The sequence below is a fragment of the Schistocerca nitens genome, chromosome 6 (genome assembly GCF_023898315.1).
Source record: "Schistocerca nitens isolate TAMUIC-IGC-003100 chromosome 6, iqSchNite1.1, whole genome shotgun sequence".
Taxonomy (NCBI): Eukaryota; Metazoa; Arthropoda; class Insecta; order Orthoptera; family Acrididae; genus Schistocerca; species Schistocerca nitens.
Window position 1 is genome coordinate 22069411 of NC_064619.1, and position 72089 is coordinate 22141499.

General features: G+C 41.8%; 1 protein-coding gene across 1 annotated transcript; it reads left to right on the forward strand.

The window, feature by feature from the left end:
- Positions 1–21101: 21101 nt before the first annotated feature.
- Positions 21102–53190, forward strand: LOC126263698 (tafazzin). The gene is made up of 4 exons (XM_049960830.1): positions 21102–21541; positions 21994–22122; positions 51144–51292; positions 51376–53190. The coding sequence occupies exons 1-4, from the start codon at positions 21427–21429 to the stop codon at positions 51772–51774; spliced, it is 792 nt and encodes a 263-aa protein (XP_049816787.1). The 5' UTR covers positions 21102–21426; the 3' UTR covers positions 51775–53190.
- Positions 53191–72089: the final 18899 nt, after the last annotated feature.

The window sequence follows — 72089 nt, forward strand, 5'->3', positions numbered from 1 at the left end:
ATCGTTAACTCCTGAACGTCTGTTCTTCAACAACCATTATAATCAATAAATACATCACATAAAATTATAGATACAGCCATATTAGATGAAATTAAATGGCAATTTTCCAAGTTCCAGAGCGATTACATTCAAATATAACTTCTTGTTTCTCTATGTTAATCTATGTTATGAAACTACTTCGTATGATTCCTTAAACTGGCGATATTCTGTTAAATTTTTTTCCATGGAGGTATTAAAAACTGTAGTCACTTCAGCCAACAAACTTTGCTTCTTATCTCGGTTCCTGCAATCCAGTAACTGTACATTCCATAACGCTGGCCTTTTCTCGCACAAACCTGTTAAACGCACATCTTTGTCCTGCGTCCACTTTATGGAAGATTTCTTCAACCCTTTTCGTGCCGAGCGATTTTAGTTGACTTTTTATTTGTGAATATTCTCACATCTTGAATGGGAGATCCGTACCAATGTAGGGTCCACTGAATATCTTGCTCCTGCGAAGCTCCGCCCTACGCTTTTAAGAAATACGCAGGGGAATCGTACTAACATAGCGTCGTTTGACCATCGCACAGAGTCCCGTACGGTCGACATAGTAATAAGCATTCCTAGCGTAGAGAAAGAGTTTAAAATAAACAAGTCCCGATGGAATCCCAATTCGGTTTTACCAAGAGCAGTCTACGGCGCTGGCGGCTTACTTAGCTTGCGTTTCTCGCAAATCTCTCGCCCAGTGCAAAGTTCCAGGCGAATGGAAGAAAGCGCAGGTGACTCATTTATATGAAGTACAGTAAAAGAAAGGACACGCATTATTACAGGCCAATACCCTTAACATCGGTTTGCTGCAGAATTTTTGAGCACATTCTGAGAGGGAAAAAGCTTATGTCCACGGATTAGCGCAGTTTTGGAAACCATCGCTCATGCGAAACTCACCTCGGCGTTTCCTCACACGATATATTGCGAACTATGGATGAAGAGCAACATGCTGATTCCAGTTTCTTAGATTTCCAATAAGCATTTGACATGGTGCCCACTGCACACTTAACGAAGTTACTATCACACGGAATAGGTTCCCAGATATGTGAGTGAGCTCAAAGATTTCTGAAGTAATAAATTTCTCTTTCGTGTGATGAATAGTAGCTAGCCCTAAACGTGGAAAAATGTAAGTTAATGTGGATGAGTAGCAAGAACAAACCCGTAATGTTCGGATACAGCATTAGTAGCGTCCTGATATAAACAGTCACGTCGTTTAAACATCTGTGTGTAATATTGCAAAGTGATTTGGAACTAGCAGGTCAGCACTGTGATAGCGAAGGCGATTGGGAGAATTTTGGGAAAGTATGGTTCACCTGTAAGAGAGACCGCATAGGGGATTCTAGTGCGATCCATTGTTTAGTACTGTTCTAGTGTTTGGAATCCGCAACCGGTCGGATTAAAGGCAGACATCTAAGCAATTCAGAGGGAATACCTGGAAGGAAGGCGACGTTCTGTTCGAGGAACACTACTGAAAAAATTTAGAGAACCGACATTTGAAACTGACTACAGAATGATTCTACCGCCGCCAACATACATTTCGCGCAAGGATTACGAAGATAATACACGAGAAATTAGGGCATGCAGATAGCCTCTTTTCCCTCGCTTTATTTGCTAAGGGGTCAAGAAGGGAAATGACTATAGCTCACACAGGGTACCCTCCGCCACGCACCGCACGATGACTTGCGGAGTATACATGTAGGTGTAGAATCAATCACAATGTAATATCTTTCCTTAGCAATTTATTAAACGAGCAAAATTAGAAAACCCACAAATATCGATGTAGTCCCCTCTTTAAATAACTGAATTATCAGAATATGTTCCTTGTTTCCCCATTACCACAAACGGCCGAAATGTTGTTGTTTTTTTCAGTCTGAAGAATTTTTTGATGCAGCTCTACATATCTGTATACTGTGCAAGCCTCTTCATCTCCGAGTAACTGGTGCAACAAACATCCTTCTGAATCTGCTTATCTGTAATCATCTTTTGGTCTCCCCCTAAGAATTTTTATCCCCCAGGCTTCCCTCCAGTACTAAATGGGTGATCCCTGAAAATTTGTGCTTGTAAATTTTTAACAGCTATGATAATACTTGCAAAACTGAAAACGTGAGACACATGAAACAGATAATAGTAAGCAGTGTGGTGAGTAACCGTTGTTGAGGAATATCACAGAACAGTTTGAAACCTCCCCTTAGAAAAATCAATGAATTACTGTGCTGGTAAACCTCTTACATTATTTGATTTTCAAACAGCTGAGCAGAACTGAACGTACTCAGACATTTCACTCTTTACCTATTCTGATCAACACTAAACTGACACAGAATATTTTTAGCGCAACGCAATCTGACTTTCGATAATCCCTACAAAAGAATGGACCTGACTAACAATAATCTATACCTTTCATGAATCACTTACCTCACAAAAATCTTCGTTACTCGAACTACTGCAATACAGCGAGCGCCAATACTGCCAGCTAAATAAAAGATTCTAACTACTGAAAGCACTAACTACTGATAGGCATACTCAGCAAATGAAAGATTGTGATAGAGAACAAACAATGTACACTCCTGGCAATGGAAAAAAGAACACATTGACACCGGTGTGTCAGACCCACCATACTTGCTCCGGACACTGCGAGAGGGCTGTACAAGCAATGATCACACGCACGGCACAGCGGACACACCAGGAACCGCGGTGTTGGCCGTCGAATGGCGCTAGCTGCGCAGCATTTGTGCACCGCCGCCGTCAGTGTCAGCCAGTTTGCCGTGGCATACGGAGCTCCATCGCAGTCTTTAACACTGGTAGCATGCCGCGACAGCGTGGACGTGAACCGTGTGTGCAGTTGACGGACTTTGAGCGAGGGCGTATAGTGGGCATGCGGGAGGCCGGGTGGACGTACCGCCGAATTGCTCAACACGTGGGGCGTGAGGTCTCCACAGTACATCGATGTTGTCGCCAGTGGTCGGCGGAAGGTGCACGTGCCCGTCGACCTGGGACCGGACCGCAGCGACGCACGGATGCACGCCAAGACCGTAGGATCCTACGCAGTGCCGTAGGGGACCGCACCGCCACTTCCCAGCAAATTAGGGACACTGTTGCTCCTGGGGTATCGGCGAGGACCATTCGCAACCGTCTCCATGAAGCTGGGCTACGGTCCCGCACACCGTTAGGCCGTCTTCCGCTCACGCCCCAACATCGTGCAGCCCGCCTCCAGTGGTGTCGCGACAGGCGTGAATGGAGGGACGAATGGAGACGTGTCGTCTTCAGCGATGAGAGTCGCTTCTGCCTTGGTGCCAATGATGGTCGTATGCGTGTTTGGCGCCGTGCAGGTGAGCGCCACAATCAGGACTGCATACGACCGAGGCACACAGGGCCAACACCCGGCATCATGGTGTGGGGAGCGATCTCCTACACTGGCCGTACACCACTGGTGATCGTCGAGTGGACACTGAATAGTGCACGGTACATCCAAACCGTCATCGAACCCATCATTCTACCATTCCTAGACCGGCAAGGGAACTTGCTGTTCCAACAGGACAATGCACGTCCGCATGTATCCCGTGCCACCCAACGTGCTCTAGAAGGTGTAAGTCAACTACCCTGGCCAGCAAGATCTCCGGATCTGTCCCCCATTGAGCATGTTTGGGACTGGATGAAGCGTCGTCTCACGCGGTCTGCACGTCCAGCACGAACGCTGGTCCAACTGAGGCGCCAGGTGGAAATGGCATGGCAAGCCGTTCCACAGGACTACATCCAGCATCTCTACGATCGTCTCCATGGGAGAACAGCAGCCTGCATTGCTGCGAAAGGTGGATATACACTGTACTAGTGCCGACATTGTGCATGCTCTGTTGCCTGTGTCTATGTGCCTGTGGTTCTGTCAGTGTGATCATGTGATGTATCTGACCCCAGGAATGTGTCAATAAAGTTTCCCCTTCCTGGGACAATGAATTCACGGTGTTCTTATTTCAATTTCCAGGAGTGTATTTACCTTAATAGTGTTTAAAAGTCATAATATATAGAGCAGTTCATGACATCCAGTCTTACAAATTTACTGTCTCTGATGGACACACGTCCAGATCATCCGCTCTCAAAACTCCGCCATCTCTCTCCCCACGTCCACCACTGCTGGCAGCTCACCTCCAACTGCGCAACGCTACGCGCTGTTAACATCCAACCGCCCAACACTACAATAGCAAATATTACAACAATGCCAACCAGCCACAGACTGCACACAGCACAGCCAGTGATTTTCATACAGAGCGCTACGTGGCGTTACGAATATAGAAACCTAAACAGCCTACTCACAAGTTTACGTAATTTGAAGTGCAATAAATTGCTAACGACTTAAGGTGAACTATTCATGCACCAATTGCATATGTCCCACGTTTTTAGTTTTAAATTTTGCAATCTTTGTCATAGGTATTAAAAATTTCCAAGCACAGATTTTCGGATTACCTGTTTGTCGATATAAATCTGTATGGAGCAAGGAGAAATTAATTAATACATTTTAGCCCGTTTCAAAAAGTGTTATATTATAAAGTTTTTACTTAAATAATTATTTTAATTTAAATTTATTGATGTATTTCTCTCTGCCCTCCGGTTAACATCCAACATCGATAATTCTTTTTCGGTAAAGCTGAGGCGACGAACAAACCACATATGATACATACATTGAATTTAAACGTAACTATCATGTTCCGACAAAAGGTGATTCACGATCTTCTCATCTTTGCAGACAGTGAGAAGCCGCAAAAAATCTACGATCTCGTGCATTGCGACGACGCCCCGCCCGCCAGACAACTAAATGTTTTAAATGCCATTTGCCTTCTACTCACTGAGCTGAACTAAAACTGACTTCATTTACGTTCATGTTCCTTACTGCGAATGAGTACTACGTTCGAACTTTCACGTCTCTATAATGCGCTTCCTCAAATCCTTGTTACTCTCGTGTGTAATTCCTATCTGCTGATCGGTGGGAAGTGTGTGCCCGTTGGCGTAGTCAGCACTGAAGCGCAAGCGAGGAAACATTCCTTCTCTCAAGTCACCGATCCCCACGGTACATCGTGGCCATTGGCCAACTTGTCGTCTACAGAAAAAATTCTATTTGAGCCAGGTGTTTCGAAGTTTTTGTCTCGGTTCGACAATTTAAGTTATAACAGGCCTACCTCAGTGATGTGTCAGCTTAATTAGTTACGCGTTAATGGCGCTTGGAACAACTAAACCCACAACAATATATGAGTTAGTTTTAAAAATGATGAAAAGAAAAATTACTTCATTCAGTACGTAATTGAAAGAACATGTATAATGCTTATTTTAACTTTCGCATACCCCTTGAGCTACGTCTTCACTTACCCCTGAGAGTAGGGCTACCTGCATTACATTACAGTAATACTTGTTCCACAGATCATGAACACGACATTTCGTAATCTGTGGAACGTGTCAGTTTAGCATAAGATTTCTTTACTTAGTATCATTAAACTTTTTCTTTATAATTACTACTTGATATCTAAAAATTCATCTGTTGAGCAGAAGGAGTTGTCAAACACTTTTGTTTTTAAATGCTGGCTGGCTACCTGTTAGACTTTTAATGCTATTTGATAAAGGGCCAAAGTCTCTTGTGTCAGCATAATTCACACCTTTCTGTGCCAAAGTCAGATGCAGCCCAGCATAAACAAGAACATCATTCGTCTAGTGTTGTAGCTATGCACTTCAGTATTTTTTTTTTTGAATTGGGAGATGGGTTATTAATAACAAATTTCATAAGTGAATGTATGTATTGTGAAGGTACTGTGAACATCCCTAGTTCCTTTAATGAATGTCTGCAAGGTGATCTTGGATGGGCTCCAACTATTATTCTGGTCACACACTTCTTTCCGATGAATACTTTTTCTCTTAAGGGGCTCCGGAAAGGCTCAAAATCATGAAAAGTTCAATTTTTACTTTTTTGCGTTTTCTGAATCTGCCGACTATTACCTTTTAATAGATATACAATTTATTCAATTCCGAAGACTACAACTATTTTTAAATTTTTTTTGAAATGTGTTCTACATGAGCGTGACCCACTGTGGCGCTGTTAAACTGCTGTCAAATGGTGTTATTATTAACGTCCGTGTTCATCAGGTACATTTTAGTGATGTGAGATAAAGTATGTGTTGTGGCTAACCTGTGATGGTTCAATATATATCGCTGGTGTGATTGTCGATTGTTTCATGTTTATTTACTCTGTCGTTATCTCGAAAATATTCGTAATTAATTCTGTTTCTTGAGTCTCTGTTTTGTTGAAGTATAATAATGAGTAAAAGTAAAGTTATTAGAAATCCTCTGAAGGCTTTTAACGAAAGGAGAAATGTTGGAAAGCCAAAGGTATGTGTTATTACTGTAAACAATAAAGACGATAACCAAGTGAGTGAACCTAACCACTCAAGTACACCTGCCCATAGCAGTCAAAGTGGGAAAGAAAATACTTCACAGAAGAAGCTTGGTTCAATGAGTGAAAACTATGAATGTTTTATGGGCGAATCGGATGTGAATGAAATATTTGATATGTCGGTTCTCAAAGGAATTTTTTCAAACTGTGTAAGATGTATTCATTGTTAATAAAGCACGTAGGACTTGCTAGTGAAATACAACTGAAATGTGATAAGTGTTCATATATGACCACCTTTTGGAACAGTGTTGCAGTAACCAACTCAAGAAAATGGTAGCAAAATCTACGAACACAACATTAGATTTGTTTATTCCTTGCGTTCAGTTGGTAAGGGTGCTACTGCAGGTGCAATTTTCTGTGGCATCATGAATCTTCCAAATCCCCCAACCAAGTTTACGATCTATAATAAATTAATAGGGTCTAAAGTAGGTGTCTGTATAGAATCTACGAAGAACGCTGTGGAAGAGGCAGTAATGGAAAATAATGGTAACAGAGATTTGACTGCAGCGTTCGATGGTACCTGGCATAAACGGGGACACACATCTCTTCATGGTGTAGTATCTGCCACCAGTATGTATACAGGGAAAGTTTTAGATGTAGCAGTAAATGGTTCAAATGGCTCTGAGCACTATGGGACTCAACTGCTGTGGTCATAAGTCCCCTAGAACTTAGAACTACTTAAACCTAACTAACCTAAGGACAGCACACAACACCCAGCCATCACGAGGCAGAGAAAATCCCTGACCCCGCCGGGAATCGAACCCGGGAACCCGGGCGTGGGAAGCGAGAACGCTACCGCACGACCACGAGATGCAGGCCTGTAGCAGTAATATCAAAGTATTGTAGATGTCCACAAAAATATAAAGGTACACATGAAAATAATTGCAAAGCTAACTATAGTGGCAGTAGTGGAGGAATGGAAGTGGCTGGTGTTGCCAGTATATTCCAGCGTTCTGAGGCGTGTGATAAAGTGCGATATATTAATTACCTTGGTGACGGTGATTCTAAAAGTTTCAAACATGTTCAAGGACTGAAGCCCTATGGTGATGATGATGTAGTGCAGAAATTTGAGTGTATTGGACACGTACAGAAGCGAATGGGAACAAGACTTCGGTGACTGAAAGCTTCGTACAAAAAACAAAAACTCAGTGATGGTAAAGGGTTGGATGGGAAGGGAAGGTTAATTGACAGTGTAATTGACAAAATACAGAACTACTATGGAATGGCTATTAGGCAAAATACACAAAGTGTCGACGAAATGAAGAAGGCTGTTTGGGCTCTTTTTTTTCATACTTCAACCGATGAAAATCCCCAACGTAGCGTGTCCCAAAGAAGACAGTTGGTGTAAATATAACATAGGATTGCTAACTGGTGAAGTGTGCACTCATAAGCATAGTCTGCCTCATGCAATAATGGAGGTGATAAAACCTATTTTCAGAGACTTAGCAGCACCTGAACTGTTGAAAAAGTGTATTCACGGAAAAACTCAAAACCCCAATGAAAGTGTAAATAGTGTTATATGGTCGAGAATCCCCAAGACTGTATTTGTTGGAATAGAAACACTTCACTTTGGTGTGTATGATGCTGTTGCGACTTTCAATGATGGCAACATTGTAAGGTGCAAGGTATTTAGAAATATGGGAATGAAGATAGGTTCTAACATGGTACGAGCGATGCTTGCTTTAGACAAGGAACGCCTTCGGGCTGCAGACAGGGCTGTAAAGAGTCTAGAAATACAAGCAAGAGTAAACAGGAGGAGGAACAAGAGGAAGCTGGAGGAGGAGTTTGCAGAGGATGAAGATAATCCATCCTGTGGACCTGGAATGCACTAAAAAGTTAATCTAATCTTTGTCGCTCGATTCCCAAAACTTTTATTTTCTCATACTAATTACATGTTTTCTAAGGATCTTCCAAACATATTTGTTTCAAACTTTCAGTAAATGTTACACAGTACCTTCTGCATAATTTAACACAGCCTTTTTCCAAAAAAATGTATATTTTTGAATATATAAATAAAAAATTGCAAAAAAATGTTGTGAATTTTCATTACAATTGAAAAAAAATCATCTTTAATAACTGAACTAAAATTTTGTAAAATCCCTGTGTTAAGTTGTAGCCCATATTCCAATAAATAATCTGTAAAAAGTTCAACTTCCTACCTCAAATACTTTGTGAGGAAAGATGTAATTTAAAAGCGTTATTTTAACATTGCAAGTATAGGGCGTTCCGGAGCCCCTTAATAATGAATTACCCCAACATATGATGTCATATGAAAGCAGTGAATGAAAACAGGCACAGTAGACTAATTTAATTAGATAACTAATTTAAAGTACCAAAATTTGCAACAACTCTAATAGCGTAAGTAGCTGGACTCATGTGTTTCAGCAGATCATCATTGTGTTTCTTCCAATACAATTTCTCATTAGCGCACGTACCCATTAATTTTCAGTATTCTGCCTTAGAGACAGACTTCTGCTTGATGTCTGTCGATATCAGTGATGTTATGCTATTTGCTGTCCAGAACTGTATATATACTGGGTTTTCTTAAAATTTAGCGGGAGTCCAATTACGGAGAACCACTTAATAATTTCCTGGAAGACATTTACTTCCTCAGCTAATTCTTGTTTTTTATGTGATTACTATACTTGTATCATCAGCAAAAAGAACTAGCATTGCATCTTCATGAATACAGAGTGGTGAGTCACTAGTATATACTGAGAACAGTAAGGGACCCACGACTGAACACTGTGCGGGCACTGTTCTTGATATCTCCACAGTTAGAAGACTCTGCTGATTTTTGCAGAATATGTGCACTGTTAATCTCAATCTTCTCCATTCTTCCTGTTAAATATGAATTAAAGCATTTGTGCACTGTCTCTCTCATACCACAATACTTAAGCTTATCTAGAAGAATTTAATGATTCGCACAATCAAAAGTCTTTGAGAAAACAAAAACTCCCAATGGGTGATGTTCGGTTAGTCAGAGCATTTAATATTTGATCCGCAACAACAGATATAACATTTTCTGTTGAAAAGCCTTTCTGAAAATCAAACTGGCATTTTGTTAGTACTTCAGTTATACAACTATGTGAAGCTACTCTTATATACATAACTTTTTCAATAATTTTGGATAAAGCTGTTAGAAGTGAAATTGGGCGGTAGTTGTATCATACCTATCCAATGGTTTAACAACAGCATACTTAAGTCTATCCGGAAAATGCCCTGTTTCTGTGAGCTACTACATGTGTGGCTAAGAATCCAACTTACCTGTTGAGAACAAACTTTTAGCACTCTGTTGGGAACGCCATCAATACCACGTGAGCTTCTGCTTTTGAGCGAATGTTCTAGATTCGTAATTTCGGTAGGAGAGGTGGGCTAAATGTAAGTTTTATCAAATTGCATAAGTATTGCCTCTTAAATATACAGCCTTGAATTTTCAGATGAACGGCTGGATCTTGCTTTCTCTACTACACTTAAAAATGATTATTAAAATAGTTTCTACTTCTGACTTTTTGTTAAAAAACTTTTCATTGACTTGGATTGAAGTACAGTCTTCCCGTGCTCTCGATTGCTCTTCTTCCCTTTTAACAATATTCCAGATTGTTTTAATTTTAGTATCGGAGACGCTAATCTCACACATAATGCACATACTTCTCGACTTTTTAACAACTTTTCTTAACAACGTACAGTAGTTTTTATAATGTTTCACTGTTTCTGGACCATTACTCCTTATAAAATAAGATAAATTTCCCTTTTCTGTTTACAAGATGTTTTTATCCCTTTAGTAAGCCACGGTCTTTTTGATGGTTTCTTCTAACCACGTTTCACTGTCTTCTTAGGGAAACAGTTTTCAAATATACTCACAAAGATATTATGAAATAGGTTAAATTTTAAACTAGCCTCAGGCTCCATGTACACCTGTTTCAAGCCTTCCCTAAAATTTGCAATTGTTAAATCATGAAATGAACATACTATTTTGGAGGACCGTTTTGCATTACTGTATGGAACCATGTCATATAGCTAGCTACACTAGCTGTGTATCGTGTTCTGAGTGATCATTCCTTACAGGAGAAGTTTTTATTTGAGTAAATTTATCTTCGTCTATAAAAACATTACCTGTTAGTATGCTCCTTTTCTGTACTACCCGAGCAGGAAAATCAATCACTGGCGTTCAATTGAAAGAACCGAGTAGTACTTCAAGGCCATTCTTTCTTTCAGAAATCTACATTTAAATCCCCCCCCCCCAAATAATAATTTGCTTCCCTCTGTCTGACAGATAGCACAACGAAGAATCTAAGTTTCTCAGAAATAGCTGAAAATTTTCCAACGGGAACATATACACAGGTGCAGTTACAAAAGTACCATTATTTATAGGATATAGATTCTGCCGTTTTGCAAACACGCTGTTTTTCTCTTTTTACCCAAGCGTGTTTCAGCACCTCTGTGTCATAATCAGTGAGTTTTGACCTACTAAAAACTGTAAAAAGTGAACATATTTTAGGTTGCACCAGATCTAACAAAGTGATGCTTAAAGAAAGTTTTTGTTCGTTTTGCTTCTTACCGTGATTTTACATTATACGGGTTTGCAGGGATGTGCAAACTCACCGATGAAATTCACATTTACATCGTTTGGTTTGTAGATGACTGGCGATCAGAGTAGGACACCATAAAGTTGGTGCTACAAAACCATATAATATAAAATCGCGCTAAGAAGCAAACCGAACAAAAACTTTAAGCCTCACTTTGTTACACCAGTTACAACCTAAAATATGATCAATTTTTACAGTTTTCAATAAATCAAAACCGACTGATGATGCCACAGAGGAGCTGAAAGATATTTGAGAAAAAGAAAAAACAATATGTTTGCCAAAAGGCGGAACCTATACTCAATAATTTAATCTACAAACACAGAATGAAAGAAAGGACTGCAGATCCAAAAGCTGTGTACCATTATTTAGTTTAAGCTCACGGCCACATGCTTCTTTCTACATGCTGCTCTACACAAAAATTTTTAGTTCTTAAATTTTTTACACTGTGATATATCTTAACGTAAATGGTAGCTTCTGCTCCCTCCGTAGAGTCTCTACTTACAAGCGTTGAAAGCTTATATCCACCTATATGTCCTGTAAGTGACTTATGTACAGGCAGGCGTAGTGTATCTATTCCACCTTTATTTCTAAATCTTCTAAGCAAACAAGAAGCTCTTCTACTTTCTTTTTAATCCCCTGGTATTCTGACGCAATATACTAACATTATTTTCACTGTACTTTTATGAGAATCTTATGATATACTAATATTTTTCGCTGCACTTTTATGAGAATCTTGACTTATTTTAACAATTCTAGTACCTTCCTGTCTGAGCTTCTCATTAAGCTTAATTTCATTCAATGTTGAATCACTGGATACTGATAAAAAAAGCGATTCTCCCATGATCTTCAATATGCATCCCCTTAAGGAGCATACCTTTGGCAGTATAATGTAGCACTACTTTCGGGCAACTAATGACACACTTCAGACTGGTTTCCCAGAAGAACCTAAAACTGAAGAGTAGTTTCAGTTGAAAGAATGAATACATGGTTTAACCGACAGAAAACTGCTAATTGTTTTCACTTGAAAAGAAAGGTTGAGTAATTCAGTCAATATGCACAGCTACAACAGTGTCGAATGTTTTCACCTAACTACTGTTTTTCGGCTGCTGCCACAGACTGGTTTCACTCAAAAAAAAATGAATGAATAATTCAATCGGTACGTAAAACTACAACCGACTGAGTAGACTGTTTTCCAACAACCGAATGAATCGATTTTTTCATTCGGTTGTTCCTATCACTCTTCCTGGCTGTATGGCCGTGGTCGAACAAACTTTTCGGTTCCTGAACTTTCGTCCAGAGCTGCGCTGGACGTCTTCGGACGTTCTTCTGGGCGACGCTCCCGACTGACGTCGGGAGGGGGGGGGGGGGGGGCGATATAAACACAAATTCTTTTGTCTCTGTCAACAAGACTTTTAATGACACCTCTCTAGCGTGTCTAAACACCTTGGTGCTGAGTTAAAGCTCCTGAAGCAGCCTTTCGAGAAAAGTGGCTGATCAGTCAAAGAAGTAAATGGGATTCCGCGACTGAATAGCAATAGAAACAATAACAACGACAAAACACAGTGATGGGAGAACACGGTTTCTCTTCCTTTTGTTAAAAAATGTAACCGATCAGGTGGGCAAGATTTTACATAAATGTGACATCAGACCGGTTTTTAGACCACCTAAGAAAATACGTTACACACACTGATCTGTAGAGGACCAACGCACTCTTCTGTCAGTAACTGGAGTATACAAAATTCCGTGTAGTTGTGGAAAGGTCATCACTGGAACTACTGAGAGAAAACTGAAAGAACATAATAGTCTGCCGATTAGCGAGAACAGAAAAATCAGCTGTATCAGAGCATGCTCTTCAGTCAGGGAATCGTGAAGTTTTCCGAAACTACCCACGACTATACAGAGAAACCATCGAAATATATAAACATAGTAATAATCTTAACAGAAAGGAAGAAGCCACGAAACTCAATGGTATATGGACAGTGGCTCTGCAAAGTCGATAGATAACTTTTATCCTTGGCAGGCAACAATCTATAGTTTTGTCTCTGACAAAGAATTAACTCTGCCGATCTCGTGTAAACTCGGCCGCGCCCATTATACGAGGTCCGCTCAAAAAATTCCGGAACATTTGTAATTTAGCGCCAATGATGTGTTGGAGCGAAACGCGTTTGGCATCCCTGCACATGCCTGTGTTTAATGTGTAACAGCTGGAAGATTCACTGTCGTATGTCTGACAGTGCTGTATTGAATAGAACCTTGAGTCTCAAAGAATTTCGAGATGACAGGGTTAAAGGAGCAACGTGTCTGCATTAAATTTTGTGTGAAACTAAAGGCAACTTTTACAGACACGCCAAATGATGCAGGAAGCCTAAGGTGATGAGTGGTTAAGTTCTACTCGTCGTTTCGAATGGTTCACACGGTTTAAAAATGGCCGGACGTAAGTTATAGATGACCCTAGTTCAGGATGCCCTTCGACGCTCATATCAGGAAAATCAACGAAATTGTGCGTGCCAATCGAAGACTTACTGACCGAGAGACTTCAGAAGAATGTAACATTTCAGTTGGATCATGTCATGAAACCCTGACACAGCATCTCGGAATGCATCGTGTTGCCACCAAGTTCATCCCACGGTTCATGACTGAAGACCAGAAGACCTTCACTTTGCAATCTGTGAAGAGCTTTTGGATCGGGCATATGAGAACGAGATGAGCTAGTAGATAGTGTCGGAAGTTCCATGCGGCTATTCGCGGATGATGGTGTAGTATATAGAGAAGTTGCAGCATTAGAAAACTGCAGCGAAATGCAGGAAGATCTGCAGCGGATAGGCACTTGGTGCAGGGAGTGGCAACTGACCCGTAACATAGACAAATGTAATGTATTGCGAATGCATAGAAAGAAGGATCCTTTATTGTGTGATTATATGATAGCGGAACAAACACTGGTAGCAGTTACTTCTGTAAAATATATGGGAGTATGCATACGGAACGATTTGAAGTGGAATGATCATATAAAATTAATTGTAGGTAAGGCGGGTGCCGGGTTGAGATTCATTGGGAGAGTCCTTAGAAAATGTAATCCATCAACAAAGGAGGTGGCTTACAAAACACTCGTTCGACCTATACTTTAGTATTGCTCATCAGTGTGGGATCCGTACCAGGTCGGGTTGAGAGAGGAGATAGAGAAGATCCTAAGAAGAGCGGCGCGTTTCGTCACAGGGTTATTTGGTAAGCGTGATAGCGTTACGGAGATGTTTAGCAAACTCAAGTGGCAGACTCTGCAAGAGAGGCGCTCTGCATCGCGGTGTAGCTTGCTCGCCAGGTTTCGAGAGGGTGCGTTTCTGGATGAGGTATCGAATATATTGCTTCCCCCTACTTATACCTCCCGAGGAGATCACGAATGTAAAATTAGAGAGATTCGATCGGGCACGGAGGCTTTCCGGCAGTCGTTCTTCCCGCGAACCATACGAGACTGGAGCAGGAAAGGGAGGTGATGACATTGGCAAGTAAAGTGCCCTCCGCCACACACCGTTGGGTGGCTTGCGGAGTATAAATGTAGATGTAGATATTGCTTAAGAGAATCATAACTGGTGATGAGATGTGGGTCTGCGATTATGATGTTGAGACTAAGGTTTGGTCTTCACGAAGGGTCGGGAAAGGTTCTCGACCAAAAAAAGCTCATCAGGTGAGGTGAAATGTCAAAGCAATGCCGATAGTTTTCTTTGATTCTGAAGGACTGGTTCATCATGAATTCGTGTCACAAGGACGAACTATTAATCGATAGCACTATAGGGACGTGTTGCGACGCCTGCGAGAAAATCTGAGTAGGAAACTGCTGAAATGTGGCGAGACAATTCATGGCTCTTGCTTCACGATAAAGCGCCCACACATTCGTCCCTGTTAATGCGTTACTATTGCACGAGAAACGAAATCGCCGTGCTGCCTCGTCCTCTGTACTCTCCAGACCTGTCCCCTGCAGACTTCGTTTATTTCCAAAGGCAAAAACCCTGCTGAAAGGACGAAGATTTGCATCGATAGACGAGATAAAAGAAAATTCGCAGACGGCTCTTTGTCCGATCCAGCAAGAGTACCAAGACTGCTTCCGGAAGTGGAAACGGCGTTGGCAGCGGTGTATCTATTGTGGAGGAGAGTATTTCGAAGGAGACCATGCACAACAAGCAACAGGTAAGCGTAGAAAACTCTTGTGGACAAAGTTCCGAAATTTTTCGAACAGACCTCGTACAAAGTATTTATGTCACTCTCCGACGTTCGACTCTTTAGTCGACAAGAATGAGCGTCGCCAGGAGCACCTCCGAAGATGTCCAGTGCAGCTCTAGACAGAACGTCAGGATCCAGATAGTTTCTTCGACCATGGCCACACAGCCCGGAGGACTCATTAGTAACTATGGGACTATGACATCCGGTCCTGAAAGCCTTCATTGTATATTTGGCTGAGCTAGAACAACAGGTAAAGAGATGACAAAGTATACGTCAATGATTAAATTTTCGGCCCACTGACCCCTCATTCTACAGCTTAGTGTGTCGCTGTTCACACTTCGAAGCTATGAATTGTACATAGCCTTCATCTCCATCAAGTCCAGTAGCTCGCAAGACTGTTCCTTATACATCCCAGAGTAATTTGTAATGTCTATCGCTCCGTCCATGATCAACGCCCGAAATGTTGTGATGAAGTAAGAAACACACACACACACACACACACACACACACACACACACACACACACACACACACACACAAATGAAGTACTAATATGAGAGACAATAGAGATGATATAGCCTGTTGCAAATTTTGCAGGTGTTGGTAATTAAGCTGCTGCCTTGCTTGCACGTACTGTCTTGATGGCTGTGAAAGTATGCAATGAAGATGTACTCCGCGTGTAGATAACTTCTTTAGCTGAGGATGATACACAACTCGTATGGTTATATCGAAGAATGTTAAATGAATTAAGCACCATCTGAATGTGCCACACTAGACAATATATGAGAAATTTCGTATCACGACAGTTGAAACCACTTCTTATCTCTGAAACAAGTATTTCTAGAGATGAAATCATTACTTGAAATGAAGAAGAAACGCCGAAAAATCTAAAAACATTAAAATGAAAGATTTTTTGAAATTAGTCAATACCGTTGCAGTGCGGAAATTCCAGGTTGGAAAGTCAACAATACAATAAGGAAACGGTTACATTGCTACTCACCCTAAAGAAGTTGCAGACACGCACAACGAAAAGACTTACGATTTAGCTTACAGCCAAAACCTTCTTCAGAAAAGAAAAAACACATTCATTCACACAAGCAAGCACACCTAACGTATACATGAAAGCCATCTCCACCGCCACCGGCCGAAATGGAGATGGTTTGTGTGTGTGTGTGTGTGTGTGTGTGTGTGTGTGTGTGTGTGTGAATGAATGTGTGTATGGAAACCGGATAATTTTTTATTTCGTCCGTGTCAGTTGCATTGATATAAAATTCACCTGTAGTGGTTAACGGTTTCCAGCTCACACGCCTATTTTCAAACCACACACCTTGCTATAATTGTAATTATTAATACAACATGGGGCCAAAAGGCACAGTGAAGCATGGAGTGGGCAACAAGTACCTTCATTGATCTTTAACTATGCGTCCGTTGCTATTGACTGGCACGTGTTAATGCAACTGAGACGGACGAAACAAATAATAATAATAATAATAATAATAATAATAATAATCCATTTTCTCAGTTGTTTGCAGTTGCAGACCTACCACCCCATGGCAGCATGCCGCGAATAAGCAAGACTGTGTTCTATTCTCTGAAGAAGGCTTTGGCCGAAAGACATATCATAAGTCTTTTCGCTGTACCTGTCTGCAACTCAGCGTGTCGCCTTTTCTTTATATTGTTTACAGTATATTAAGCAAGGTTTGAACGACCAATCGGAGCTGGCGCCCAGGCAGATCGTGCGAATCGATTAATTCCATTTGCAGTAGATTTTAAACGGGCTGAAATTAATGCTCGGCTAATGGCACAATTTGTACGTGCACCGTTCGGATTTTACGTGCGAAAAGAGTCACCCTCAAATAACTCCGAACTGGAGCGAGGTTGGTCATTCAGATTTGGTCCACCTGCATATCGGACTTGGTCTAATGTAAGTTTAAAGTGCAAAAAACACATTTTTCTCGAAGGTTTTTGAATCACACTACTTCTATACTTTATACCTGTATGAATGGGTTCAAACTTTGCACGAAGGTAGATAAAGGGATAAAGTAATATCGAATTTTTTCATCCAGTAATCTATCCGTTTTGAGATACGATGGTTTAAACTCTAGTTAAATGTAGCACCTAAAATTCGTTCATACGTGAAGTGAATGCGAGGAAACGGATTAAAATGCAACAAATAAAAAATACATTCGTACTATAAAACCGAATACTCGTTTTCAAAAATCTAACATCAGTCGGATTTTACGTGCAAAAAACATGTTGAGTGAGCTTTTTAACGCACTCCACTTCTGCGTTTCAAACTCGTGCGAGTCGGTTCAAAAGAAGATAGACAAATATGTTTAATTAATGCTCGTCCTGTTTTGTGAAAGCTTTATCCGTTGCCACGGAGTAAGCAAGATAGTTCGAAAGACAATTAAAAAAGCTATAACGGATGAGTCGTCGCACAGGTCAACACAAGTCTACATCGGCTGCCAAGGCCCAATGTCAAAATTTTGGTGAAGTTGGGAACCAGAATGAAAAATGCTGCTATCACAGCACAAACAAGGCAAATATGTCCCATCAGAGTTAGGCATGAAAGAGAACAGAACTAGCTTTTCGACTTATCTGGTAGCTTCAGGGACATTCAAATCAAAACATCTTGACATATCCGCGCTTTTTTTTCAGAGTTAACCTTACTTCCCCAGCGCAGTGAGATCTCATAGGTGCAAGGCGTTCGCACACCTGTATCTTGCACTTTATAGGTGAAAAGTCCCTCATCAAAATCCAGAAGATTCGCCAGCCACAGTAAGTAATATATTCTATCACGTGGCTGAAAAGGATACAAGTAACAGCTAAAAGGTTCTTCTGGGGGGATAAATTTTCCCGGGGTTGATTTGGTCCTGGGGAGACGCTAAAACAATGTTTCGTATTTCCGGGGGGGGGGGGGGGGGGGAGTGGGGGATTGGTTTTTTCCCCCGAGGTAACCGTTCTCCCTCCCCCCCCCCCCCCACCACCGCCCAAATTCAGCCTCTGTTTCAAGTATGGTGAGGGGGGGAAGAACAAATAGACGAAAATTTATGTGCTTCTGGAGAGTGGGATGAGTCTACGATAGTAAGTATCTGGGAGTCGTGGTGCGTCTATAATAGAAAGTATCCCAGAGTGGAGATACATGCATCCTAAACTTTATTGACGCGTTGTGTCATATTACACGACGTGATAAATGCCATGTTGGACGATATGATGGTTTTTGTCATGTTGTACGAAATGACAATGTATCATGTTACTTTACTTGACACGGTGCATTATATGCATGACGTGGGTACTAATCCTAACAAGTAAAAATGTGCGAACATGTCAAGATGTTTTGATTTATCTGTCAGGTAAGTCGAAAAGCTAGTTCCGTTCTTTCATATCCCTAACTCTGTCCAGGACATATTCGCCTTTTTGTGCTATGATAGCATTTTTCAAAAATTTAAAAGTGCAGTTCTTCTGAAGATTTCTCAGTTGTTAAGGGTTCCGTACGGAGAAATTGGAACGTGGCTGATTGACCTCCGAAAATCCTCGGTCTTCCAGATTTGCATCTCGTTAAGCACAAGTGTGTTCCCACTCGGAAACGGATATTTTAACAGTTCATCTGATCTCAATACAGTCATATTTAAGACAATAACTGCTTTTTCTGGAATGGACCATTTAGACTGATTCGAGGAAAAGATGTTACTGGTCCCGAATCAGACTCTAAGAAACACATTGTCACCATAGAAATGACTTTCAAGATTTCACTAGTGTTCACAGAGGAGATAACTGAACCCCCTGATATTGTACGGGGGTAAGTGTGTTAAATTCAGGATTTAGGTAAAATACAGTGCCTTCCTACATATTTGAATCGGATAGTGGAGACACAAACGTAAATGTCTGTGAGAAGACAGTTATTCTTCACTAATGACAGCAGTCTAGACACAGGAATAATTCGTCAACCACACACACACACACACACACATCCCTGGCCAGATTGTACGTGCGACAAGGACAGCAAAGTGGAAACACAGGAAAATTTTTGCCGGTAGTGCAAACAGGTCACATGGCACTCCATTAACATTTTTAACCATCTTATGGGGTGGTTAAGCTGTTATAAAAACAATGTGCGCAGTATTAACTAAATGGCAATTTTGTAATTTGAGAATTGCACGTAAAATATGTATATTATTAACATTTATCGTCGACATGATCTACGGAAAATGGAACCATTTAACTAAGCCTGGCATTAGTTAATGTCTGCTACACCTGTGCCGAATACTGTCGTACTAGTAGTATATTACGTCAAGAGAACGACTGCTGCTCTGGCAATTGTTGAGGATCATTATGTCTGAAATTACCGATGTATTTGGTCACACCGCTTCTTTGAAAAGCCACCACAAAGGACAGGAAATCACTCTTGGCTATGCATATTTGGTCCTAGGTAATGTAATGCAATGCAAGAAAGAAATTTGCAGGCGATCACTTCCTGTTGCGCATTGTTCTTCGCTTTCAGGTGTCATTCGAATTCTGAAAACACGAAAACGACGACAAATTGCGCAGTTTTGGAAGTCGTTTGTGGTCGCAACGAATCTCTGTGGGTGGCACTAATGTATTGCGCCATCAATGCGATTATTTGAACGCATGAAAACAATTTGTATTCATCTGAAAACTGTCTCTCTGGAAAACCGTCATGATGAAAATGAGCAGAAGACGAATCACAGGAGTGATAGGTGACAATCCCAGCAGCTGGATTGTACGTTGAAATTTATCCCTTGTAACTAACATTAATTCTGTGACTAGAACACTGGTTTTAAAATATCAACAGAATTTATTTTTGTAAAAAATAGATTGATATTTCTTGTATATTAGTTTTGTGATACTGATGAAATTTAAGTAGAGCTTATATAAACTTTTGTACGAGGACGAAACGTCAACAAACTTATCTCCCGCCACCGCTAAATTTGACGCGACGGGTACAGGTGGCCGATATAACAAAGCACTTATAGTTAACTACGAAACGGAGCAGCAGCTCATTTGATTTTGAAAAGATTCAGCAGACATTAAATTCGAAAGCGCAGTATTAAGTGTGGAACCAGACAGCAAGCCATCTCGCATTAGGAACAGCAAATTGATCATACTCACCAAATTTACCGTCTCATAAGGTCGATTTCCCACAGGTACTGCCACAAAGTTCACTAATCACTGACACTATTAACAAACACAAATTTATTAACGCACACTTCACAAACACAATAAATATCACAGGAGGGACTTCACAGAATTGTTGTGGAGGGAACGGATAAAAAAAAAAAAATTAAAAAGGATTTTCACATTTATCTAAGAGATCAACATTGATGTAGAACCGTTGAAAAAATATTTTACAATATGCTGACTCTGGATCATTCTGATTTAGTAACTGCGATATTATTATTTCGTGACAGCTTGCAAAAATTTTGTAATTTTAATAAATTTTATTGCGGTCTCCTATATTATTTATAAACACAGGAGGCCACAAGTAACGAGTCCACGATAGAGCTGACAGCCGATATTTTCACATCTCGGTCACACACCGCGATCACTTCTCAACCACGCGTACTCACATCCAAACGAGTTCTACAGGTGCTCCTTTGACGCAAATCATCGCTGCCGCGCTCACCAGACGGGAATATGCAACGCTATCTATGATATTGCAGTGGAAGCTCTTCGAGCACATGGAGTAAATCAGGCTAGCCAACTGGTCGACGAGTTTGAGTTTAAAAACAGATGAACAACTTTGTATACAGTTAGACCAGCAATCAGAGAGATTGATCAATAAACAGCCTTGTATAAATACATAGTATTACTTGACACTTCGCTCTCTGTATTTATAGGTTACTAATAAACTACTGGTGTTTGGCATATTGGTTAATTTGTCTTCAGTGATGCTTTTCGAAAACCAGTATGGTGCCCCTTTGAGGAAATATTGTTGTTTTGTTGCCTTAAATGATTGAACAGTAAACATTTCGTGAAGCGTATTGGGTGCAACTCCGAAGTGTATGGAACAATCCATTACAATGTACGCAGTGATACCACAGTCTCATACGTCGCTAGCTTGCAGCTTCAGGGTTCAGATGATCTTTGGTATTGTAATGTATTGGATGATGATAATGTGTTTTGGGTGTGAACAAAGTGTTAGGGAGGATGTGTTGTGATGTAGATTGGGTATTTCCAGCACTAAGGAAACCTTCTCGTCTGTGGAATGTTGCTAGTACCGTCACACTTTCTGCTGTTGGAATGTTCAGTAAATTAATTACAGGTTAGTTTCACCAGAAGCAATAACATGACTTTATGTTTTTTGTAGTCATCACTATGAATAAAAGTGGACATTTACGTCATGGTGACAGATTAGTATATAATAATTGTACTTTAAAAGTGAGGATGTTTTGTGAACGTTGCATGTGTGGATTTGTAGCATTGTGGACTGTCAGAACAAGTTGTACATAAACTACGACCCTTGGGCCGTTTCTGGGACGACAGATTGGCGAGAGACTTGAACATATCTTCTTTTTTTTTATTTTCCTCCAAAGCATTTGTTCTGTGTGCTCTTAACACGAAATTATTATTGTGTGTACTGTTAATTCATTAAGTATGAAGGCATTCTACGTTCACTATTTGCTATAGCATTTTATGTCTTTATTATAAGTTAATAAACAACTAAGTACTGCAATTATACCATAGCTTATGTAATCAGTCTGATGATATTTTCAGAATGGCTGAACACCACAAAGGTCTACAACCGTGACATCTTGATTCACGCACTAGAGAACAGACCACCCACTGTACCACTGATAACAGTTTCAAATCACTATTCCTGCTTTGATGATCCAGGCTTATGGGGTGCGTATAGTCTTTAAAAGACTTCTTTTTCAAAAATATTCATGTTTATCTATGTCAAAAAATGCATTGACTAATAAAACTGTCCATCCTTTTGAGCACTCTCGGAAAATCTTTTCATACTTCATATACGATGTCATGTATGAGGTAGGCTATGCACACTTGCTAGGAAATGTTGGCCTTTAGACTTCTATGAACCTGATGACCATCCTTCGTTTAGATTTTTTGTTATGTACTGTAGTGATGTTTCATGTATATCCAATGAATTATACAAGTTGCTACATCAGCTACCACCACATGTTAATACTGGTGCAGTTGAGCATAATATGCATTTTCCACAAAAGGTTCGCCAGTCACATAATATTATGCCTTTAAATTTTCATGGTCATTATAACGCTATTGAAAGCTATGAATTCTCTTGGCGCTCTCAGTTGCGTTGTGTGCTGTTGTTTTATATATACTCTATTAAAGTAATTAATTAGCAATCTAGAAAGTGTGTTAAGTTATGCTTTATGCAGTTCTTTCCTGAGTTGTCCCTCTTGAAGTTAATTTAAAACTCAGAGACTTTGCAATTAAACAAATAGTCCCATAGAGTGAACCATAGTTTCAAAAAATAGAGGAAGAATGTAAGCTGCTTATTCAAGAAAAGAATGACTGTATTATTGTAACAGGCTAAAAGGCAAGTTTATGAATGTGATTTGCTATTTTGTTGTTTGATTCCCGACTGATAATCTTAATTTTTGACAAGTTGTTATTCGATCTTTTTGCTTCATTTGATCTCCTGCTTCCAAAATATGTACTATCTTCTGGCCAGAGGGAAGTTATTGTTTTAATGCAGAATGGAAGTGGTACTCATTGTGGCTTTAGTAATATGAGTTGACTCTTACATTTTCATGATAAATTGTGTGAACTTTTGAGTAGGGTACAATTAGTCTTCAGGACAGGATTCAAAATTAATATATTGATTGAAAACACTTAGGACTATTTCATGCACAGGAATACATTGATAAAAATTACAGAGGATGCAAAAGAAAGTAACCAATTTCAACTACTCGGATCTCTATACCTATCACCCATGCATTTCTTTGTATGAGGTTATGGAACCAACTTTGTGTATGTGTCTTGAAAATAGTTTCACAATCCTAAATACAAATGTTTTATGAACTTCCATTTGTGACTCCATAAGTATCAAAATGTACAATGTGAAATGAATTATCACTCCATGTAACCGAGGAGAGTAAAATATAACAGCCGTAAAGTTGTTGTGGTCTTCAGTCTAGAGACTGGTTTGATGCAGCTCTCTATACAACTCCATCCTGTGTAAGCTTCCTTATCTCCAAGTAACTACTGCATCCTACATCCTTCTGAATCTGTTTAGTGTATTCATCTCTTGGCCCTCCCCTATGATTTTTACCCTCCAATACTTAATTGGCGACCCCTTGATGCCTTAGAAAGTGTACTACCAACCGATCCTTTCTTCTAGTCAAGTTGAGCCACGAATTCCTCTTCTCCCCAATTCTATTAAGTACTTCCTCATTAGTTATGTGATCTACCCATCTAATCCTCAGCATTCTTCTTTAGCACCACATTTCGAAAGCTTCTATTCTCTACTTGTCTAAGCTATTTATTGTCCATGTTTCACGTCCATACATGGCTACACTCCATACAAAAACATGTAGAAAAGACTCTCCAACGCTTAAATCTATACTCAATGTTAACAAATTTCTCTTCTTCAGAAACACTTTCCTTGCCATTGCTAGTCTACATTTTATATCCTCCCTACTTCAACCATCATCAGTTATTTTGATCCCCAAATAGCAAAACACATCTACAACTTTAAGTGTCTCATTTCCTAATCTAATTCCCTCAGCATTGCCTGATTTAATTAGACTACATTCCATTAACCTCACTTTGCTTTTGTTGATGTTCATCTTATATCCTCCTTTCAAGACACTGTCCATTCCGTTCAACTGCTCTTCCAGGTCCTTGGCTGTCTGAGAGAATTACAATGTCATCAGCGAACCTCAAAGTTTTTATTTCTTCTCCATGGATTTCAATTCCTACTCCAAATTTTTCTTTTCTTTTCTTTACTGCTTGCTCAGTATACAGATTGAATAACATCAGGGATAGACTACAACCCTGTCTCAATCCCTTCCCAACCACTGCTTCCCTTTCATGCCCCTCGACTCTTATAACTGCCATCTGGTTTGTGTACATATTGTAAATAGCCCTTTTCTCCCTGTGTTTGACACCTGCCACCTTCAGAATTTGAAAGAGACTATTTCAGGCAACATTGTCAAAAGCTTTCTCTTTAAGTCTACCAATTCTAGGAACATAGGTTTGCCTTTCCTTAACCTATCTTCTAAGTCATAGGGTCAGTATTGCCTCAAGAGTTCCAACTTTCCTGTGGAATGCGAACTGATCTTCCCCAAGTTCGGCTTCTACCATTTTTTCTATTCATCTGTAAAGAATTCGTGTCAGTATTTTGCAGCCATGATTTATTAAGCTAATAGTTCAATAATTTTCACACCTGTCAACACCTGCTTTCTTTGGGATTGGAATTATTATATTCTTCTTGAAGTCTGAGGGTATTTCACCTGTCTCGTACATCTTGCTCACCAGATGGTAGAGTTTTGTCAGGGCTAGCTCTCCCAAGGCCGCCAGTAGTTCTAATGGAATGTTGTCTATTCCCGAGGCCTTGTTTTGACCTAGGTCTTTCAGTGCTCTGTCAAATTCTTCATCCAGTGTCATATCTTCCATTTCATCTTCATCTATGTTTTCTTCCATTTCCATAAAATTGTCCTCAAGTACATTGCCCTTCTATAGACCCTCTATATACTCCTTCCACCTTTCTGCTTTCCCTTCTTTGCTTAGAACTTGTTTTGCATCTGAGCTCTGTTTTCCAAAGGTCTCTCTAATGTTCCTAGTGAGATAAGCTTCTACATCCTATCATTTGTCCTCTAGCCGCCCCTGCTTAGCTATTTTGCACCTCCTGTCAATCTCATTTTTGAGACATTTGTATCCCTTTTTGCTTGCATCACTTACTGCATTTTTGTATTATCTCCTTTCAACTATATTCAATATCTCTTCTGTTAAGAAAGGATTTCTACTAGCCCTTGTCTTTTTACCTACTTGATCCTCTGCTGCCTTCACTATTTCATCTCTCAGAGCTACCCATTCTTCTTCTACTGTTTTTCTTTTTCCTGTTCCTGTCAATCATCCTCTAATGCTCTCTCTGAAACTCTCTACAACCTCTGGTTCTTTCAGTTTATCCAGGTCCCATCTCCTTAAATTCCCACCTTTTTGCAGTTTCTTCTGTTTTAATCTACAGTTCATAACCAATAGATTGTGGTCATTGTCCACACCTTATCCTGGAAATGTCTTACAATTTAAAACCTGATTCCTAAATCTCCCCCCCCCCCCCCCCATGAACCATGGACCTTGCCGTTGGTGGGGAGGCTTGCGTGCCTCAGCGATACAGATAGCCGTACCGTAGGTGCAACCACAACGGAGGGATACCTGTTGAGAGGCCAGACAAACGTGTGGGTCCTGAAGAGGGGCAGCAGCCTTTTCAGTAGTTGCAAGGGCAACAGTCTGGATGATTGACTTATCTGGCCTTGTAACAATAACCAAAACGGCCTTGCTGTGCTGGTACTGCGAACGGCTAAAAGCAAGGGGAAACTACGGCCGTAATTTTTCCCGAAGGCATGCAGCTTTACTGTATGATTAAATGATGATGGTGTCCTCTTGGGTAAAATATTCCGGAGGTAAAATAGTCCCCCATTCGGATCTCCGGGCGGGGACTACTCAAGAGGATGTCATTATCAGGAGAAAGAAAACGCGTTCTACGGATCAGAGCGTGGAATGTCAGATCCCTTAATCGGGCAGGTAGGTTAGAAAATTTAAAAAGGGAAATGGATAGGTTGAAGTTAGATATAGTGGGAATTAGTGAAGTTCGGTGGCAGGAGGAACAAGACTTCTGGTCAGGTGACTACAGGGTTATAAACACAAAATCAAATAGGGGTAATGCAGGAGTAGGTTTAATAATGAATAGGAAAATAGGAATGTGGGTAAGCTACTACAAACAGCATAGTGAACGCATTATTGTGGCCAAGATAGATACGAAGCCCACACCTACTACAGTAGTACAAGTTTATATGCCAACTAGCTCTGCAGATGACGAAGAAATTGAAGAAATGTATGATGAAATAAAATAAATTATTCAGGTAGTGAAGGGAGACGAAAATTTAATAGTCATGGGTGACTGGAATTCGAGTGTAGGAAAAGGGAGAGAAGGAAACATAGTAGGTGAATATGGATTGGGGCTAAGAAATGAAAGAGGAAGCCGCCTGGTAGAATTTTGCACAGAGCACAACATAATCATAGCTAACACTTGGTTTAAGAATCATGAAAGAAGGTTGTATACATGGAAGAACCCTGGAGATACTAAAAGGTATCAGTTAGATTATATAATAGTAAGACAGAGATTTAGGAACCAGGTTTTAAATTGTAAGACATTTCCAGGGGCAGATGTGGATTCTGACCACAATCTATTGGTTATGACCTGTAGATTAAAACTGAAGAAACTGCAAAAAGGTGGGAATTTAAGGAGATGGGACCTGGATAAACTGAAAGAACCAGAGGTTGTACAGAGTTTCATGGAGAGCATAAGGGAACAATTGACAGGAATGGGGGAAAGAAATACCCTAGAAGAAGAATGGGTAGCTTTGAGGGATGAAGTAGCGAAGGCAGCAGAGGATCAAGTAGGTAAAAAGACGAGGGCTAGTAGAAATCCTTGGGTAACAGAAGAAATATTGAATTTAATTGATGAAAGGAGAAAATATAAAAATGCAGTAAATGAAGCAGGCAAAAAGGAATACAAACGTCTCAAAAATGAGATCGACAGGAAGTGCAAAATGGCTAAGCAGGGATGGCTAGAGGACAAATGTAAGGATGTAGAGGCCTATCTCACTAGGGGTAAGATAGATACTGCCTACAGGAAAATAAAAGAGACCTTTGGAGATAAGAGAACGACTTGTATGAATATCAAGAGCTCAGATGGAAACCCAGTTCTAAGCAAAGAAGGGAAAGCAGAAAGGTGGAAGGAGTATATAGAGGGTCTATACAAGGGCGATGTACTTGAGGACAATATTATGAAAATGGAACAGGATGTAGATGAAGATGAAATGGGAGATACGATACTGCGTGAAGAGTTTGACAGAGCACTGAAAGACCTAAGTCGAAACAAGGTACCGGGAGTAGACAACATTCCATTGGAACTTGGGAGAGCCAGTCCTGACAAAAGTCTACCATCTGGTGAGCCAGATGTATGAAACAGGCGAAATACCCTCAGACTTCAAGAAGAATATAATAATTCCAATCCCAAAGAAAGCAGGTGTTGACAGATGTGAAAATTACCGAACTATCAGTTTAATAAGTCACAGCTGCAAAATACTAACACGAATTCTTTACAGACGAATGGAAAAACTAGTAAAGCCAACCTCGGGGAAGATCAGTTTGGATTCCGTAGAAACACTGGAACACGTGAGGCAATACTGACCTTACGACTTATCTTAGAAGAAAGATTAAGGAACGGCAAACCTACGTTTCTAGCATTTGTAGACTTAGAGAAAGCTTTTGACAATGTTGACTGGAATACTCTCTTTCAAATTCTAAAGGTGGCAGGGATAAAATACAGGGAGCGAAAGGCTATTTACAATTTTTACAGAAACCTGATGGCAGTTATAAGAGTCGAGGGGCATGAAAGGGAAGCAGTGGTTGGGAAAGGAGTGAGACAGGGTTGTAGCCTCTCCCCGATGTTATTCAATCTGTATATTGAGCAAGCAGTAAAGGAAACAAAAGAAAAATTCTGAGTAGGTATTAAAATCCATGGAGAAGAAATAAAAACTTTGAGGTTTGCCAATGACATTGTAATTCTGTCAGAGACAGCAAAGGACTTGGAAGAGCAGTTGAACGGAATGGACAGTGTCTTGAAACGAGGGTATAAGATGAGTATCAACAAAAGCAATACGAGGATAATGGAATGTAGTCGAGTTAACTTGGGTGATGCTGAGGTAATTAGATTAGGAAATGAGACATTTAAAGTAGTAAAGGAGTTTTGCTATTTGGGGAGCAAAATAACTGATGATGGCCGAAGTAGAGAGGATATAAAATGTAGACTGGCAATGGCAAGGAAAGTGTTTCTGAAGAAGAGAAATTTGTTAACATCGAGTATAGATTTAGGTGTCAGGAAGTCATTTCTGAAAGTATTTGTATGGATTATAGCCATGTATGGAAGTGAAACGTGGACGGTAAATAGTTTGGACAAGAAGAGAATAGAAGCTTTCGAAATGTGGTGCTACAGAAGAATGCTGAAGATTAGATGGGTAGATCACATAACTAATGAGGAAGTATTGAATAGGATTGGGGAGAAGAGAAGTTTGTGGCACAACTTGACCAGAAGAAGGGATCGGTTGGTAGGACATGTTCTGAGGCATCAAGGGATCACCAATTTAGTATTGGAGGGCAGCGTGGAGGGTAAAAATCGTAGAGGGAGACCAAGAGATGAATACACTAAGCAGATTCAGAAGGATGTAGGTTGCAGTAGGTACTGGGAGATGAAAAAGCTTGCACAGGATAGAGTAGCATGGAGGGCTGCATCAAACCAGTCTCAGGACTGAAGACCACAACAACAACAACAATCTTAAATCTCTGTCTTACCATTATATAATCTATCTGAAATGTTCCAGTATCTCCAGGCCTCTTCCATGCAAAGAAACTTCTTTCTTGATTCTTAAACCAAGTGTTAGCTATGATTAAGTTACACTCTGAGCAAAATTCTACCAGGCAGCTTCCTCTTTCATTCCTTACCCCCAGTCCATATTCACCTACTACTTTTCCTTCTCTTCCTTTTCCTACTATCAAATTCCAGTCTCCCATGACTATTAAATTTTCGTCTCCCTTCTTTATTTGAATAATTTCTTTTAGCCCCTCATACATTTCTTCAATCTCTTCGTCATCTGCGTAGCTCGTTGGCATATAAACTTGTACTTATGTGCAAGACGTGGGCTTCGTGTCTATCTTGGCTACAATAATGCGTTCACTATGCTGTTTGTAGTAGCTGACCCGCACTCCTATTGTTTTATTCATTATTAAGGCTACTACTGCATTACCCCTGTTTTATTTTGTATTTATAACCCTGTATTCACGTGACCAGAAGTCTTGTTCCTCCTGCCACCGAACTTCACTAATTCCCACTATATCTAACTTCAACCTATCTATTTCCCTTTTTAAATTTTCCAACCTACCTGCCCAATTAAGAGATCTGACATTCCACGCTCCGATCCGTAGGACACCAGTTTTCTTTCTCCTGCTACCCATAAAGTATGTAAAATAAATTAAATTGGCTTTTACATTCTTTGTAATTCTTATTAATGTATTCTTGTGCTTTAAACAGTTACAGCTCTTCCCAATTAAGATATTTACTTTGAATTGTGCTGTATATTAAATTGTGAATATGCGGCTGCCAAGACAATGATTTGAAATAGATACTGTTGACAAAACCGTAAGTCCCTCTTCCCTTTAGTCCCTTCCTATCTGTTCCTTCCATTCTTTGTTTCTAACTCCTACTTCTTCCATCAAATTCATTGCTACCGCATCCACGTAAAGACTCCACCATATTTATTTGCTACATCTTTGGTTTCCTTACATCATTCCAGTAATTTTGGAATCTTATACAAAAACACTTGGATGTCCTGCCACTGTTTTTCCAACTGAACTTATCAGTCACTAATTAAATCTTAGCCAACTGATGAGGAACTCTGGGCTAATCTGGAGTGGCATGGCATTCATTTTATTCGACGTGTGCAGAAGGGTTGCAAAAACCACCGCATCAATACTGGCGCCTTCATTCTGGCTTCTCCCAGAGAAGGTCAAGGTTATGTGCTACAGATGTGCCGTGAAGCCGTACATCCCTCCATGTATGTGTTGCTTTCGGTGCTTCAGTTTTGGGCATATGTCTTCCCGCTGTACGGCAGACCCTTTGTTTGGTGACTGTGGCCACCCATTCCATGAGGGAAGCCATTGTGTTCTGCTGCCTGTGTGTGTCAAGTGTGCTGACCGCCACTCCCCTCACACGCCGGATTGCCCGGCTTACAAGACAGAAAAGAAGATACAAGAATACAAGTCCCTGGATCGCCTGTCTTACACTAAGGCTTGCCGAAAGTATGAGACACTCCATCCGGTGTCACCATCTTCAACTTTTGCCTCTGATACTTCCTTTCCTCCTCCTCCTCCTCCTCCTCCTCCTCCTCCTCACCCCAGCCCCGCCCCACTCTCCCTTCCACCTCCCCTGCAGTTCCCGCGACCTCCAGTCAGGGAGTCACTCCCCCTCCCCGGCTGAAGAAGTGCCCCCCCCCCCTTCTTCAGCATCTGCTGGTGATCGGGCTCCCTCCCAGGAACCCTCTCCCTGACGTCTCACAGGCCAGAAACCTCTCACCACTACTCGGCCATGAGGCACACCATCTGTGCGCCCCAAGGTCGCCCGCTCTCTTTTGGTCCCCGATCTTGCAGACGCCTATACTCCCCCTGTGTCCTGCCCTCCTCCACCTCAGTAAGAGAAGACAAAGAAACTTAAATCCCATGACAAGGCACCTCCGGTGCTCCCCTGGAAGTGCCAACTCCCCTCTCGCAACCTGAGTCTGACATCTTTTTTATGGATATCACTCCATCCTTGTAGGTGACTATTACTGACAAAGTGGCCTGACCTCCTCCTAAGCTCCTTCATGCCTACCTCGGACTCACGCCACACGATCATCCAGTGGAACTGCAATGGATACTATTGTCACCTACCGGAAATGCAATGACTTGTCTCCTCTTATTCTGCATTCTGTCTTGTTCTCCAAGAAACCCATTTCCGTGATGACCACTCTCCAACTTTCCGTGGTTATCGGGCATTCTGTCAGAACCCTGCTGGCCCTGGGGTAGCCTGTGGTGGGGTCTGCACTTTGGTTCGCTCTGATGTTCTTAGTGACTGGAACCCCTATGTAGCACCTAGGAAGTGATAGTGGTAAGAGTGCAAACGACTTCGGCAATCACCCTTTGCAATGTCTACCTCCCTCCAGGTCAGCCACTTGATTATGATGCACTATCTACCTTAAACCAGCAACTCCCACACCCGTTTCTCCTCCTTGGGGATTTCAATGCCCACCATCCACTGTGGTGGATTGTCACTTCAGCGGGTTGGGGTATCCTAATCAACCAAATTATCATGAACTTCGATTTGTGTCATCTCAACAATAGTTCCCCAACCCACTTCAGTGCTGCTCATGGCACCTAAAATGCTCTAAAATGCATGCCTTAAGAGCTACGAGCACTTCTTCAATAGAAGAGATGTTTCACTCTACCAAAGATGAAGTAGTGCACATAGTTTTAAAGTATGCATTTTAGACCCTATGTTTACTAGACATTCTTTTCCTATTTTGTTCAATACTTCCTCGTCCCAAAAAAATGGAAAGCAAAGGCCTTCCAGTAGAAAAGATTTGTTCCATAATATCAAAGTTGAACAAGTGCTCTTACTACTTAAGGTATGTGTTTTAGAGCTCATGTTTACTAGACATTTATTGCTCATTGTGTTGTTTATTCTGATGGACAGTTGTTCCCCGCAAAACCACTAAGCACAGTAGGAAATTGGTTGTTGCATAGCATCGCAGTGGTCAGGCAAAAATTAAGTAGTCAGTGTACTACTCCACATACCAGTCATGTAGGGGTGAGTCAGAGAAGTTGCAGCTGATATAAGTGCAGTCAGAACCATCCATAGTAAAAATGGGGATGGAACATAGTGACCAGAAACTTTCTGTGGTATGTACCAAGGGAATACCACGCTCGTGAAGAGATTCATGGTAGCAGAGCTGCATAATGTCTGCTACAGGATTTCTTGTAGAAGCTCAGTGTAAAGAATGTGTTACTATGTGTTTGTCCCACAGTGGATGGTACTTAGTGATACTATCGACAGTTTCATTGCCCCTTAAGCCTTGATGCCCCTTTACCAATAGCATGGTGAGTTTCTTGTTGTGGTGCTAGAGCTGTGTCAAAATGATGATTGTATATTTATTAAAGCATTCAGCATATTTCAGTCCTAGTATTGCAGTGAGCTCCATTGTAAGGACCCAGGCTGCTGGAGAGAGTTGGAATTGACTACTATCTTATGTCTGTTCATCACAATATAATTTGCCAACACCATCTGAAGGACATGATCCATCTTTGTATAGATGTTCCCGTCCACTTAAAAAATCCTTTAACAGTTGCAAGTCCATATTAGGTTCAATGTATGGTGTGATACCATTTCTGTTTGATGACAATTACAAAATGTCATAAGATATTTGCTGATGACAGAAGTTTCCTTACAAACCAATGTCTACCTCTGAAACATGCCTTTGGCAATGCCCATATCCTCGTAAACAAAGGGTCGTGCGCAAATAGTGCGTGTTTAAGTAGATATTTGGAGCCAATATACTGTTGTCTGGGTTTTGAATGGCATTAGCTTTGAAAGGAAGAGCATTCAGAGGTTGACTGCAGAGTGCTCAAGCAGCATCTTATCACATTATACTGGCATCTGTCAAGCATTTGTAGGACAGAATCAGTGGCCAGCCATGGCAACTGCAACTGTAGCCCATATATGGCTGTGTTAATATACAAGCTTAAGACATACTCTTGAGTTGGCACCACCTAAAAACCTCCCATAATTGAATGCATAATATTAATTTCCTTACTTCATAAGTATGGACTAAGTGAGTTTCTGTTTGATATTGGGACAAAGGTATTTGAGAACTTGTTGGACCAGAATGTGAAAAGAACCCAATAACACCGTTCATGGTTCTTGTAATCTGTCACATTTAAATGCAAACGGAAATATGGGTGGTGATATTTCTAAGGAACTAAAACCCAACCATTCCTAAAACTTTTCTGTAGCAAGAGACATAAATCAAGCCCGTTTTATTCAGCAGCGTATTCTCCCATTGGTTGGTGAACCTTGCTCTAGCTCACAGTTGGGAAATGGCAATTAATTCAGATTGGACAGTTGGTTGGCTGTCATGCCCACAAAAAATGCTGTGCAGAAGCTGCAGCAGAGTTGGTATATGATGGCTGCTTTCAGAGGTGGCCGTGCCTCATATTGCATAAACCTGTGATGGAACTGGGATAGTATGTGCTGGGTGAGGGACTTGGGTAGGTCTTGCACCTGGATCTTCCACTGAGGATATGACCGGTGTGGCAAGGGGTTGAGAACAGGAGTGGCGTAGGGATGGACTAGTATTATGTAAGTATGGTGGGCGGCATAACACCATTTCAAGAGGGGTAGGAAGGATTGTTAATAGGATGACCCTTATTTCCGGGCACAGTACATACAAACATACATTAATGCTTGTTCCATAGATCATGAATACGAAATTTTGTAATGATGTGTATCATATCACTTTAACATAAGTTTTCTTTACACAAAATAATTATTTTAATTTTTTTATAGTTACTACTTCATATCTAAAAATTCATCTATTAAGTAGAAGGAGTTGTCATTCAGTAATTCTTTTAATTTGTTTTCTGCCAGGCTTTTAATGCTATTTGGAAAATTAACAAAGATTTTTGTGGCAGCATAATTCACCCCTTTCTGTGCAAAAGTCAGATTTAATCCAGACTAGTGAAGATCATCCTTTCTTCTAATGTTGTAACTATGCACTTCACTGTTATTTTTGAATTGGGATCGATTATTAATAACAAATTTTGTAAATGAATATATGTATTGCAAATATATTGTGAATATCCTGAGTTCCTTCAATAAATTTCTGCAAGGTGATCTTGGGTGGGCTCCAGCTATTACTATGATTACACACTTTTGTGCAATGAATACTTTTTCTCTTAATGTTGAATTACCCCAAAATATGATGCCGTATGAAAGCAGTGCAAAAATAGGCATAGTAGGCTAATTTACTGATATGTTTATCACCAAAGTTTGCAATAACCCTAATAGCATAAGTAACTGAACCTAACCATTTCAGCAGATCATCGATGTGTTTCTTCCAATTCAATATCTCATCAATGCATACACACAGAAATTTTGAATATTCTGCCTTAGCAACATACTTCTGTTCAAAGTATTATTTATCAATGGTGTTATGCCATTTACTGTTCAGAATTGTATATAGCCTACTGTGTTTTCTCAAACTGTAGTGGGAGTCCATTTACAGAGAACCACTTAATAATTTCCTGCAAGACATTATTTACAATTTCTTCAGTTGATTCTTGTTTGTTGGGTGTGGTTTCCATACTTCTATCATCAGCAAAAAGAACTAGCTTTGCATCTTCATGAATATAGAGTGGCAAGTCATTGACATATATTAAGAACAATAAGAGAACCAAGATTGGGACACCATTTTCGATACCTCCTCAGTTAGAGGACTCTGCTGGTTTTTGCAGACTATCTGTACTGTTAATTTCAACCTTCTGATAGTCAAAGCCCTGATGAAGGATCTGGTTCAGTTGTTCCTGTCTTGATGATAATGGGTGATGAAGGGATTGCTCCTTTGCAGCAGGTTCTTGCAGTTGGCAGGAGGATTAGGCATGTGGGAGTATATGGTGCACGAAATTTGTCTGTGTACTTGGTTTAGGGGATAGTGCTTGCCTTGGTGAGACTTTTGGCAAAGTGGGCGAGGCATTTCTCACAATTGTAGAAGCGCTGTCCACAGGTTAGAAGACTATAGGGAAGGTTTTTTTTGGTGTGTATGGGATGACAGATGTCAAAAAAATATACATTGTTGATGGATAGTAGGCTTGATATTGGCAGAAGTTGTAATGTAGACATTATGACATCATGATGGTTAAAATGAAATCATGATCAGACATTGTTAATGTTTACAGTTTCTTCTTCTTCTTAATTACACTCCTGGAAATGGAAAAAAGAACACATTGACACCGGTGTGTCAGACCCACCATACTTGCTCCGGACACTGCGAGAGGGCTGTACAAGCAATGATCACACGCACGGCACAGCGGACACACCAGGAACCGTGGTGTTGGCCGTCGAATGGCGCTAGCTGCGCAGCATTTGTGCACCGCCGCCGTCAGTGTCAGCCAGTTTTCCGTGGCATACGGAGCTCCATCGCAGTCTTTAACACTGGTAGCATGCCGCGACAGCGTGGACGTGAACCGTATGTGCAGTTGACGGACTTTGAGCGAGGGCGTATAGTGGGCATGCGGGAGGCCGGGTGGACGTACCGCCGAATTGCTCACCACGTGGGGCATGAGGTCTCCACAGTACATCGATGTTGTCGCCAGTGGTCGGCGGAAGGTGCACGTGCCCGTCGACCTGGGACCGGACCGCAGCGACGCACGGATGCACGCCAAGACCCTAGGATCCTACGCAGTGCTGTAGGGGACCGCACCGCCACTTCCCAGCAAATTAGGGACACTGTTGCTCCTGGGGTATCGGCGAGGACCATTCGCAACCGTCTCCATGAAGCTGGGCTACGGTCCCGCACACCGTTAGGCCGTCTTCCGCTCACGCCCCAACATCGTGCAGCCCGCCTCCAGTGGTGTCGCGACAGGCGTGAATGGAGGGACGAATGGAGACGTGTCGTCTTCAGCGATGAGAGTCGCTTCTGCCTTGGTTCCAATGAAGGTCGTATGCGCGTTTGGCGCCGTGCAGGTGAGCGCCACAATCAGGACTGCATACGACCGAGGCACACAGGGCCAACACCCGGCATCATGGTGTGGGGAGCGATCTCCTACACTGGCCGTACACCACTGGTGATCGTCGAGGGGACACTGAATAGTGCACGGTACATCCAAACCGTCATCGAACCCATCGTTCTACCATTCCTAGACCGGCAAGGGAACTTGCTGTTCCAACAGGACAATGCACGTCCGCATGTATCCCGTGCCACCCAACGTGCTCTAGAAGGTGTAAGTCAACTACCCTGGCCAGCAAGATCTCCGGATCTGTCCCCCATTGAGCATGTTTGGGACTGGATGAAGCGTCGTCTCACGCGGTCTGCACGTCCAGCACGAACGCTGGTCCAACTGAGGCGCCAGGTGGAAATGGCATGGCAAGCCGTTCCACAGGACTACATCCAGCATCTCTACGATCGTCTCCATGGGAGAATAGCAGCCTGCATTGCTGCGAAAGGTGGATATACACTGTACTAGTGCCGACATTGTGCATGCTCTGTTGCCTGTGTCTATGTGCCTGTGATTCTGTCAGTGTGATCATGTGATGTATCTGACCCCAGGAATGTGTCAATAAAGTTTCCCCTTCCTGGGACAATGAATTCACGGTGTTCTTATTTCAATTTCCAGGAATGTATTAATTAAAGCAACAGTTGCAGATACCATCAATGGACAATAATCTTACTTTGAAAGCAGACATATCCTTTTTTAAATTAATGGTTGCATTTTTAGTGAAAACTTTTTATAGTTCTGCTTTTCAGTTTTGTTTCTTTTCTTTCGATTTACTAGTTAAGACTGTAAAAGTACAAAATTCACAATAAAGACAAACCAAATGAAAGAGAAATTCAAAGCAAAATAAATCATTGCATCTACGTATTCATGAATTTGACACTCCCATTTCGTAAAGAAAAAAGCTTGTCCAAAAATGCAAGATTGTATAGTATGTATATAGGAGACCAGTGGAAAAATTTCTTTGTTTAAACCACTTTTACTGCTGATGTTTCTGAGAATAGATTCAACACTTGGTGTATGCTGTGATGGCATACACACTTCAGAGCACAGCAACCCCCATCTCTCTCTCTCTCTCTCTCTCTCTCTCTCTCTCTCTCTCTCTCGGAATGATTTGTGAGATCATCAAGAATTTGAATAGTCTTAGCAAGACTCTCCATCAGAAGAAATTCTTATCCTTAGTATAAGCTTTGTGAACTTATGTTCTTACACTGTGGATGGGTTAGCCATGCTAACAACGTACCTAAGTCAGTAACGTTGTTGGAATAGGAAAGCTTTGTGCCTGGATTATTATCATGGCAACAGATTACTTACCTCACCTGCTTTTAACAGCTACTTGGAGCTGGCGGGGGGGGGGGGGGGGGGATGTTCGGAGGAGGGATGATGTAAAACATCTTTGTAGAGACCACACATGACATTTAAACAAGTTCTGTCAGTTAATAAAGAAGTTATAACCACTAACATTAATTTCAGTGCTGACATAGTAGTAAGTGAATTTTGGATCCTTTCAGGGAACAGCATGGATTACAAAAGGGAACTCCTCTACTGGGGTGCATAATTGTAGACTTGAATATAGTTACATTGTTCATTTAAAATATAACCAAACATAATTGCTCTGTCCTTAGTTAAGGACAGCAATTTGGGCTACACAAAGTATCCTTTTGTTCCATTTGGTAAGTCTTAAATGTGTTCCATGCCAGTTAAATTTTCATGGGTATTGCTAGATAGTCTGTAGATAATACATTGCTGTTATTCTTCAGAAAGATTTCCTGTGTCCAGTTCAGAACCTGATGCATCAAATATGAAGATCATGTAAGATATATTGACAACATTTTGACCATGGCTGCTACTCAGCAACAGTACACTAGTTTCAGTATAGGATTAAACAGCCAACCGGTTGCACATAAACGGTAGGTACATTGACCTAGGTTTCGGGACCTTCTAGGGACGTCTTCATCAGAATAAATGTTGTTAAATTCTAGATTACATACATAGAAAATCAAGTGTGACAAAAAACACATTAACAAAGATGACAATTTTCATGAAGCACACAGGTTACTTATGTAAAATTATATTACTGAAAAGCAATAGTTAGAATTTGGAGCAGCTATGCTCAAGTCAAGTAAAGAGAGAGAGAGAGAGAGAGAGAGAGAGAGAGATTCTAGCCTTTGCCTTGTGTGCCTAGCTGGGAACAGCAGCAGACTGATTGGCCCATTGGCTTACATTGCTAGTTGCACTGCCTATCAGGTGAGGACAGTAAAGTGTATCCATTTGAAACATTGTAACAGAAATAAATGAAAAAAGTGACAGTAAATTTCAAAAACAAAATATTAAGAGAGGTTAATGTCTTTCTGAAAATACACAGTAGTCAAGCAGATTAGTAGAGCCTTTTAAAAATAAAATATTAAGAGAGGTTAATGTCTTTCTGAAAATACACAGTAGTCAAGCAGATTAATAGAGCCATCTGTTAAGCTTTACAGAAATTACTGTTACATAAAGGACAGAATCACATAGAAAAATTTTTACAAACAGTTGTACAATCCAGAAAATATGTGCATTAAGCAGCACATATGTATGAGATTAGAAGAAAATAATGTTTTGAAATTAGAAGCAGGGAAAATATAGTAACATATAGAAGAATCAAAATTCCTTGAGCAGTGGATTGAAACCATAGAAAAAGTTTTTCTTACACAGTTGTAACTGTTCATTGAGGATGAGGCCATCGTTCTTAGAAATATGCTTGAAAATCTCCAGCTCTTAAGAGTATATCGAGCCTATGACATTTCCTTTTTCTATGTGAAATGGAAATTTCTTCATTGCATTCCAGTTTGTGTCCGGAAATTAGCAGATGATCAGCAAAAGTGGAATTGTGTACATGAGTGCCTCTTTTTCCCAACAAATGTTGCTTGTACCGGACACTAAAAGACCTTCCAGTTTCTCCTGTATAATAAACAAAACACATATCACAAGCAGTGGCAGATACATATGGGGGCCGTGGCACCCCCCCCCTTCCCCCTCGTAGGGCCGCCCACATTGCCACCCGGCTGCCCCCACCTGTCAGTCCGCATGCTATTCGTTCATTTCTTTCATCAGTCGACTCGGCTAAATCGAGTTATCACGTAGTTGTACTTTCCTAGTAGCACGTGCATCCATGTCGTCATATTTTATACGTTTCTGTCTGACACATAGGGATCGACTTACTGGCTTAGCTCTGTTGATCACGCACCCTGACATTGTTTGTTTTCTTGACAATGTGGTTAACCAATTTGCCAGAAAGAATAGGTGCATAGAATTCATCATTTAAGGAAGAGAACCACATAAGATGGCATTGTCTTGTATATGTGTATAATCAGTTTAAATAGAACTTTCTTAAACTTTGCATGTGTCTTGATTATTTTTTATTATGGTAAAAGTAAAGTTAGCTGAAGATAACTTCAGCAGCTCATTCTTGAGGTTTTTCTGTATCCACCACTGATTACAAGTGATTTTATACACTCTTGAATTGTGCATTGGAGCAACTGTGGACTCGAGGTTGTGAATGAGATTTTTTTGCAACTTATTTTTCTTGGAAAAGGCAATTTTGAATCGATATTTTTTAATCAGAATTTTTTATGAAATAGGGCATAAAAATATAATCGAGAAAACATTTTTATACTCGTTACTGTCAGGAATAGCATTGCTGCCTAAAGTGGCCACTTTAGTGCCAGTTTTAACTTTTAAGATCTTGTCAACTAACACAGGACCATAGCCTTTATTAACTGCAATAGTTTTTATTTTGTTCATCTCTTCATTAAGCTTGTCAGGTGACAAAGGTATAGAGACTGCACGATGAATGGCTGAATGGAAAAATGCTTTCTTATTGGAATGAGGATCCACTGAACTAGCGGGCACAATTTGATATGTGTTAGTGGCTTTTTGAAAAATACCGAAAGTAAGTCTATCATACTGAATAGCAATACTTAGGTACAAATAAATAAGCTGATGGTCACTATTTTCCAACTCACAATTGAATCTAATTTTTTCCTGAGGGCTATTAAATATTTCAAACAAATGCTGAATTCCTTCCTGGGAACCACTGTGTATGATCAAAATGTCATCTACGTGCTGAGCATACGACAAAATACCAAGATCAGCAGCTGAAAAATTATTGAAGAATTTGTCTTCCAGCAAATTAATGAAAATATTAGCCAAGATGCCTCCCAGTGGGTTACCCATTATCAGGCCGATGGTATAATTTGCCATTGAAAGCAAGACAGTCGTATTTTACTGCTGTTCTTAGCAAACGAATTAAGTCAGTGATTTGTTCATCAGAAATATCTGTTTTGAAAGTACGTAAGTTTTTTTTCAGTGATGTCAATGGTTGTTTGAACAGATACGTTAGTATATAGGTTGGTAATATCACTTAAATCCAGGATTCAACTTTTCATCATCATCAGGCATTAATGGAAAAAGTTGATTGTGCAGTATCTGAGGTTTAGAAAGTTACAGCAGATACAGTTCAAACATCTTTAAAATCAGGCAAAAGAAATCCTCTCAGCTGTTTTTAATCAAATCTAGCAGGCTCAAGTCTTTCACAACTCATGGAGGATGTCCATCTGAAGTTTTGTTAGTATTTCTGTGCTGCACTCCCTCCCCTCCCCTGTCCACCTGTGCCTCAAATCCAGGAAAGGACTCTGTTGCCCAACAGATACCATAGCATGATACCACCTGTGTGGAAAAGATGTGAGAATGCATGGTGAATCACTTCACGACCTGACTCTTCTGGTCTAGGAAACTACCTAATTCCAGTTTGGTTTATCATTTAAGTCTAGTCTGGATGGGGATGGCAGTACAACAATATTTATATCTGTTATAATATGACAGTGTTTCCTGTAACTGTGTTATTGTCTTTGTCATACCGGATGAAATTACACACGTCATTACAATGGTGGATACTCTGGTTTACTCCAGGAGGAGAATGGATGGATACTATAACTCATTATAGTTCACTTTATTAAAAACTAGATAAGAAGAATTACGTAACTTTGTACTTCCTATTTCCATAGGAATGTCTTGAGTCTGTCACTTGGTAGAGACAAAATACAGGTCTCTTACTCTGAGTACATTTAACAATAACTTCCACATAGTATTCTGTCTAATACATTGATCACACAGCTAGCCTATTAGAAGACGATGCTGTTGTCTTATCCAATGTGCTGAGCAGTACTGTGTTTGGCTGTAAATAGAAGAGTCAATGCAGCAGTGTAGCAAAACGTTTCTGGGGGTGGCTAAGCCATTGTTGTTTGCTCTTCACTGCAGCTTGCAGCAACTCTTTTCCTGTGGTTGTGTTGCAAGGTAACAACCTTGCTTTGGATGACACCACGGTTTCCTTAGTCAGTTTGTAGTCAATTGTTTGTGGACAGCTTTCCTATATTTTGCTCGTCCTCAAGGTTTGTGACTGATAGTCAGTTGCAGCCGACAATTAAGTAACCAAATGATTGGTTTCAATTATTTGTTGGGAAAAGATATGTTTGTATAAATTTTAACCTTGTCTGCATCCTTTTACCAATAAACAAAATGAGAGACAGGTGCAATTCTTATAGTTTCTGATATTTGTTTTATGGACATAAGACCATGGTCCAATGCGTAATCCTCTGCCTAACATTTCATCTACCACTGCTAGAGAAATCACAAGAGGTGTCAACAAGTCATAAAACAGTTACAGTCTCAAACAAACTCAGTGATACTAACTGTTTGTGTGTGTCTATGCAACAGTTGGTTTGCTTCATCATCAGATGGATGCAGAAGATTTTGAAGTCCCACTGATGTATGTTATGGAGCTTGTAGTGGGGAGGAGTTGATGTTGTATGTTTTATTTAGTGCTTAGGCCCACTACTTGTCTAGTGCCCCCTCCGGGTCCGGGGTAAGAATAGGCCCGAGGTATTCCTGCCTGTCGTAAGAGGCGACTAAAAGGAGTTTCAACCATTTCGGCCTTCAATGTGATGGTCCCCATTGGGGTTTGACCTCCATTTTTCAAAATTCTACAGAAGTACGAGCCTTTTGGGGAAGGACACCTTACGTGGTGTATCACCGGTCCTCAGTGCACTAAGACCTTGGCACTCATCATCATAACTGCACCCACTATTCATCAATTTGGGCCTAAACACCTGATGGGTTGCACAAGCTACGCCCATAGTGCATCCCCATCTGCACCTAGATCATGATGGACTTTCCATGGCACCGGAAATCCAGCACGGTAGCCAGCCTGTTGTGGTGGGGTCGTCATGTACCCTCTAGGTTGTAGCCCCCTGACAACACAGGGATCATACTGCCAATATCTGAGCTGCGCCCTCCCCACGTAAGCCAAGGAGTAGATGCCCGTCTACCTGGGGCATCAGGACTCCCAGCAACGGTCATCCTGCCAGGTGGCCCTTGCTGAGGCTGGGTGGCGCCTGTGGGGAGAGCCCCTGGTCGGAGTGGGTGGTATCGGGGCGGACGTTTCGCAGATGAAACGTCAACATGCATCAGGTCACTCTGTGGCCGCGTCTTCTAAGAGGAAAGGTTCTGTCTCTGTCTGTGGTTCTGGTACTTCTGCCTTTCCCCCCTTGGCCACTCCCTGGGAGGAAGGACAGGCTCGCCGGCTTGGGGCGAAATACTTCCCCTGCTATTTAGTCTGTTCTCGGACCGATGGGGGGACGTTCGCCACCTCCAAGCCCATGTTCTTTGTACAGCATATCGAGGAAATCTTCGGAGAAATCGAGGCTCTTACTAAAATGCGTTCAGGGTCCATTCTCATAAAGACCACCTCCGCTACACAGTCGGTGGCACTCCAGGCATGTGACCCACTAGGGGACATCCCAGTGTCCATTGTCCCACATCTGGCACTCAATAGGACACAGGGGATTATTTTCCATCGGGACCTCCTGCTGCAATCTGATGAGGAGCTCAGGGCCAACCTGGAGCACCGTGGCGTGCATTTCGTCCGTGCATTTCGTCCGGCGAGTCCAGCACAGCCCCAAAGATCGTCACGTCGACACTGGGGCCTTTATCCTCGCCTTCGAGGGGGATGTTCTCCCGGAGAAGGTAAAGGTGATGTGGTACCGGTGCGATGTGCGACCTTACGTCCCGCGTCCTATGCGATGCTTTCGATGTTTAAGCTTCAGACACATGTCATCACAGTGTGAAGCTGAGCCCCTTTGTGGCAATTGTGGACGTCATCTTCGTGAGGGACATATATGCACCCCACCACCTCGGTGCGCCAATTGTCCTGGCCTCCACTTGCCTAGATCTTTCGACTGCCCCTCATATCAGAAGGAGAAGAAGATACAAGAATTGAAAACCTTGGACCATCTGTCTTATTCTGATGCCAGGAAGAAATATGACCGCCTCCATCCCGTGATGTTGACAACGTCGTTTGGTTTCGTCGTGTCCACTCCTTCCGCAGTATCCTCACCCCTATCCTGTCTCCACACCACCTCCTCACTCCATCCGGGGTCTATGCCTCCGCCTCCCAAATCCCTCCCTTCCAAATCCTCCTCCCTCGCGCCCCCTGCCCCCTCTGCCCCAGGGGCCACCCTTCCTCCTGCTGTCCGTATTACTCTTTCTGCCTTTACTTTTTCTGTTTGTACTGTCTACACTCCATCGTCATCCGCAGTTAGTCGGGCTGACATGATGCACCTGATTGCTCAGCTTCCTCCGCCGTTTTTATTGTTTGGTGACTTCAATGCCCATTATCCCCTTTGGGGTTCTCCTGCATCCTGTCACAGAGGCTCCCCCTTGGTGGATGTTTTTAACCATCTCAATCTTGTCTGCCTCAATACTGGGGCCCCGACTTTCCTCTCGGACTCTACTCATACGTACTTCCACTTGGACCTACCGAGTGAGGTGGCGCAGTGGTTAGCACACTGGACTCTCATTCGGGAGGACGACGGTTCAATCCCGTCTCCGGCCATCCTGATTTAGGTTTTCCGTGATTTCCCTAAATCGTTTCAGGCAAATGCCGGGATAGTTCCTTTGAAAGGGCACGGCCGATTTCCTTCCCAATCCTTCCCTAACCCGAGCTTGCGCTCCGTCTCTAATGACCTCGTTGTCGACGGGACGTTAAACACTAACCACCACAACCACCACCACCACCACTTGGACCTCTCGATCTGTTCTACCACTCTTGGCCATCGGTTTGAATGGTATGTCCTTTCTGACACCTATTCGAGCGACCATTTCCCCCGTGTCGTTCGTCTCCTGCACCACACCCCATCCCCACGTCCCTTGAGCTGGAACATACCGAAAGCTGACTGGGACTTTACTCCTCCCTGGCAACCTTTCCGGACCAAGATTTTCTCAGCTGTGACAGTCAGGTTGAATACCTCACGGCTGTTATCATCAATGTGGCCGAACGTTCCATTCCTCGTACTACCTTTTCTTCATGTCGCGTTTCAGTCCCCTGGTGGAATGAGGCTTGCAGAGACGCTATCCGTGCTCGACGACGTGCTTTACGCACCTTTCGCCGCCATTCTACGCTGGCGAATTGTATTACTTACAAACGACTCTGAGCACAATGTCATCGAGTCATCAGAGACAGCAAAAAAGCTTGTTGGGCCTCTTTCACAAGCTCCTTTAACGTTTTTACTCCCTCTTCTGTCGTCTGGGGTGAGGTACTTGTGGACCCTGTGGATGTCTCCAATGCCTTCGGCCACTTTTTCGCGAAGGTTTCAAGCTCCGCCCATTACCACCCTTCCTTCCACTCGCTGAGTCTGGATGATTATAATGCCCCCTTCACCATGCGGGAACTCAAACGTGCACTTGTACTGCCCCAGTCCTCTGCTCCGGGGGCAGATGCCATTCACGTTCAGATGCTGACACACCTTTCTCCGGCAGGCAAACACTTTCTTCTTCGTACCTATAATCGCGTCTGGACCGAAGTTCAGGTCCCCACGCATTGGTGTGAGGCCGTTGTTGTTCCCATACCCAAACCCGGGATGGATAGACACCTTCCTTCTAGTTACCGCCCCATTTCTCTTACAAGCTGTGTCTGTAAGGTGATGGAGTGCATGGTTAACGCTCGGTTGGTTTGGATTCTTGAATCTCGAGGGCTACTTACCAGTGTTCAATGCGGCTTTCGTTGACGGCGCTCCGCTGTTGACCACCTTGTGACCTTGTCGACGTTCATCATGAACACATTTTTGCGAAAGCGTCAAACGGTAGCTGTGTTCTTCGATCTGGAGAAGGCTTACGGTACCTGTTGGAGAGGAGGTATCCTCCGCACTATGCACAGGTGGGGCCTATGTGGTCACCTGCCCCTTTTTATTGGTTCATTTTTAACAGATCCAATGTTTAGAGTGCGTGTGGGTTCCGTATTGTCCGACGTCTTCCTTCAGGAGAACGGAGTGCCTCAGGGCTCCGTTTTGAGTGTAGCCCTTTTTGCCATAGCGATCAATCCAATTATGGATTGCATTCCACCTAACGTCTCTGGCTCTCTTTTCGTTGATGACTTTGCGATCTACTGCAGTGCCCAGAGAACATGCCTCCTGGAGTGCTGCCTTCAGCATTGTCTTGACAGCCTATACTCATGGAGTGTGGCTGATGGCTTCCGGTTCTCTGAAGAGAAAATGGTTTGCATCAACTTTTGGCGATGTAAAACATTCCTTCCACCATCCTTACATCTTGGTCCCGTTGTTCTCCCATTCGTGGAAACAACGAAGTTTTTAGGGCTCACACTGGACAGGAAACTTTGTTGGTCTCCGCATGTCTTTTATTTGGCTGCCCGTTGTACACGTTCCCTTAATGTCCTCCGTGTTCTTAGTGGTTCATCTTGGGGAACGGATCGCACTGTCCTGCTTCGCTTATATCGGTCCATAGTCCGATTAAATCTGGATTATGGGAGCCTCGTCTACTCGTCTGCTCGGCCATCCCTCTTATGCCGTCTCAACTCCATCCATAATCGGGGGTTACGTCTTGCGACCGGAGCATTCTATACTAGTCTCGTCGAGAGTCTTTATGCTGAAGCTGCCGAATTACCATTGACCTACCGGCACGATGTACTGCTTTGGCGGTATGCCTGCTGGCTGTTGTTAATGCCCGACCACCCCTCTTATCAGTCCTCCTTCGACGATTCTCTCGACCGTCATTATGGGTTGTATGTGTCTGCCCTGCTGCCCCCTGGAGTCTGCTTTCGTCGCCTGCTTCGACAATTGGTTTTTGCTCTCCCTACCACCTTCAGAGAGGGTGAGAGCCCGACACCACCTTGACTCCAGGCTCTGGTTCACTTTCATCTTGACCTCAGCTGCTCCCGAAGGATGGTACTCCAGAAGCAGTGTATTGCTCACGGTTTGTCGAACTTCGTGCGTGACTCGCCAGTAACACCTTTATTTACACTGATGGCTCCAAAACTGACGATGGTGTCGGCTGTGACTTTGTCATCAGGGACGTCACCTTTAAATACCGGCTCCTCGACCAGTGTTCCAGCTTTATGGCCAAGCTTTTTGCTCTCTCTCTCAGGTCGTTCAGTATGTCTGCCGCCACCGCCATTCTCCGTATGTACTCTGCTCTGATTCACTCAGTGCTCTTCAGAGCCTTGGAGCTCCATATCCGGTCCATCCCTTGGTGCAACAGATCCAGCAATCCCTCCATTCTTTTGCTGATGATGGCTCTCCTGTTAGCTTTATGTGGGTTCCAGGCCATGTAGGAGTGCCTGGGAATGAGGCTGCTGCGGCCAAGGCTGCAGTCCTCCTGCCTCGGCCAGCCTCCCTTTGTGTCCCATCGTCTGACATTAGTGGGGTTGTTTGTAAGAGGTTTGTGTTATTATGGTGGGATACTTAGTCGTCACTTCAAGAAAATAAGCTCCGGGCCATAAAACCGTTCCCAACATCTTGGACAACCTCCTCCCGACCCTCTCGGCGAGAGGAGGTCATTTTGGCCAGGTTGCGGATTGGGCATTACCGGTTTAGCCACCGCTACCTGCTATCCGGTGACCCCGCCCCGCAGTGCCCTTGTGGTCATGCATTGACAGTGCACCATGTTTTATTGTCGTGTCCCCGTTTTAATCAATCTCGTGTTGTCCTGTCTCTGCCATCTACCTTACAGGAAATTTTAGCTGATGACGCTCGAGCAGCTGCTCGTGTTCTTCGTTTTATTACTTTGACGGACTTGTCCAAAGACCTCTAACTCTTTTAATTATTTTATCTGCGTCTTTGGAAGAACTTTCTGGTGTCCCCCCCCCCCCCCCCCCTTTGAGTTTTACCAGACTATATGTGCACTTACATTTGTAACTGGGCGCTAATGACCTTAGTAGTTGAGCGCCCTCTTGTCTAGTTTCAATCCTTCTTTCCTGTTAAAGTTGTTTAAGTTGTTTCTTTGGTTTTTGAATTTCTAATATTAAATTCACTGGGGAAAAAGAGAGTGTGTAGGTCAAATTTCATTTTTAGATGTAAAAGTACTTGGAAAACCTGACAAAACTTTAGGACATAAAGTCTGCAGAAAGCCAACTCACACGGATAGATACCTTCACAGGAATTACAGTCAGCGTGTCCAGAGAAAAGAGAAGTTATCTAAATATTGATGGACAAGGTTCAAAGAATTTTATTTAATCATGTGACTAATTTCTCACCCTCTTAAATTTCCTAGGTCCCCTTCAAATTATCTATTTAATATACCAAGTGGATACACAAGCCCTCTGAGGTCACCCTTCATTCTTTACAGAGGAAGGTGAAGGAGGTGTCATTTTGCTGGGTACAAGGGCATGTGAGAATTGCAGGGATATGAGACCACATGTGAAGCAGCCAAGGGTGCTGCATGGAAAATATGCCACATGGAAAATACTGTTGCAATGTGCTATCTCCTAAATGCAGCCGTCTCACTGCTGAAGCAGAGATCAGACACCTATTGGAAGGAAAGGAACTGAGGTAGAAGAACAAGAAGCTGCGGGCCCCTGACCATTGTGGTGAGATGAAGTTAATTTGTTTAAATAACTGACTGGCATGTTCAGCTTTCATCTGAGCTTTGTCTGCCAAGATTGTGTTTGGAACCTTAATTAATACACTTTTGCTGTCAGCAAACATTATAGTTAATGAACTGCCTTTAAAGTTATTGGAAGATCATTACACAATTTAAAAATTAGAGTGGGCCCAGTACCAATCCCTGTGGCATTCCAAATCTTATATTCTCCCATTCTGCAGTTGTTTTCATGCCTGAGATAAAGTCTATTAATGAGACCCATTGTTTTCTGTTATGAATGTAAAACTGCATCTATGCAGGAGATTCACTGTTAATGCTGTAACACCTTAGTGTGCAGAATAGAATCTTGTGATCCACACAGCTAAGGATTTGGCGAGGCCACAGAATTAACAGCTTAATTTTACTTGTTTAGCTTTTTTAGCGTTTAGTTTGTGAGGTGGTGCATTGCTTTCTATGTTGTGTAGCCTTTACAAAGGTCAAACTGAAAGAAGGAAGTTAACAAATTCTGCTCACTTAAATAAGTCAGTAATCATCTTAGGCCACTTCCACTTTTTACCACAGCATATTTCAGCCTGTCAAGAAATATTCCCAAAGTCATTGATTGTTTACAAAGATAGTGTAGGAGTAATCCTATTAAATCAACACAAGATTTTAACATTCTTTGAGAAATGCCGTGGTAACCAGATGAATTATTCCATTTTTGTTTTGTAATGTGCTTACAAGGTGAAGGCCTCGGACACATCCAACCGGTTTGGCTCACAATTGGCAGATCACTTGTGTATCATCTAAAATGAAGGACTCTTAAGATGTTTTGCACAATTTACAAAATATATCTTGAGAATGTTTCAGAACTGTACATTGCTGATAACAAGTTTTGTGTCATATTGATTTATTGAGGTGGATGAACTAATACTGTCATATAGCCTATAATGACATGTTTATAGATTAAAAGGGTCACCCAACTTGCACAGTAGAAGTAATATCGTCAAACTGCATTGTTAAAATTTATCAGCAAGTTAAAACTTAATTTAGAGGCATCATAATTACAATTTGCGCTTGAAAAGCCAGTGGATATTGTGCAGCAGTGTGCACACAGTAACAACCCATAGTATCATTCATTATCAACTTTGAGTGCCAGTTTTTCAGGCAACATTATCCTATGCATGGTACACATCAAAATTAATTACTGAAAAACAAACATTTTTAAATGTAATTTAAGTCTCTATTCCACTGAATCTAGGGGAAAAAAATTTAATTGTACAAAGGTTGCATGCCTTAGATGTTCATGGTGCCACAAATATATTTACTTTGTCTGTTTCCATCCAGTTGTTCAAAGAAATTTGAGGATTGGAGTGAATAAAAGAGCAATTGTAAAACAACCAGAATTAAAATTTTAATTCTTTACTAATCCAAATAATTTTAAAAAAATATTTACATATCTTGTTACTTCCTAATTGATTTACTTATCTTATTAAACCTCATATTCCCATCAGTTTCAATATGGAGAAAAATATGCTAGGAAAAGAAACTGCGGATTACATGTAGGAATCAAAAACCGATCCTCTACTTTCCACCCAAGCGCCTTGGATGCTTGGCTTGCCCTGCTTTTATTGAAGGGTGTTGTTAGCTTTATGGGTATATAAGCAGTAGACATAAAAGTTTTCATTCTTGATCTCTCTGATAATACCCATTTGTGGGTGCCATATATAGTAATGAGTTCAGTTGTCTGTTGATCCTGTCAATTTTGAGTCGAATATACATCATGAATTTAAATGCAATTTTCTCAAAGATGAAGGGGGGTGGGGGGTTGTAAACCAAAATATATGAACCCTTCAGTTTAGGTGGTACACACGTGACCTGCCAAACATGAGTAATACAAGTCTAATTGGTTGGCTTTTTCTCACCTTCTCCTTGTCAGTTATTGTAGTTCTTAAACTAATGTCTGATGGTTGTGCGTGCAGTATGTACAGGAACCCACATTCAGTAGTTTACTACTGACTGCAGTGTTTACTGGAAGTAATTATGGAATTTGGTGGTCAGTGCTTTGAAAGTGTCACTGTTCCTGTCGAAACTTTTTTCTGGGGTGCTTCATTTCATTTCAGTTACCATTCTTGTTTGTTTTTTGTTTAATAATGTTCTGAATAATTTTTCCTGTATTCTTGTAATGTTTCATATTTTGAAATTTAAAGTTTCAAGTACACCTTGTCCTCTGGATTAGAAAGAGTTTGCTCCTTCTAGCAATACACACTTTAATACCAGAAGTTATCCATCCATTATTCTTGTTTCTGTTTTATTTTAATTTTGGTTGTTTTTAAGGGAAAACAAGACCAAAAGAGCTGTAGGAATATTTTTAAGAAAGAGTTCAAATTTTCATCAACACTTTAATATATAATTCCTCATCATTCTTAATGTAAATTCTCTTTAAACATTGTTGATTATTCTGTGATACAATGCCTTTTGTCTATGACCTATATCTAAATGATCAGGATATTTTATTGCTAGCATTTGACCATCAAGATCAGATAAACAGCTGACTATCAGTTTTAGCTAAATCACAGCGGGTTGTTGGGTCTAAAATAAAACTGTCAGTAGCTGTTGCACTATGTCCTTCAAACCTTGTAGGGAATTTTATTGTTTTCCACAGTAAATCCGAAGCTGACTATCAACAACACTAGGTGCTGTATAGTTTTCTGGCAAAAAAATCAACACTAAAACCTCCACCAACAATCTCTCCAGTTAACTGTGCACAACCTTAGTAAAACTTGGTGAAAGACATCTTGCTATACATTATGAGCCATTATATCTTACTGATGGTCAGCTGTGTGTCCAGATACTGGCCTGACAATTAAATATTTTCATATGCAGCTGATGGTGTATTTTAACTAATACTTACAAGCTGCTGGGCACCCAGCATACAAGATTTTCATTAACTAAACTATTGCTAGGTGCTTTATGACGTTCAAGATATATCCTGCTGGTGGCTGCAACTGTCAGTACAACAAGCTTGAGTATTATGATCCCCTATACACAACTTGTGTACAGTGTGGAAACCTGTAGTATTATCTCCAAAACAAATATTCATTTCCAATACTTGCACCCCATTTTGAGTAGAACCAATGAACTTGAAAGATATTTTTTTCCTTTGTAAAGTGTCTTAGTGTCCATGCCATGGAAGTATGTACGCTTTCCTCACCATTTTTGTTTAATTTTACTTTAGACACCTTGTTTTATTCTTGGAGTTCCCATATAATGCACACCACTTTGTATTTTAATTGTTCTTAAGTACAGCCTTCATAAGATTAAAGCTTGTGAATGACTTTATCTGATCATGCATTTGCAGGGTATTCATAACTAAAAATTTTGTATTTCAGGTTGTTTAGGCTTGAAGCATTTACTGAATCGTGAAATTATGAGATGGTCCTTGGCGGCACACGACATATGCTTCACAAATATGTTTCATTCATACTTTTTTATGTTGGGAAAGTGTGTACCTGTAGTTAGAGGGAAAGGTGTATATCAGGTTTGTACATACATTATTGATGTTGCTTATTTTTTGGTAGAGATAATATGTTGACAAGTAATGCTCTAAATTAATTGTTTCAGCAAGCGTTAGATTTTTGTCTGGAGCAGCTGTCAAAGGGAAACTGGATTCATGTGTTTCCAGAAGGACGTGTTAATATGGCCAAAGACTACATGAGATTGAAATGGGGTATTGGCCGTCTGATATATGAATGCCCAAAACTTCCACTTGTTATTCCGATGTGCCATATTGGAATGGATAACATATTGCCAAACACTCCACCCTACATTTTACGAATGGGAAAGAAAGTGACTTTAAATTTTGGTAAACCTATTGATTTCAGAAATATGCTGCATGGTCTCAGAGAAAGTAATGTCCCTCCACAGGAGGCAAGAAAAGTTATCACTGACAAAATAGAAAACACACTGATGCTGCTGAAGGCAGAAACTGAAAGACTTCATCTTATTACCCTGCAATCTTGACATTAAAATATTTGTTGCATTTTTCTTCAAAATGTTGGAGGTTTTGGTGATGCGGGCATTAACTTGCTGAGCATGAGACTGCAAAGTCTAATATTGAAGGAAAAAGTCTTACATTTATATTTTTGCTAGTCATTTTTTAAATTATTTTTATAGTTCTCTGCAAATTATTTACAAAAAGGAACTTCTGAAGACTATAAAAGCACAAATCTTGTTATTGATGTTTGTAAATTCCATCCATTGTAATATATAGGCCTACACGGGACTCAAAGTATTATGTGAGTTTTAGTTGCCACAGTGGTTATGTTGTGTGCACTCATCTCATCCTGTTAAGACCTGTAAGCCCTGGGTAATTTTACAGTATTGGTGGTCTAAACCTTCATGCTTTAAAAAAAGAAGTTAAAAGTAAGTTAAAACTCACAAAAAAGTTTGTTAGTCATTTGTGTGACATGGAACATATAATTTGTTATTATTTTATCCTGGAGGCATGGAATTATGCCCCAACGTTTTTCAGCAATTGCACTGTGGATAAGTGCAAAGTAAGAGAAATGCTGCCCCCTTCATCCTTTCTACTTCCTCCCCCCCCCCCTCTCTCTCTCTCTCTCTCTCTCTCTCTCTCTCTCTCTCTCTCTCCAGCTCTAGTCAGATGAACTGAATTGTGAATTTATAATTTCTTGGCAACAAAAGAGATAAACTGAAGTGAAACGAATTATTGAAAAAATCATTTTATGCTGTTCATTGTATATGTACCAGTAATTTAGTACCTATGACATATATTACAGTGTAATAACAAATTTTGTTGTGTGTTGATGTCCTCTTGTGTCACAAGTTGTGTGCTAACTTGATGGAAGAACCGGATTTGTGGAAGAAACTGTATCCGAGACACAGTTGCTGGTGCATCACTCTTAAGTATCCAACTTAAGATTTGTAATAATATGGTTCTATTTCGACAAGTGCAGCAGGTGGAACAACACATTCTAGTCATTGAATCAGTGCCTTCATGTGTATTGTCGTTTTACTGTCTTTTGGTATTACTGGTAAACATGAATAATTATGGTGAAGTTGAAATCAACTGGTGTATTTGAAAGCATGTTTAAAATAACTAAAATGTGTGAAAGCTATTTTTTGATGAAGATAAAGTGAGAGCTTTGCCAAATGGTAATTTGCTGTATCATAAGTAATCCGTTGGTAGCATTTCTAGGTGCCTGCCAAATATTATAGAAAAGCAAAATGATTTTGTGCTACATCATCCCTCTTGACAGCTATTTTCTAAACGTTAATTGTGACAAGTTTGTTGTCCCAGATATTTTTATATTCCATTATTGTGTACCTGAAAAAAAAAAAAACTACAGATTATAAAGCAGTTTAAAGTTACACTTGTTTCATTTAAATCTCATGTTGACTTTCTCATTATTATAAGCAACATATATTCCTACATAATCTTTAGTGAGACATGAATAAAAATTGAATATATACATACTATTTTAGTGTGATGTAGGTTTTTTTATCAGATTTGTGGTTTATAATTTTATTTGAGGTGGCTAATTTTTTGCCTGACTTTTGTAAGTTGTTAAGCAGTCTTTGCAGAATTGGCAAAGTGAGTAAAGTCAAAGAACATCATTTTCCATATTTAAAAATTTATTGTGCTAAACATAAATGAATTTAACTCAGAATAAAAAATTATGAAGCTGCTAACAGCAAATAAAAGTAATAATAGCCATGATTGTCATAGGTTTTGCCATTACTCTAGCACAGATTAGGATCAGCATGTTCTTTCAGTGTATGTGGAGTAGAGTTGCAATATCACATTACCCATGAGTGCAGTAACTTAGTTTGTAACAATTCTCAACTTCTCTTCAATAGGTTAAAGTTATTTTTTATTTCTTTACAGATTTTTGTTGCCTTATAAATTCTGATGCGTTGTTTTGTTAATATATACATTTCACAATGTCAAGTAACTGACATTAAATTTTTAAATGATATGCTTTTATAACAAGTTATATTTCAGGTTGTTGGTATTTTATGGTGACATGCTTTTAAAAACTGTAATAATTTTTAAAAAAGATCTGGTATGGTGCAGTTATTGTAAGCACATGCCATATTTATTGTGTTTTTCTAAATGCAAATTAAATTTTTATAAATATTGAATTCTCATTTTTGTAGCTGTATTTTTAATATAGAAGTGTGTGATTTCTAACAGCAGAGATTCTGACTTCGCAGTCCTGTAAACAAATCAAGATAAGCAGCAAATAGGTTTGTAACGTAAGTTGAGGAAATGTGGCTTACAAGCACTCATGCAACCCATCCTAGAATATTGCTCCAGTGTGTGGGACCTGTATCATACAGGTCTAACAGGGGATGCTTTTTTTTGGGGGGGGGGGGGGGGGGGTGGAGGCTGCTGTGGAAGTGATAGTTAACTATTGGTAAAGTTTAAGTGCAGCTGTATAAGTGTTAGCATGCTTGTATTTTTGGAACTTACGTTGTCAGATAGTGGTAATAGTTGAGTTGCAAGGACAAAAGCTAAGTATGTACTGTAGTGTTGTTGTAAGCAATAGTTGGAATTTTAAATGTTTATGCAGAACAGGTGTGAGCTCTTTATCAATTTCGACGATAAAAAGAACACTGTGTTCTCATCGAGTTTGTTGATTTTCTACTTCTGTAGTGAATGTGTCTTAATTAGGTCTCAATGTGCACATCTAGTAGTAATCATATCACATAAAGGAGACACCAAACATTTAACTAATTTAGCAACATTTGCATACCATATACTCAAGTTTCTTATAAATTACAGACATGTATCATGAGTCAATTGTTTTTATTAAACAGTACCACTAAAAGTTGCAAAATCAGAATTTTTCATTGAACACAAACTGTTAAATAATAATCTATCTTAAAGCAGCAAAAGATCACAATGAACAATTGTGGAAACTGCTGCAGACTAGTGAGACAATGTGAAGACTGCTTACACCTTTTTTCATGTTGGGTGCTGCGAAGCTACCAGCTTGAATGGATATGTGGCTCGCCTTGAGCTTTTCTGTAGTTTGGATATTGTGTCACTATGTGGCGGCAGAGCAGCTGATATTAAAACTCAAAGCTTATCTGGTATGAGGGTCAGTCAAATGAAAACTGAGTCCCCGCCACCATGGGACCATTCAGTATTAACCATCACACATTATGACCGTTATCCCACTAGGAAATGAGACGATTAATCTGTTTCGTAAAATGCATTTGGCTGGTGATGAATCCACAACTGCACCCACTCATGCACTTCGTTGTCTGATTGAAACTGACATCCACACATGTGTGACAATCTCACAGTGAAAGATCCAGGAAGTGCAGATGGAGTGCTTACCAACCAAATCACTGAAGAGTAGCCTTTGTCCATTTGCCAGTTTGGGGGCGTTTTGAGGAAGGCCATTTGCAATAGTGGCCAGAACACCAGAGAATTGTACACACTGACAAATAGGGTTTACGATGACACTAGAGAATGCTCATTACAATAATGTGAAAATTGTTTCATTCTGAGCGATATGATGCACCATGGGTGAAGTCTTCTATTGAATGCATAAATGCAGTGTTTTGTGAGTCACTTGATAGATTGGGATGATCACATATGGAGGTGACTAATGTGTCACCCCTCAGATGGTTGCACCACACACACCGTCCAATCCCTGTGATTTCCAATATTTTCATTAGGTCTTCTTTTAGGATAAATTTTTCCTAAAGACAGATTTGTTAAATAACTATAGAGGCAGTTGTGATAATAGATGGGAGCTTGGACATTACGAAGGTTAAAAATCATTATGCACTTGGACTTTTCCATCAAAACATAAGAAGTTTATTAGAGAAAAAGAGTTTCTCATATCAGTACAAGGCACTCAAACATCTAAAGGTAGTTCCGTAGAAACAATATGCATAAAAGAGAATCTAGAAGTCACAGAAATTGAACAGGTGTGTCCAGATTGATACAAGTTAGTATCATGTTACTGTAGCCATAATAAGAGGAAAAATGGGTGTGATGGTGGGAGGGGCTTAGTACACAAAATGTGGAATAAGGTTGTAATATCACTCACATGTTGTCCATGAGGTGAAAAAAGTACTGTATGTAGTAAATATCTAAAAGAACTGTCACTTGGCCAATAACCTGTATCCAAAAGTAAATAACATGGTGGTTTTTTTTTTTTTTTAATTTGCATGCTGGCTTTGTAGTGTACCTAACTACAGTCTGTAGATTTCAGAAAATATACATATAGAAATTTTTCAGAAAATATACGTATAGAATTTCCTGAAGATTTTTATTTTGTCTCCTGCATTACACATTGCCTCCACAAATTCAGATTTTCTTCAGTGCTCATGAAGTTAAGTAACTCCATTAGCTATTATATTACTTGAGAAAATCATCTACATCTTACATCCATGTCTAAAAGATAAAAAATTCGCTTTGTTTCATGTCCGGTAACTTTTTCATGCAAAATACCACATTTAAATACAGGTAAAAAGCATCAGGAAGGTCATTTATTACATTTAACATTTTTCTTTAATATCTGTTATCTTTGCTAATCAATCTGGTACAAAAGTTAAACATTGATTTTGCCTAAAGCATATAATTTAACTAGGTGGACCAGAAAATATACAAGTAATTTTCCAGCATTGTTAATAATTTAGTTGACACTTTCATCAGCCACTATCTCTTTTGAGCTAGTCCACATGTCAAAGGAAAAAGCATGAATTCTTTTGATCATTAATGAACCTTCCTCTGTTAACAAAGTTCACATCAACAGGTAACAATTAGTATTTGAAAGTCTCATCTAGTTGAGAGGTCCATTCATACTGTAAAACACACAAAAGATAATAAACAGTCCAGTACTGATGCTAAATAATAAGCAACCCAGTAGTAAAAGTAAACAATGTGTTGTGAAATACTATTGTTCACACACACACACACACACACACACACACACACACACACACACACACACACATTCTGCACCTAAGTTCCTTCTTCCACTTTATAGCAACATTTGTCTTCATATACTCTAGAAAGACACCCCTCTTCTTTCCTTAATACTTACTTCTTAAGCTTTCTTCAGGTATGTAAATTTTTTTTACTGGTCATTCCATTCCCTAGAAAACTTTCACCTTCACTTTAGCAACAACTAACACTGATTACATAACTCTCATATTTTTTTTATAGAAAACTCCACTAATGCTACCTTTTTTTCCTTAACTTTGTTTTTCCAGTAATATCCTTAATATGTACTCCAGCTACTGGGAAAATTGGACTCTTCTGAGTAATTTTTTCCCTTAGCGCACCCTGAATTGTACTAACAAACTTCCTGAATCCAAAATCAACACAATTTTCATCCTGTTAACTTCTCCCAATAACAAATGGGTGATTAGTCTCGCCTGTCCATAAATTTCCCCCAGAGTTTAACTCCTCTCTCTCACACACTCCCTATTGCAAAAAGCTTGCTTCAAACCATTAGTGGATGAAGTTGTGTTATTACGTTAATTTTTGGCCCTGGTACACCTTTTAGCAAATTCCATATGTTGTGCAAGCCTACAATCTTCCCAGACATTGGGTCTTTTAGCACAAAGGTATGTGTGTGCTTCACCAACATTTCATAAGGCCCTTCATACAAATGAAAAAAGGTCATTATTTGTTGACAATTTATTTACGTGATATAAACTTCATCTCTTACTTTGAAATTTGGTACTTCTGACACCTGATTTTCCTCTTGTTTGAAACCCTGTGCTCCTCGTTTTAAATTGTTGCTAAAAATCTCAGTGATAGCACTTGTGTCTGCTTCCTCCTTACTTGGTCAATTAAATTCCCTCAGAATCTGTTCCCTTTTGCTTCATCCCCAATAACTTCTTTAGGTGCTTCTCCAGTACTGTCTCGAGGTACATCACTTCAAATTCCTTCAAATACCATGACTACAATGTATAGATTTGGAAGAACCTTCCCAGCTCTCGCATTAACCATACAGATGGATTGCCTAGTGGGTGGAATTTTGAAATCAAAACTTGCTTTACTCCCTATTCCTGTAATAATTCCTTAAATATTGAGGTGTAAATTGTGGGCCATCGCCAAACAATAGTTTCACTTGCGTCCCTGCTTTGGTAAAATATTCATTTCTCATGATTCACATTGTTGTTTTTCCTGTAGCTCTAACTATCAGCTATAGTAATGTAAGTTTTGAACAGACCTCCAATACAACCAGAATGTTCTGTACATATTGTCCTTGTGATAACAGTTCATAAAAATCATTGCTACTGAGCACCACAACTCTTTTGGCAAAATTGAATAATGGGTGTACTCAATTTTGTAAGACTTACACTTTGCTTTGCATCATAGCTCACACGTTGAGATAACATTTCGAACATTCTTTCACATCCCTTTAAAATAACAACATTTTTTCAAATGATTAGAACATTTATGTGCACCACGATGGCCAAACCTATTGTGCACATATCTGATTAAAGAAACCAAACATTTGCCTAGAGTACATAACTTCCATAGATGGATCCCAAACCCTTGACTACTGAACAATACTCTTTCGTGCAGTTTGAATTCTTCCCTCAAAATTGGGTTTTCCTATCATCCTCCTCAAACTTCCTCAATCCTGAGAACTCTCCTCTGTTTCTTTTAGACTTTACATGTAAATTCTTTTATTTCGTTACTGCACTCTGTGCCTAAAAAGAAATCTTAGCTCACCATGTACCCCTTACAATCTGGTATTTCCCCGCTTCCTGACTGGAACAGAAGATAGTGCATTCACAAAATGATTCTCATCCCCCACCCCCTCCAATGATAAATTTCAGGATGAAGCTTGTGCAAAAATTAATACTCGTCAAATGAGACAGCTATTCAGCAATCTGCTTTGCATAAAAAATGTAATGGCTCAGTGATCAATACGAATGACCACGTTATGCCCAGCTAATATGTAATTACACTTCTTACAGATCCATACAAATACTAATGCTTATACTTTGTGATCATGTACTAAGACCGTGGCTGCAAAACAAGGGTAAGGGACGAGCTGATTTATATGAGGAATTGCATAGTAAAGTTTAAATAAAATCTTACAAATAAATTATCAAGTACATGCAATGTGATTTTTTATTTTCATAAGTCATTGTTTCCAAATATGCTCTAAGACAAAAAAAACACACACATCGTGAAGAAGTTATGCAAACGGATCAGAAATTGATATTCACAGGTATTTACATACAGTGCAAAATTGTAAAGTTTGGTGGCTCACATTCGAATGTATGATGCTGTAGTGCAGTTTCACTGTGCAGCTGGCATGGATAGTAAACAGAGGAGATGTTTATACCAAGGTATAAAGTCCTTGTGAATTTCGTTCTGTGTACTCAGTTGGGCAGTAACTATGCCTCACAGATGTGTTTGTACAATATAAGCAGATGTCAGCATTTGAAAGAGGACGTGAAGTTGGGCTAAAAGAAGTGGGTTGGAGTAATGAATGAATCACTATACATTTGAACAGGAGCAATGCCACTATTTGACAATGTTAGTAGGAATGGGTGAACCACAGCTGAACATAGCGCAAGAAGGAAGCAGTCGATCTAGAGTCAACACGATGTGAGGACTGAGCAATTTTCAGGAAGGCACTCGGAGCCCTAAATTAATCATCAGTGATGACGATATATTAGATATAGCGTATGATAATCCCGTAATGTGTCTGCCCACAAAGAACTTAATTCGTTGTACAAGGTACTGACGTGGTCAAATAAATGGATGTTGCAGATGTAATGTAACAGGTAGGCAGCAGGAATGACACTTGCACTGGTTGCAGGTAAAATATTAACAGTATTTAGTTATAGAATTGTGGAGTAGATGTACAAGGCATCTGCACTATCAAACAGCTAAGAAGAAACTGAACTCTCATGCAAAACCCCAAAGACATCAAGAAACTCTAAGAATGTCTGACAAAGATAATTACACACTGATTTTAACACAATAAGCCATTGCTTGGAGGGCAAAGTCTACACAGAGTTTCTTCCTCTCCAGTGCAGAGCACCAGTAGGAAAATCTGGTCGTGGCATTAGAGCTTCTGTTTCCTGTTCACTCAGTTGCCAGAGTGTGACACTGCTGTGGTAGGCTTCAGAGCAGAGAACTGGATCATTTCTTCGATGTTCTCTTCTGGCCAGTTATTTTTGTGGCTGGCTACTTTTGCAGAACAGCAGCTCAGTCATGTCTTGCAGGTAAGAGGGTATTTGGTGCCCGACTAGTCCAACTGATGCCAATGGCCTTGCTGCAGTGGTAACACCAGTTCCTGCCCGATCATCGAAGTTAAGCACTGTTGGGTTAGCTAACACTTGGCTGGGTCACCATCCAGGTCTGCTGAGTGCCGTTGGCAAGTGGGGCACCTTTTGCCCTTGTGAGGCTAATTGAAGAGCTACTTGATTGGGAAGCAGAGCTCCAGTCACAAAAACTGACAACAGCCGGAAGAGTGGTGTGCTGACCACAAGCCCCCATATCCACACCCAGTGACGCCTATCATCTGAGGATGACATGGCAGTTGGTCGTTACCGCTGGGCCTTCCGAGGGCTGTTCAGACAGTTTCAGTTCATTAGTACAACTTGACAGAAGTTGTGACGAGCCCTATGGTCCTACTCATATTGTGAATGCTGGTTGTGGTCTGTGTCAATCAATCTCTGAAGCCGTAGAACTTGGACCACCTCTGGTGTAAGTGGCTGATGTTGGGTTGTAATGTTTGTTCTATCCCTTGAAACTATTCGTCAGCCAGTACTGTATTTTCCATATTGCTCATTGACATATTCTGCAGGAACCAGGTGGGTTTTGATCAATGTAAGAAGACTGTGGAAGGCTTCCCATGTAGCACAATGTAAAAGGTATGCTCTCCTCACTTGAGGGTTGAATCTGGTCCTATCTAAGAAGGTTGTAGCACTGTGGACTGTGTAATCCTGGAGCATAATGTATTCTCAATCTGCTTTGTGTATGAAGACATGTTCACCACGTTGTTGCAGAGGCTGATTACATATACGAGGGACAGTCAAAAAGTTTCTAGCCCGAGATAGTTACCTTAATGTCTCGCACAAACACCACCACCTACTTTTATGGTGACTCTTTGGGTATGCAAGTCAAATTTCGCGGCTCTATCTTCGTTAGTTTTGCCGCTAGGATGTGTTGTGTACCATAGTGTAAGCAAAATGGCTAATATCAAGAGAATCGAGAACTGTGCTTTGATTGAATATCTTCATTTGAAGGGAATTACGCCCAAGGAAACTGCAGAGGACATGTGGAATACACATTAAGGACAGGGCTCCATCTTATCCAATAGTGAAAAGCTGGGTGTCAGACTTCAAACGTGGAAGAACAAGTGTGGAAGATGCCCCAAGGAAAGGAAGGTGCGGCACCATTGCCACCGGTGAAACAGTGACTGCAATTCACGATACAATTTTGCAGGATTGTCGAACAGCATTGCAGTACACTGAAACCAAATTTGGAATCTCCCATGGGTGTGCTCATGACATTGTTGTGGATATTTTGGGAATGCGGAAAACTTCATCTCAGTGGGTCCCAAAAGACTTAAATGCAGATCAGAGACAGAATTGTGTGCAGTGTTGTGAAGAAGTCATCCACTAATTTGAAGCACATGAAGACGGGTTTCTTGCAGGTATGTGACAAAGGGCAAAAAGTGGGTTCACCACTTTGATTCTGAGGCAAAACAAGTCACAACAATGAAAACATCCTTCATCCCCTACTCCAAAAAACTTTCAGGTGCAAAAATCAGCCGGTAAGGTGATGGCATCAGTCTTCTGGGATGCAGTTGGGGTGACTATGGTGGATTACCTGCAAAAGAGCATAATTATCAACGCGCCGTACTGTTGCACCCTCCTGCATCATTTGAGAGAAGAGAGAAAGAAAAAAGGCACAGAAAATTGTTGCGTGGAGTTCTTTTGCATCAGGACAATGCACCGGTTCACAAAGCCCTTACAACACTGGAAACTCTGCATGACTGCGGGTTCAAATTGTTACATCATCTGCCATATTCTCTGGATTTGGCCCCGTCAGTCTTTTTTTTTTTTCCAAACCTAAAAGAAGACCTCAAAGGATGATTGTTTGGCAATGATGATTCAATGATTGATGCTGTTAATGCTCGGTTGGACTCAAAGTCGAAGACCTTTTATTTGAATGGTTTGCAGAAGATATCTGAGCGTGTCCGCAAGTGTATCAGTGTACACGAGTATTATATTGAAAAATAAATTGGTATTAAGAAATTTCTATCATTCTTTATTTGTTAGGCTAGAAACTTTTTGACCTCCTTGTAAGTGAATTGTGCTGTCTAATTTGCTGGATTAAAACAACTAAATAAGTAGTAGTCAGTAACGGTGCAGGAGAGAGAAATCCTGCCGGAAGGTTGAGGCCTCCACTGTATAAGATTCCTGCTAACAGTGCTTGTAAGCCGTCCTTCAAAGCTATTCTAATACCTAGGAGCACCCATGGCAAGGCTTTTGTGTACTGCTCCTTGTGGTGCATAATTGCTGCCTTGAGGGTAAGGTGCCATCACTACAATTGCTCTGTGGGTGGTAAGCTTCATTCTAAAGCCATTTGTTAAAACTGAACAAAGGTCCAGGCCCCGATGGAATCCATCAGATTCTGTACTGAATTTGTGGCTGAGTTAGCTCCTCTTCTAACTATAATCTATTGTAGAAACTTCAAACAAAAAACCATGCTCAGTTCTTGGAAAAATGCACTGGTCATACCCATCTACAAGAAGGGTAGTAGAAGTGGTCCAAAAAACTACTATCCAATAGCCCTGACATTGATTTGTTGTAGTATCTTGGAACATATTCTGAGCTCAAATGTACTGAGGTATCTTGAGTAGAATGACCTCAATGCCAAACAGCATGGATTTTGAAAACGTCGATCGTGTGAAACCCAGCTCACGATTTTCTCACATGAAATACTGAAAGCTTTGGATCAAGGCAATCAAGTAGATGCAGTGTTTCTTGATTTCTGAAAAGCATTTGGCCTTAGTAACGCACCTACGCTTATTGTGAAAAGTGTGATCGTATGGGGTATAAAGTGAAATTTGTAACTGGATTGAGGACTTTTTGTTAGGGAGGACACGGCATGTTATCTTGGGTGGAGAGTCATTGTCAGATGTGGAGGTAACTTTGGGTGTGCCCAGGAAAGTGTGCTGGGACCCTTGCTGTTCATGTTGTATATTAATTACCTTGTAGACAATATTAATAGTTAAAACAGGCTTTTTTGCAGATGATGACATTATCTACAATGAAGAACTATTCTGAAAGAAGCTGCACAAATATTCAGTCAGATCTTGAAAAGATTTCAGTGTGGTGCAAAGTCTAGCAACTTGCTCTACATGTTCAGAAATATAAAATTTTGCACTTAACAAAATAAAAAACAACAGTATCCTATGATTACAATATCATAAATCACTGTTGGACTCGATCAACTCATACAAATACCTTGGTGTAAGATTTTGTAGGGACAGAAAATCAAATGAGCACATACACTCCTGGAAATGGAAAAAAGAACACGTTGACACCGGTGTGTCAGACCCACCATACTCGCTCCGGACACTGCGAGAGGGCTGTACAAGCAATGATCACATGCACGGCACAGCGGACACACCAGGAACCGCGGTGTTGGCCGTCGAATGGCGCTAGCTGCGCAGCATTTGTGCACCGCTGCCGTCAGTGTCAGCCAGTTTGCCGTGGCATACGGAGCTCCATCGCAGTCTTTAACACTGGTAGCATGCCGCGACAGCGTGGACGTGAACCGTATGTGCAGTTGACGGACTTTGAGCGAGGGCGTATAGTGGGCATGCGGGAGGCCGGGTGGACGTACCGCCGAATTGCTCAACACGTGGGGCGGGAGGTCTCCACAGTACATCGATGTTGTCGCCAGTGGTCGGCGGAAGGTGCACGTGCCCGTCGACCTGGGACCGGACCGCAGCGACGCACGGATGCACGCCAAGACCGTAGGATCCTACGCAGTGCCGTAGGGGACCGCACCGCCACTTCCCAGCAAATTAGGGACACTGTTGCTCCTGGGGTATCGGCGAGGACCATTCGCAACCGTCTCCATGAAGCTGGGCTACGGTCCCGCACACCGTTAGGCCGTCTTCCGCTCACGCCCCAACATCGTGCAGCCCGCCTCCAGTGGTGTCGCGACAGGCGTGAATTGAGGGACGAATGGAGACGTGTCGTCTTCAGCGATGAGAGTCGCTTCTGCCTTGGTGCCAATGATGGTCGTATGCGTGTTTGGCGCCGTGCAGGTGAGCGCCACAATCAGGACTGCATACGACCGAGGCACACAGGGCCAACACCCGGCATCATGGTGTGGAGAGCGATCTCCTACACTGGCCGTACACCACTGGTGATCATCGAGGGGACACTGAATAGTGCACGGTACATCCAAACCGTCATCGAACCCATCGTTCTACCATTCCTAGACCGGCAAGGGAACTTGCTGTTCCAACAGGACAATGCACGTCCGCATGTATCCTGTGCCATCCAACGTGCTCTAGAAGGTGTAAGTCAACTACCCTGGCCAGCAAGATCTCCGGATCTGTCCCCCATTGAGCATGTTTGGGACTGGATGAAGTGTCGTCTCACGCGGTCTGCACGTCCAGCACGAACGCTGGTCCAACTGAGGTGCCAGGTGGAAATGGCATGGCTAGCCGTTCCACAGGACTACATCCAGCATCTCTACGATCGTCTCCATGGGAGAATAGCAGCCTGCATTGCTGCGAAAGGTGGATGTACACTGTACTAGTGCCGACATTGTGCATGCTCTGTTGCCTGTGTCTATGTGCCTGTGGTTCTGTCAGTGTGATCATGGGATGTATCTGACCCCAGGAATGTGTCAATAAAGTTTCCCCTTCCTGGGACAATGAATTCACGGTGTTCTTATTTCAGTTTCCAGGAGTGTAGTTTCAGACTTCAGTTTATTGGTATGATATTGGGGAAGTGCAATCAGTCTATAAAGGAGATTGCTTACAACTCACTCATGTGACTAGTTCTAGAATGTTGCTCAGGTGTGTGGGACATGCACCAGATAGGAGTAACAGAGGATATTGAACATACACAAAGGAGGACAGCACGAATGGTCGCAGGTTTGCTTAATCCACGGGAAAGCTTCACAGAGATACTGAACTGGCATACTCTTGAAGATAGTCATAAACTGTGCAGAGAAAGTCTATTAACAAAATTTCAAGAACTGGCTTTAAATGATTACTGTAGGAATATACTAATACCCCCTACGTATTGCTCACATGGGGATCATGAGGATAAGATTAGAATAATTACTGCACACACAGAGGTATTCAAACAATCATGCTCCCTGTGTGCCATACATGAATGGAACAGAGAGAAACCCTAATAACTGTTACAATGGGATGTACATTTTGCAGTGCACCTCATGGCGATTTGCAGAGTAGAGATGTAGATGTACCTGTAGAAGCACTGGACACTGCAAAGGCTGCAGAATCCTGAAAACAGGAGAGACTGGAACTGACACTCTTGGTCTGTTGTAATAGGCACAGGGCAGCCAGACCGCGGTAAACCTGGTTCACAGTAACACGTTTGCCATTGTTTCTGCTGGAATAGCAGCTAGTGGCACCGCTTCTACTCAGCATGTTATACAATACGTGGTTATCGTGTATCTTAGGGCGGTAATAACACACTTTAGAGGGAAGCTTCCTCACTAGAACTCGTAATCGTCGTGCCAGTGCGGCAGTTGAAGACAGCGTCCAGTGTGAGAAGTGGGCACATTGGAAACCATGCTGCCAGAGTCTCTTGTGTCAAACAGCTGTGTAAGCGGTGGAACGTCACTCGAAGCGTCTGCAGCGTGGGGAGGCAGAGCGGCAGTGACGGCAGGCAGATTGGAAGCGTCGGAAAGCGGGTTGGGGAGGGTCCGTGCCAGCTTTAAGTGGTTAACAGAAACTGTTTGAGGTCGTCTGTTCAGATGAATTATGAGCATTGCACTCCATGGTGCGGGCCCGGATAAGGTGCTTGCAAGGTCGCTCACACGGAGTCCTCGTGCAGCATCACGAATTCACACGCAAGGTCCTTGTGGACGAACACCGGCGGCGTGGAATGAGGGTGAGGCAGGGGGGTGTGCAGTCAAGCAATGTGCACATGTACCCATTCCACATGGGCCAGAAGATCGATGGCGACAGCCGCTGGTGCGTCCTCCACAAACTTTCCTGGAAGGAGGAGGCATTCTCTGTATAGAATCTCTGCCAGTGATGCATTCAGGCCTTCCTTGTGGACGGAGCAGATGCCGCATAAGACCCAAGGTAGGGCCTCGGACCGTAACCCACCGTGGCAAATGAGCGCGGCTTTGAGAGTTCGGTGCCACCGTTCGACCAGGCCGTTCACGTGCAAGTGATAGACTGTGGTGTGGAATCTGGCTACACGGCACAGCTCACACAGTCGAGCAAAAAGTGTGGATTTGAACTGTTGTCCCTAATGAGTAGTGAGGGGAAAAGGCCAGCTGAAGCTCACTACCCAAGTGGATATGAAAGAGCGAGCGACGGTCTCTGCTGTTATGTCGACGAGAGGGACCGCCTCGACCCAGTGAGTTATGTGGTCAATCGTAGATAATACGTATTTGTAGTCCTCGGAAGGGGGGAGTGGTCCAACCACGTCAATGTGGACAGGTTGAAGGCAACCCCTTGGGATACTGAACTTGCCTAGTGGAGGCTTCGTGTGGCTGCTGGCTTTACTACTTTGGCACGGGACACATGCGCGAGTCCAAGTGTGGCAGTTGTGCAGCACGCCAGGCCACATGGAGCATTCAGTGACTAGCCTCATCGTGGCTTGCCTTCCGGGGTGGGCCAAGTTGTGTAAAGCACTGAAGATCCGGTGCCAAAGAGCGGGCGATACCGAGGGGCAACGAGTGACTGTAGAAACATCGCAAAGGTTAGGGGTCGTCGACCTGTGCAGACTAGAGGTTGGATAGCAAGCGATGACTCACTGTCTGAAACCAATTGCTGTGTATCATTGTATTCGGTCTAGAGTCAGGCAAGGTCATCTGAGTTCAAGGGTGCGGTAAGCGCCAAGATACAAGATAGATAGTCAGCTACAACATTCCCCGTGCCGCAGATGTAGCAAGCATCCGAGGAATGTTGATAAATATAGTCCATATGGTGGAAACATCTCAGTGGAAGGTCCTCAGCCAGGTAGTGTATTGCATCCACAAGAAGCTTGTGATCTGAGTAGATTGTGGAAGTTGCCCCTCGAGGTCACTCTAGAAGTGTTTGATTGCCTCATAAACCGCAAGAAATTCACGGATGAAAACTGACCACTTACACTGGCTCTTAGTTAGTTTCTTCAAAAAGGAGGGGAGCGGCTGGGTGGAGTTGACGGTGCACTGTTGTAAAACAATGCCCACAGCTGAGTCACTATCATCAGTTGTAATAGAAACAAGGGCCTCAGGATCGGGATGGGCAAGGCCATGAGGACCAAACGGACAGCACTGAGGTGAACCTGGTGCTCCTCGGCAGAGAAGGAAAAATCAGAATGTCATCCAAATAAGCAAAAGCAAAAGGCAGAAATAGCAAAATGGAATCAATGAACCGCTGCCACATCTGCGCAGCATTTTTCAAGTCTAAGACATGTAACAGTATTCAAATAGGCCGTCTTCGGGATATCCGGCGTGTGCATAGGATTTGGTGATATGCCTTCAAACAATCTTAAGACAGAGAAGAACTTGGAACCATGTAGTAATTGCGTGAAATCCTGGATATGAGGAATGGGATAGCTAATCATAATTGTCCAAGCATTAAGGGATCTGTAGTCCCCGCACATGCTCAAGGAGCCGTCCATCTTATGGACAAGGTAGATAGGTGAAGACCAGTTGCTGTTGGATGGTCAGAGCATGCCTGAAGCCAATAAATCGTGAACGATATCTTTTGCACGTAGAAGTTTGGAAGCGTTAAGATGCCTAGCTTTCTAACGTACAGGTGGTGGTGTGGATTCTATGACAAGTGCCATTGCTTTTGGCCAATACCTGCAAAGGGAGGCAGGCAGGGGTGAGCGAGAAGGGGGCAGGGCAGATGTGACAACAGCTCACTGACCTTGCCAGGCCAGAACGGCATGGGCGGGGTGTCGGGTGCAGATGATGAGGGAAAGCGTGGCGCAGCAGCCACGTGATGCGAGGAATCCCGCAAAGTGAGAAGAATGTGATCATCCTGTACAATAACCAGCGGCAACACGGAACCGGCAGCAGGCAGAGGAAAGCTCGATACAGGAGCAATGTATTGTGAAGACACAGTAGATGCGAATGTTGGTTCCTCTTGTTGTGGCTCTGCAGACAGGCTGCGAATCTTACTCCATGCGTGTGACAATTCAGCAGAGACGCTGACAATGCGGGTGCATAATGCCTCGTTCTGTGTGCGGAGCTCATCGATTTGTGAGCATACATCTGACAAATCAGAGAGCCATGCAGTAATATTCTCGAGCAAAGATGCAGATGAGGAAAGCATAGCGAGGGATGTGGAGAGCGCAGTCATGCTTAATGCGTTTGATCACGGAACAGTAGAACTAGATGCATGGCAGAGCGCAGCAGCCTGCAGGTCTGGTGAAAGCTCATAATGGTGTAGAAAGTCCAACCCGATCACAGGTTCATCCATGTCAGCGACATGGAAAGTCCAAGGGGAGGTGGCAACTGGTGATAGGCGAAGTGACATCTTGATGGAGCCAAGGACCACGATAGGGGAATGCTAAGCAGTGATAAAAGCAAGGTTAGCAGGGGAAAGCATCTTGGCCGGGATAATGGTGATGACGGCGCCAGTGTTGATGAGAAAGCAAGTGCCCGATGGCAAGTCAGTAACGTAGAGACGCCACACCGTGTGGTGTCGAACGGTAGGCGCCATGAAGGATCATGTCAGGAATTGGTGCCTAAACGTGCCCACCGGAATCATTTGGGTAGGCACAAGGCGCGCGACAGTTATGTGCGGCATCCCCATAAGTAGCATGGTACCAGCATAGTGGGTAAGCTTGAAGGTGAGGAGTGGGAGGGGGCCACAGCTGGCTAAATCGTTGCTTGTGGCCACTTGGGCTGCTGCTCGGGCGGGGTCGGCTGCTGTTGAGAGGCTGCAGGCAGTACCTCCTGTGGGCCACTAGGTGGCAGCTCCTGACAGGCTGCTGAGGTGCTGAGGCGAGCGTGCTGGCCTCTGTCAGCAAAGCACAGAACCAAAGGTGCAGGCATGCCAACTGATGGCGATGGAGATGTCGTTCGTGGCAGTGTTGGTGACAAATGATAGCGTAGGCTTGGTCGGCGATGCCTAGGTGAAACTCGAGAGGGTCAGCAACTTGAGATAGCAGATGAAGTTGTAGGTCTGAAAGCAGTTTGACCATCCACAAGGTCCAAAGCGCATCATCAGGTAATGCTTGATCATCAATTAATGCACGAAGGCACCACCAAAGCTGCGAGGGTGTGCGGTCGTCAAGGTGCTCATCGTGAATGCCGTCAAATACTTGGGTGAGGCAGGCGGAGAGAGCAGCAGATCACTGATGAGGTCTGGGTGAGTGTGGAGGTGACTCACCAGGCAGACAAAATGTGCATCGGTGTCCAAAATCCCAGGGATATCCAGTAGGTGATCCACCAAGCCCTACGGTTGTCCTTTTGCAAAGCAGGCAGCTTCGTAAACCTGCCGGGTAACACATGTTGATGCAGCACTGGCAGACAAAGATCTGTGCATGCAGGGCAGGAAGCCCCCCGACACTGGGAGTGCAGTAGCGGTGGATGGTGTGTCACCTGAGGTATGCATGGGGAGGTGGCCACAAGCAGCACACAATGTGGAGTGAGCAGCTGCAACAGACGGCACGATGTGTCCCAATTGCAGGCCCAATGATGAACACAGTGAAGGTGTAATGTCTGGTGCTGTTTCAACAGTGGGCAGAAGGCGGTCGCAGTGCAGCTACGGTGGGGGAGGCTGATCCAGTAACCGGCACAGGCAGAACGGTCGGTGCCACTACAAAAGTGGGCGGAAGGTGATCACGGTGTAACCACGGAGTGACAGTTGCGGAAACCGGCACGGTTGAGGTGACTGGCATCACCGAAATGGTGTGCAGGAGGGTAAAGGGTGGGGGGGGGGGATGTTGCGACATTAGGTATATAAGAATGTGCAACCCCATGCACTGGAATGTTCGATTCACAGTTCTGGAACTTCATTGGCACATCAAACCAAACCTAAAGGAGACTGCGTAGCCGATGGGTAAACCACAACATCCTTGACTCAGTTGTCGTTCACAGTGTCACTAGGCAGTGTGCACTGTCCATGTAGTGGCCGTTGCTGCATAGTTGCACTTGATGGTGGCTGTGTTGAGCCAGTTAATATTAAGTGGCTGCTGGCGTGGCTGGGCGTAAACTATTGTTCACTTTTAACTAAACACAGATTTGGTACACTTGATCACTCGTGCTCACAAGCACAGTTAATAGGATGCATAGTACTAGCATCGAAAGACACTGGTAGATCCATTGTTCTGAAGACAATGTGGGTTGGCACACAAAGTCTGTTAATGATGAATAGAAGCACGAAATAACTAACGAACATATGACGACGATTTCAGGGTCTCCACTGTGGTTATCACACATCGTAGGGCAGTAGTAACACACTTTAGATGTCGTTTATACATTTATTTAGCACTGAAGTAAGCAAGAACAACATGGCAGTCCAAAAGTTGCTCACTGAGGGAGCGTAGAACAAAAGGTAGTACAAAGATGCTAGAGTTCAAAGATATGGTGCTTTATGCCAGAGGCACCACAGATATATTGCCAGGAGTATGTAATTATAACTTTCTGATTCAGTCAGAGGTCTTAAAAGATCAAGACAGACGCAGATTGTTGAAATGGTTGTACAAAATTTTTGTGGTACTACTAGACATAACCGATTTTGGAAGATGTCACACCATAATTGAGTAGCTGTTCTGGGCATCATAACTGCTCTAATGTAAGTCCTGCAGCCACCTCTTGTAGTAATTCCTTGATTTGCAGGTCTATCTGTTGCATTGTAGTAAGCTCTTCATAACTGATGCTGACTGTTGCTGCATTAAGCAATGAAAGAAAATCAGATGAGGTGTTGTTCCCACTCTGAGGATACTGAACATCCATAGTGAACTGGCCAATAAAGTCAAGGTGGCAGAATTCGCATGAGGTACAGTCCTTGCCTGGATTAAGAAAGTGTACTAATGGGAATGGGACGTAAAAATTGTTACTTGTCTGCTTTCAATGTCTTCTCAGAAATACCTGACCACCTCATAAAGTGCTAACAGTTGCTTGTCATAAGCTGACTACTTATATTGCAATGCCATGAGCTATTGAGAGAAAAACTATATCAGCTGTTACTGACCCATGACTTTGCTGTAGGACTGCACCTACAGCAGTTTTGCTAGCATCAGTGGTAACTGACAAAGGCACTGATTACACCAGATGTGCCATGTTATGGCTTGGTGTAAACTACCTTTTATTCAGTCAAATGCATGTTGCATTTTACTGGTTCATAACAGTTTGTTTGCCATGAGCACTTTGACAGCAAAATGTGTCAGTTAATGACACTTGTATTCCTGCAGCTTGTGGTACGTGTCAACAATAGAAACTGATTGTACCGATCAAGCGTCTCAAATCATGGAAGTTTTCTTGTGAAGGCATGTGTAAGATAATTTCCATATGTAGCTGTGTGGGTCTAATCCCTTTCTTTGTCTCCAAGTGGCCTAGAAAGATTTAAGAAGTTGACATTTTTCCCCTTCCACACTATTAAAAATTGTTGCAAGGCTTCAAAAATTAGGTGTAGGTGGTCCTTTTGCTCTTAGAGAAATCTAAAAAATACTAGGATTTTGTCTAGACAAGAAAAATAAAATGGGTAATTATGGAGGACTTTATCTACAAATATCAACAAGTCTGCGTGACATTTTTTAATCGATAGAGCACAAAAAGAAACTTGTGTAGCCCAAACGGTGTAATTATCAGGGGTTGTTGTGTGTCTTCATAGGCCACAGGACTTTGCAAATATGCTTTCTGCCAGTCAGACACACTGAATATGGAGGCTCCTGGTAACATGCAAAATCTTGTACATTAGATATAATGAGCTGATTGGGTACACTTTGGGAATTAAGAGCTCAGTAATTCCCACATAGGCAGTATGAACTGCCCTTTTCTTTGCTCTAAATGTATGGGGTTGACCACAGGTGAACTATTTCTGCTTGTACTAATTCATTTGTAATGGCCTTGGTGGCTCAAGACCTGTCCAGCACTAGCCAGCAAGGCTTGGTCTAGTCTTGTCTTGTATAGT

Excerpts from the sequence above, each read along its gene's own strand:
- LOC126263698 (XM_049960830.1), top strand. The coding sequence starts at position 21,427 with ATGTGTTGTGATGTAGATTGGGTATTTCCAGCACTAAGGAAACCTTCT. Across the intron at positions 22,123-51,143 it reads TGATGATCCAGGCTTATGGG|GTTGTTTAGGCTTGAAGCAT; the intron begins GTGCGTATAGTC and ends TTTGTATTTCAG. Across the intron at positions 51,293-51,375 it reads GAGGGAAAGGTGTATATCAG|CAAGCGTTAGATTTTTGTCT; the intron begins GTTTGTACATAC and ends TAATTGTTTCAG.